General features: G+C 39.6%; 3 protein-coding genes and 1 long non-coding RNA gene across 5 annotated transcripts; 2 read left to right on the top strand and 2 right to left on the bottom strand.

Moving 5' to 3' along the window:
- Positions 1-20,201: 20,201 nt before the first annotated feature.
- On the bottom strand, positions 20,202-26,208 carry LOC130917969 (uncharacterized). The gene is made up of 3 exons (XR_009063543.1): positions 26,120-26,208; positions 20,993-21,382; positions 20,202-20,924 (listed from the first exon to the last, which is right to left on the bottom strand). It is a non-coding gene; the product is annotated as an uncharacterized LOC130917969 (long non-coding RNA).
- A 1,328-nt stretch (positions 26,209-27,536) lies between these two features.
- gemin7 (gem (nuclear organelle) associated protein 7) lies at positions 27,537-32,534 on the bottom strand. Of its 2 annotated transcripts, none has more exons than XM_057839769.1 (2): positions 32,445-32,534; positions 27,537-28,302 (listed from the first exon to the last, which is right to left on the bottom strand). In XM_057839769.1, the coding sequence occupies exon 2, from the start codon at positions 28,286-28,288 to the stop codon at positions 27,893-27,895; it is 396 nt and encodes a 131-aa protein (XP_057695752.1). In that variant the 5' UTR covers positions 28,289-28,302; positions 32,445-32,534; the 3' UTR covers positions 27,537-27,892. The 2 variants fall into 2 exon arrangements, with proteins under 2 accessions (XP_057695752.1, XP_057695751.1); XM_057839768.1 differs by lacking the exon at positions 32,445-32,534 and adding an exon at positions 28,499-28,591.
- Positions 32,535-33,981: 1,447 nt separating this feature from the next.
- si:ch211-261a10.5 (potassium channel subfamily K member 13) lies at positions 33,982-43,889 on the top strand. The gene is made up of 3 exons (XM_057839392.1): positions 33,982-34,312; positions 39,987-40,537; positions 43,833-43,889. The coding sequence occupies exons 1-3, from the start codon at positions 33,982-33,984 to the stop codon at positions 43,887-43,889; spliced, it is 939 nt and encodes a 312-aa protein (XP_057695375.1).
- A 4,209-nt stretch (positions 43,890-48,098) lies between these two features.
- On the top strand, positions 48,099-70,760 carry calm3a (calmodulin 3a (phosphorylase kinase, delta)). Its single transcript, XM_057839117.1, has 6 exons — positions 48,099-48,311; positions 56,399-56,429; positions 56,838-56,981; positions 61,201-61,307; positions 64,495-64,630; positions 69,143-70,760. Exons 1-6 carry the CDS (start codon positions 48,309-48,311, stop codon positions 69,169-69,171), a joined length of 450 nt encoding a protein of 149 aa, XP_057695100.1. The 5' UTR covers positions 48,099-48,308; the 3' UTR covers positions 69,172-70,760.
- The last annotated feature ends 1,329 nt before the right edge of the window (positions 70,761-72,089 follow it).

The raw sequence follows: 72,089 nt of genomic DNA, 5'->3' as shown, positions 1-72,089 counted from the left end.
AAGAATTCTCTAGTAGACGTTCATATTGCCATTATACAGTATTCAGTTACAGACCGAGCTACATTTCAGCTTCCACTTTACCTTGCATGCTATTGGTCTTCTGGAATTTATTTCATGGCTAATACAGTGCCTTGCAAAAGTATTCGGCCCCCTTGAATCTTGCAACCTTTCGCCACATTTCAGGCTTCAAACATAAAGATAGGAAATTTAAATTTTTTGTCAAGAATCAACAACAAGTGGGACACAATCGTGAAGTGGAACAACATTTATTGGATAATTTAAACTTTTTTAACAAATAAAAAACTGAAAAGTGGGGCGTGCAATATTATTTGGCCCCTTTACTTTCAGTGCAGCAAACTCACTCCAGAAGTTCAGTGAGGATCTCTGAATGATCCAGTGTTGTCCTAAATGACCGATGATGATAAATAGAATCCACCTGTGTGTAATCAAGTCTCCGTATAAATGCACCTGCTCTGTGATAGTCTCAGGGTTCTGTTTAAAGTGCAGAGAGCATTATGAAAACCAAGGAACACACCAGGCAGGTCCGAGATACTGTTGTGGAGAAGTTTAAAGCCGGATTTGGATACAAAAAGATTTCCCAAGCTTTAACCATCTCAAGGAGCACTGTGCAAGCCATCATATTGAAATGGAAGGAGCATCAGACCACTGCAAATCTACCAAGACCCGGCCGTCCTTCCAAACTTTCTTCTCAAACAAGGAGAAAACTGATCAGAGATGCAGCCAAGAGGCCCATGATCACTCTGGATGAACTGCAGAGATCTACAGCTGAGGTGGGAGAGTCTGTCCATAGGACAACAATCACTACACTGCATAAATCTGGCCTTTATGGAAGAGTGGCAAGAAGAAAGCCATTTCTCAAAGATATCCATAAAAAGTCTCGTTTAAAGTTTGCCACAAGCCACCTGGGAGACACACCAAACATGTGGAAGAAGGTGCTCTGGTCAGATGAAACCAAAATGTAACTTTTTGGCCACAATGCAAAACGATATGTTTGGCGTAAAAGCAACACAGCTCATCATCCTGAACACACCATCCCCACTGTCAAACATGGTGGTGGCAGCATCATGGTTTGGGCCTGCTTTTCTTCAGCAGGGACAGGGAAGATGGTTAAAATTGACGGGAAGATGGATGCAGCTAAATACAGGAACATTCTGGAAGAAAACCTGTTGGTATCTGCACAAGACCTTAGACTGGGATGGAGATTTATCTTCCAACAGGACAATGATCCAAAACATAAAGCCAAATCTGCAATGGAATGGTTCAAAAATAAACGTATCCAGGTGTTAGAATGGCCAAGTCAAAGTCCAGACCTGAATCCAATCGAGAATCTGTGGAAAGAGCTGAAGACTGCTGTTCACAAACACTCTCCATCCAACCTCACTGAGCACGAGCTGTTTTGCAAGGAAGAATGGGCAAGAATGTCAATCTCTCGATGTGCAAAACTGATAGAAACATACCCCAAGCGACTTGCAGCTGTAATTGGAGCAAAAGGTGGCGCTACAAAGTATTAACGCAAGGGGGCCGAATAATATTGCACGGCCCACTTTTCAGTTTTTTATTTGTTAAAAAAGTTTAAATTATCCAATACATTTTGTTCCACTTCACGATTGTGTCCCACTTGTTGTTGATTCTTGACAAAAAATTAAAATTTTATATCTTAATGTTTGAAGCCTGAAATGTGGCGAAAGGTTGCAAGGTTCAAGGGGGCCGAATACTTTTGCAAGGCACTGTATCTTATGGGGCAAGATCTTTCATCCAGCACCTGAAAGTGTCTAAGTAAAATGATTCAATTATGTAATCAAGGTTCATGATTAGGGACAAACTCAGTCTATCGCTTCAGAGTGAACGAGAATTAGAACTTGGTTGTAATGATATTTTTTACAGGTCCTTGATTTTTCCTTATAGGCAAGGATTGAGAAAATGGCTTCCCAAAAGAACTTGTGTGGATTTTGGTTTGAAGATTTTACTGTTCTCATTCAAACATTGTATTGGTAGTCTATCCCGGCCCCCGCATTCATACCCCCATTGACGTACCACCACTTTGTCCGTCCTCTCTGCGTGATAGAGTGATGTGACAGTAGAGAGCAGACAATGTCGGGTTACCCTGCTAATATGGGAAGGAGGACGGAAGCATCCTGGGCGGGCGAGCAGGTGGGTGGGCGGGATGGTAGCGTCCCTCCTCACTTCACCGTGCGGCTCAAGTCCTGCTGATGATTCACCAGTCTGCACGATAAAAGGTTGGCGACCCCAATTTGAGTAAGGCAAGGAGGAGGAGAAGAGAGAGAAGAAGGCAGATGAGGAAGGGGGATAATAAGAAGGGGAGGATGCGGATGCCTACGTCAGAGGCACTTCCTAATAGGTAGATGTCCTTGTCCCTGACACAAGTAAATCACGTCTCTTAGGGAGAAGAATAAAAGATGGAGAGATTGCTGTCTGCTGAGCGGGCGCGCGGGCTCGGGACGTGAGCGTGCGTCTAAGTGGAATTAGAGGCAATTAATTCAGCCTCGACGCTCAGAGTCAACCAAGCTGTTTTGATGATGCGTAAAATGGGAGCGAGCGAAGTGACGCAGATTAAGTGATTTAAGATGTGTGAGGGTAGCGTGGGTGGACTAGCGGGGAAAACAGGTGAGCTCCCGAGAATGAGATGGGAGGAGGAACTATGGAAAAGTACTCGGGACATCTTGTAGTAGGCAGTTAAATGTTGCCGTTCATAATGGGAATATGATCCCACTATTGCTGGGAAAGCACTTGTTAAACACCACTGGAGTTTTACAATTAAAATAATTATTCATACATTCATACGTTTGTCAGATCGGTAAACGTCTGCTGCTTCAAAAAAGCTAACGCTAGTATGCATTTGATCAGAAATCTGAGCTGATCAAGACAAAGCAAACTCCATATATATAATCATCCAAATGGAGACGTCAGCAGCTGAACTGAATGAAAGACACCTCTTAGTGCCATCTTCCTGTGTTTATCCCGATGGGACAGGGAGTGGACAGTGATGGGGTCTTACAGACAAATTAAGATAACTTTAATTGCTGTCTAATTTGCACTTCCCTTCTCCACCCTCGTTTTATGTGACTTCTAACATGCCCAGACTCCGTGCCTTAAATCCTCTTGCACAAATTTCGACTCACTCTATGTCGCAGCAGACTTTCCACAAAAGTTGCAGTTATACATAAATATAAAGGCAGTGTTCCAGTGCAGCCGTATTGCCTCATTATTGCCCTGAGCTACTGTAGTCAGGAAGTGAGGCTGCCACATAGCTCCTGGTCCTCACAATCACTGGAGCACCTCCAACATTCCCTGCTGATAGCCGCTCAAACAAGTCTGAGGACTAACAGTGACTCAGCCATTCCTATTGTGGCAACCCCTGGCTGACTGCCTCCAAAACACTATTCGATGGACAAGAACGTCAATGTTTTGAAGAGACAGACCTTTATCATAACAATCTTGTTTGGTAATTTGGAAAAAACACATAATTCCATTTTTCTGGCGTGTAATGTTTGAATAAATATTAAAAAAAAGAGGTCAAAGTGTGCACCATTTGCATTCTTAAATACTTTAAACAACAATCTTTTAAAGGGTATGACAACACCTGGGGAAATGCTAATATTCCATCATTTATCCATCAATGCATGCCTTTTGAATTCACATCACGCCACTTCGTGTAATTACACACATCGCAACACCAAGAAAATGATAGAAATTAGGTCGATTGTCAAGCTAAAAGGACCCGCCACTTTCGGGAAACAGCCGGCTCAGTGCTTAGTACTGAATGGCGGCAACGATGGCGGACAATTTTGTTTCTATTTGCAGCGATGAATCCGACGTAACGAACATTCTTCTAATGGTGACGAGGAGAGTTATGAACCTTTCTTTGGTGTTTTGGGTTATCAATTTGAGCCCAAACGAAAGCCAATGCAGCCTAATGAAAGGATCACTGAGGGGAGCAATCACACTGATGAAACACCGGCGGCAACAGAATCACCGAATAGTTTGTTTTGCATTTCTTTTTGTGAAGCTGATACACCGTGGCCGCAAAATAAAGTAATGTATAGAATAATTATCATTTAATATGCTATCATCGGTTTCGCTCTGCCAATCGACACAAATATGAATGGGATTAGAGCAGGGGTCCCCAAACTTTTTTGCACCACGGACCGGTGTGATTTGGGTCTTTTTTTCACGGACCGGTGTCCCTCTTTTATATTCAGTTGGACTCTCAATCTTATCCAATGGTGCTAAAAAACTATTTACATCACAAACATACATGTGCAACACGGAAATGGCGTAAATTAACGCTTAACGACACGGCGAAGTCGTTAAGTGAGAGGGCTACGTGCAGTTGTTGTGTGTGCCAAACATGGCAAACGTAAGTTAATATTCCTTTCTTTAAAGAAAGTTTGTAGTGTGTACTTAGGAATCGCTGCATTCGCGGTCCTTTTTAACACTACGCGCATGCCAACTTTGTCAGAACACCGGCAATGTACGGCAGAAAAATACAGCAAATATAAAATAGCATTTGTTTTTAGCCCCGTCTTGTTAAGTGCAGGGAAAAAATACAACTCACCCTCTGAATCAGTGGGAGGGCTGAGTTTGTTTCGTTGAGACGAGATGGGAGAGTGAGAGAAGCTAGCATCACAAATACACGATGTTGGAAATTGTAGCACAGTTTTCAGCGCGCTCCTAGTGATGTCGGGATATTCCGAAATGACTTTAATGCAGAACTTCGGTAGAGTTGTTGTCTCAAATGTACGTTTAAGTCGCCGTGATTTGCGATCTCTACAAGCTGTAATTCCTGTTCCACAGACATGCTCGAATCACTCGATTTATTCACATACGGGTCACGAATTCACTCCTTCGCAGTTCGTGGGTCTTTAGTGATTGGGAAGTAGCATAAATTTTGTTTTCTTTGAGGTTGTAGGCACATCTTCTGGCTCGTCAGGTTCCCGTTTCCCTGTAAAATTGCAAAATTAGCCCTCTTAGCACTGACGAACTTTACTCATTGTCTGCGTAGTCCAGCTCTTTTTCTCGCGTTCGGGAACTCATGGGTACTACATTGCGACAAATGGCTATTTGTAAACCACATAGCATGACAGGTTTGAACCATTTTAGCAATTTTTTGATAAAACACGAACGCAACTCTCTCGTCGATAAACAACGATGGCACCTGCCTCGACCTTTTGTTTCTATGTTATGACGTCTCCGCCCCATTCGGCTGTTTCTGGAACACTTTCGGAAATGTTCATCATTTTCGATCTATTTTCGATAATTGCTCATTAATGTGATTGATTTTTTTGTTAACTTTATCAATATTTGTTATCTTGGCACATAACGGTTCTATTGATGTCTCACACCCCCTTTGCGTTTTCATACCCTTTAACATGGTCATTTACTTTATGTTGACATGTGGATACATTTCTTAAAGTGATCCTCTACCTTAAATACATGTAGACTCTAATAAACCACAATTGTTCTCTTGTACTAAAATATGTTGTTAGAAACACATAACATGTTAAATCAATGGCAATATTTTATATAATATTCACTACATATTTTGACCGTTAGTTGGCGCCATGGTTTGCGGGCTCGCAGTGATGACGTCATTGGGATCTTAAATGTGTAGCGTGTTCAACAATTGCTTATTGCTGCCTAAACTCGCGAAGTAAAATGTCCCGATGTGCTGCTTTTGGATGAAATTTCCAGTCAAATGGAAACAAGGGGAGTGAAGTGAGTGGTCAAGGTGGAAATATTATTTTTAGTGAATAAATGTGCATAAGTGGAAGCTACTCCCCCTTTTTGGTCCCTGTATGCACGTATCCTACCCACCGCACGTTACAACTGGCGCCCGAACATTTTTCCTGGATCCTCAGTCAAGTAAGGGATCCGTCTGTTTCCTGGATCCGACGGTCCCACCGCATCTGCAATATTAGTTTCGGATCTGTCTATTTTTTTTAATTCGTTGGTCCCACAGCGGCTTTTTGGATCAGTCTATTTTGTGGAATCGACGGCCTGATCGCGCCTGCAACATTGCCATGGGATCGGTCTAATTCCTGGATCTTCGAGTGAGTAAAAAACGCGGATTTGGATTACTATTGCTATCTTTTTTGTTGACTATTCTTTGTGGGAGTTTTCTCCAAATCATACCAAATAATCAAAGCACTATGGCACGCTACAGTGACGACAGTGACTCTGACATGGACCTTACAACAATGATGGAGTTCGTCAGGGAACGCGTGTTTGCGTACTGCTGAGCTCCCGAGTGAAGAGTGGTCAAGGTGGAAATATTATTTTTTTGAATAAAATTTACATAGGTGGAAGCTTCTCCTCTTTTTGGTATTTTTATACACGTATCCTACCTACCACGCATTACAATGTACAAGACATGGATTACACAAGGTGTGCTCTTTGGCTTGTACTGTATGTAAAGCACACGACAGCTCTGGATGCTAACAATCTACATAATTATATTGTGATAAGTTTAAAAACGCAATATGCTTACCTTGAATATCTGCTAATAAAACCGGAGTTCCCAACAGCATACACTCTCGCTCCCAACCGGAGTTCTCAACAGCATACGCTCTCTCGCTCTGTTGTCATTGAGACTTTTGCCCAACATTTGTCTTATCAGGTATTTGCTGCACGCATTTTTCCCTGAAGCTCGTCTTGTGAACGACCGACACTGCTGTCCTGCTCCTCACATTTCAGATGTGGTTCAAATAGGAAGGTTAGAACCGACGACATGTTGGGAAAGCTAACGAGTGACACGCTGGAATTTCAGCAATGGGTCCGGTGACGGTACGCACTGCGACGTAACAAGAATGGCGACCTAACACTTCAAATAATTTTACAAACATTATGAAAACAAAAACATTAAGAGGGGTTTTAATATCAAATTATCATAACTCATACTAACATTTATCTTTTAAGAATTACTTGTCTTAAAAATAGAGGATCCCTTTAACAAATCAATTGAAATGATATTTGGGCATGATGAAGTCATTATTAAACGTGCATCTTGCCACTGTTAGCTTGAGCTTTAACAAATAGCGTACTGCATGATTGCTATTTTTAGACCGCGAAGCTTGTGACGATCATAAACCGGAAGGGGGTCTACATAGAAGTGCGCTCGCATACAACCAATGCTAGTACTGCTTGTTTTCTGCCGGTAATCTTTCAAAAAAGAAAATGCTGATCAAACACTGCTGCTATGGAACTTGTTGAAACGACTCTAGACATTATGACCATTCACATATAAAGGATGTTTTCTTCATACGTTTCCTGAAGCCAAAAATTCAGAAGGAAAAAATGTGAACAATGGATTAACTTGTGCGGACGTTCAAAAGACCAGTTTAACGCCAGCAAAGTGAAGCCATTCACCTTAATATGCAGTTAACATTTTGTTGGGGGCCATGGTCCTACAGATGATAATCCTGATCCATTGCCTGCCCCAAAGAGGTAAGCCCTTATGGTATTTGTACTTTTTTTTTTTAGCATTGGGTTTTGCCGTGCTGCTTCTGGTTGACAATGAATGACCTGAAAAAATATGGCGGAAAACACTTAGGTGACTTGGACGTTCCACTCTGAGACCCCCAATATTTCCACATTTCAAAATTGTCCGATTTGCATCTGTGATACATCATTGGAAAGCTTAAAATGAAAAAAATTAACAGCAAAACCCTAACTGGAGGCGAGAGCACATGAGAGCAGAATTAAAGACACCATGATTTTAACCAGATATTATTGCGCACTTACCTTGTTTTGATCCAAAAACTCCATATAGCATGTATCATTGAGTGTCAAGATAAAGATGTGAATGGCCACAGCTGGATTTTTTCTGGATTTTATGGGTGAAACATGGTCATATAACAAGGGGTTGCGATGCAGAAATAGCAGACGTCAAGGAGTAATCGAGATTTTCATTTTCATATATTTACCGTTTTTAAACGTTATTTTTCAATTTTTCTTTGTTTGGATCAATTATTTATCATCTAAAATATTGGGGAAAATGCGACAGTAATGAAAAAAAAAAATACGTTAAGTGATAGTTAAATCCGTGAGTTTTTTACAGACGCCAATTTTCTCATTGTGACGTAATTTGTTTAAATCTTTAAAATATGCGAGTAAATATTTCTTTGTCTTTTTTTTTCCAAATGAAATATTAGACATCAATTAATGATTATAAGCTAAAAATGACAGACATTTTGAATAATGAATATAATTACTTGCCTTCTTTTTATGGCTGGGTTGAAACAAAAGCGGTTTTGCGCGACGTCTGTAAACGAGGTTTTCAGGGTAAAATGGACAAATTAAAAATAGTTCGGAGACTTAGTGTGCCATGAATCTGCTATGGCAGCATATAGACATATTGTTCTATCAGACACAACAGCTCTTTTGGCTTAAAATACAGCAGTTTCTTTTATAGAGGGGTGCGAGAGCAGAAACTGCTTTTTCAGCCTTGTCTGTGTTTTCCACCATATATACAGTGCCTTGCAAAAGTATTCGGCCCCCTTGAATCTTGCAACCTTTCGCCACATTTCAGGCTTCAAACATAAAGATATGAAATTTAATTTTTTTGTCAAGAATCAACAACAAGTGGGACACAATCGTGAAGTGGAACAACATTTATTGGATAATTTAAACTTTTTTTAACAAATAAAAAACTGAAAAGTGGGGCGTGCAATATTATTCGGCCCCTTTACTTTCAGTGCAGCAAACTCACTCCAGAAGTTCAGTGAGGATCTCTGAATGATCCAATGTTGTCCTAAATGACTGATGATGATAAATAGAATCCACCTGTGTGTAATCAAGTCTCCGTATAAATGCACCTGCTCTGTGATAGTCTCAGGGTTCTGTTTAAAGTGCAGAGAGCATTATGAAAACCAAGGAACACACCAGGCAGGTCCGAGATACTGTTGTGGAGAAGTTTAAAGCCGGATTTGGATACAAAAAGATTTCCCAAGCTTTAACCATCTCAAGGAGCACTGTGCAAGCCATCATATTGAAATGGAAGGAGCATCAGACCACTGCAAATCTACCAAGACCCGGCCGTCCTTCCAAACTTTCTTCTCAAACAAGGAGAAAACTGATCAGAGATGCAGCCAAGAGGCCCATGATCACTCTGGATGAACTGCAGAGATCTACAGCTTTGGTGGGAGAGTCTGTCCATAGGACAACAATCAGTCGTACACTGCACAAATCTGGCCTTTATGGAAGGGTGGCAAGAAGAAAGCCATTTCTCAAAGATATCCATAAAAAGTCTCGTTTAAAGTTTGCCTTATGCCACCTGGGAGACACACCAAACATGTAGAAGAAGGTACTCTGGTCAGATGAAACCAAAATTGAACTTTTTGGCCACAATGCAAAACGATATGTTTGGCGTAAAAGCAACACAGCTCATCACCCTGAACACACCATCCCCACTGTCAAACATGGTGGTGGCAGCATCATGGTTTGGGCCTGCTTTTCTTCAGCAGGGATAGGGAAAATGGTTAAAATTGACGGGAAGATGGATGCAGCCAAATACAGGAACATTCTGGAGAAAACCTGTTGGTATCTGCACAAGACCTGAGACTGGGATGGAGATTTATCTTCCAACAGGACAATGATCCAAAACATAAAGCCAAATCTACAATGGAATGGTTCAAAAATAAACGTATCCAGGTGTTAGAATGGCCAAGTCAAAGTCCAGACCTGAATCCAATCGAGAATCTGTGGAAAGAGCTGAAGACTGCTGTTCACAAACACTCTCCATCCAACCTCACTGAGCTCGAGCTGTTTTGCAAGGAAGAATGGGCAAGAATGTCAGTCTCTCCATGTGCAAAACTGATAGAAACATACCCCAAGCGACTTGCAGCTGTAATTGGAGCAAAAGGTGGCGCTACAAAGTATTAATGCAAGGGGGCCGAATAATATTGCACGCCCCACTTTTCAGTTTTTTATTTGTTAAAAAAGTTTAAATTATCCAATAAATTTTGTTCCACTTCACGATTGTGTCCCACTTGTTGTTGATTCTTGACAAAAAATTAAACTTTTATATCTTTATGTTTGAAGCCTGAAATGTGGCGAAAGGTTGCAAGGTTCAAGGGGGCCAAATACTTTTGCAAGGCACTGTATAAATCACAACAGTTATTTAGGCCTATTTTTCTAAAATACGGATATTTAAAAAAATTAGCCATGTTTGGCCTTGATCTTTTGTTGTAAGCCTGTTCATGCCGACAGGTAGGCTCGAGATTTAACAGTTGTACCTTTTCTGTTGTAAAGAAACAACCTTAATAAGGGGGAAGTGCAAATATATTAATATAATTAAGATTTGTATTAATTAAAAAATTAAAAGTGTTCGTTGGCTGTCACTGAGTAGCATTTGCGATCGCTACACAAAAAAAGCAATGTAAATTACCCCCAAGAACGGTCAGAGATGGAAGACAAACAGAGGATATAATATACTGGTATAAGAAAGACGGGGCATATGGTGGTAAAGGATAAATTGTTGAAGCAGGAGATTGTCAGTGTCAGTGGCGTAAGAAAAAGGTGTCGATAAAAAAGCTAAGGCTAAGCTTAGGTCAGCTCGTTTCTTTTTTCCGTCTTTTTCAGCCCTCGACACTCAAGCCATCTCTCTAACTGAGCATTTGTATGTTCTTCCACATCTTTACCAGTTAATTTGGCACCTGGGACATCATTTTCGGACAGAGTTGGTAGGTTTAGCTCAGCAAACATCTCATTTGTACACTATTTAACATCTAGCATGAGGGACAAACGCAAATTTGACCCCCCTTGCCACAGTTGGCAGCACAGGCGTTTTAGCTCATTTCAATTTATTTTATTTAAATGGGCTATTATTTATTTTATTATGTGTTTATATTTTGCAAATGTGATGTTATATTCATTTATATTGTATATTTTATGTTGCATAACTTTAGTTCCTATGTGAATATTAGTTCCTACTTGTTTTGTTGTGGTAGGCGGGTTTTGTATTGAACACGGGGCCGTGTTGGTTATTATTATAGCAGAGAAGACAGCAGTACATCAACAAAGACAAGTCAGCTGTGGCCCGATCTACCACTCAAGAGATCTGATGGACTCAAAAAGTGGGTTATGATTGCATATTAGTTTGAAAATCGACCGGATCCACCGTATTTTTACACAAGTGACTTCCGGTCTGCCCAATCCTAGCTACCGGTAGTAGTATTGACGCAGGAGGGTCAAATAATAAACTCTGCCGTTCTTTTCGCGTGCGTCGTGTTGAGCCGCTTCTGGGACGCGTCTAACACGCGGCCGCACTGCGACTGGTGTGCATTGGCTGATTGAATTTAACGCCCGTGTTTCACTGCGTTCTCGCGGCGGCCACGTTCTCGCGCCGTTAATGTTTCTGGGTTATACTGTCTTACCGTGTTGGTCCTCATTATAGTAGAGAAGACGGAGTAAATATAATCTACACAAAGAAATTGTAACCCGATCGACTCACAGCCTCGAAAAGTAAGGGTTACATTACGTCAGAAACTTGTTCTGTGCGCCACCGTTCCGAACCGAGCACCACGTACCGAAACGGTTCAATACAAATACATGTACCATTACACCCTTAATATTTGGAATTCATGTTTTTAAATAGATGAATGTTCAAATTCAAATTCACTTTATTTGTCCCCGAGGGGCAATTAATGTCGCTCACTGGGGACGGTAAAAATACAATACATATGCTCTCTGGGTGTTTACTTTTTGCCAAAAACAAAACAAGAAAAATCAACCCTTCGTTTTATTCCTACTAAAATATTAAAATTATAATGATTAATATTTAAATTTGCAAACGATTACCTAATGTTCTAATTTTCTTTGTTGGCCCCATCAGGGCATGGGCCCTTAGAATCAATATCACTTTTCACCCCTATATGGCGCCCCTGTATGTCGTCATCACTTTGATATCGGTATCGGATTTTTGGAGTTGGAGAACATCGGGATATTAGCTATCGGTTAAAAAGTCATTATCAGACAAGTTGTAGGTGTTGTCTGTCCCTTTCAATAAGCTACTTCGGAACTTACCGGATTTAACTTTAAAATAGGATTTGGATCTGGAACAAAACACAACATTTCTGTAGTTCAGATATATATATATATATGCTTGACAGTAAATCAATTTCTTTTCCGTTCTCTGTACAGTATATGCTTCAATCCATTCTAATGGGTTCTAGCAAATAAACAGAGTCTTGCAGTCAGTGAAATGTTAAAAGTGAAACACACTAAAAATAAATTGAGCGTGATGTCACAGCCCAGTTATTTCAGTCCAGGTTGGGGCAAAGGATGATGAAGTGCTTCTAAAAGTTATCAGACACTTGCCAGGAAGCATGAGAGCGAGGGCCGCAAACAGGAAGGAGTTTGGAATGTGTTTCCTGTCGACTGGCTGAACGTACAGGTCAGATTCCTTGTACCGTCACCGCTGACCAACTGTATGCCAACACACACATTCAGAGGCAATGATGTTTTCTTACAGAGAAAGCAGTGACAAGCAGGAAAGTATGAGGAGATAACAGTGAGACAGTGTCTCTCTGCACTGTAACAAATAGGAACTGCCATAATTCAGCTCTTGCAATTGATCGCCACACCACTTAATAAAATGTGCCTCTGAAATCCATTTAAAACCTTCACAATGCAATCTCCACAATCGTTTTTCTTTAAAAATTCATTTTCCTTCATGAATTGTGTTAACATTCTCATGGTGGTATTGAGATCCATTACCTAATTAAGAAAGGTGTCATTTAACTGAAGAGTCCACTCACTTAAGCACATAATCTTTTAATGCCACATAAAACAATAGTGAAGACTCAATTGGAAAATTAAAACTTTACAACTTTACCTCTTTTTGGTATTGGCACATGAAATCTATGCATCTCTAATATATGCATACCGTAATTTCCGGACTAAAAGGCGCACCTACCAAATTTGACACGAAAACGGCATTTGTTCATAGATAAGCAGCACCGGACTATAAGCCACAGCTGTCCTCACTGTGTTATTGGATATTTACACCAAAAGATATTAATCGGTAACACTTTATTTGAAAGCGGCATCATAAGACTATCATAAGACCAACTGAACCACCATTAGTCATTCCCTCATTCACTGCTTCAAGAAACTTCATTTGGCCATCACTGCTCCCTTGGGGGAGACAGTAAACCTCTGCTGCCACCTGCTGTCAACCCAGTTTTCGTCCAACATGTACAGTGGCCGAGAGGTGTCAGACCTAATGCATACCTGTCAAGTTGTACGGTTTCGGCATAATTTGTACAAGTGAGCACTGATTTTTAAATGTGTACGCCGTACGTTCAAAATCTGTACGTTTTTCACGCATTACATTTTTTTTTCTCAGTTTGGATTTTGTAACCGTTTCGGCAATGAGACAATGTGCGTTACTATGCGTTACTATGTTGGTTGAATGACGCGAGAAAAGTCAGAGACACGGCGAGAGAAGCATGTTTGTTGTGAAGCTGTAGCAAACGCGATGCTAGGCTAGGTGGCTCCAATATTTCATGACTGTAGCCGACATCACATGCATAAAGAACTACATGCGAAATGACAAGACTCGACGGCGTTAGTAAACAGCCACCATTTTAAAGCAGTAGACTTATCAGAAAGGCTCTGTTGTAGGGAACCTTCCTAGCTAACCAAAGTAACTTTTTATCATATCAATAAATTAAAATTGACTTTTGCAGTTTGGCCAATGTTATCTAATACAGATACATTTGCAAGCATTTTACAAGGAGTGACATCAATTTCAAGCAGGATACAATGGCGATTATTTAGAAAACTATAAATTACTTGCAGATTTTACAGTCTGTCTGATTTCATTTCAAATGCCTTCGATTGAGTAAATAGGATATTTTGTTCACATTTAGCGAACAGTTCACCTAAAGAATTTTTTAAAAAAATTAAATACAAAGGGATTTCGACATTTTTGACAATTTGTAGCTGGAAAAAAAATTTTGACAGTTGAATGAAAACTATTCCTTTTAACAAAACGACAGAACTAAAAAAACAACAACAACAAAAATCAATGATGTTGTGCATTTTCTTTGATTTGATTGGACCATTGCTTTAAGGGCAGACAAGGTTTTGTTCAAATGAACCTCAGCATAAAGAAACTAGCCTTGCCTAGTAACTAGGAGTGGGAACCTCTTGGTATCTCACAATACGGTACGATTTGCGATACAAAGCTCACGATAACGATGATCTGACGATATGGCGATACAACTATTATCGATACATTGGTCAGGAAATCATTCTAGGATATTCTACAAACAACTAATAAACAGAAAAACAAGCTTCTGCTGTGAATTGGAATGCGTTTATCACTAGTAGACGTCCAATCCGTTTGAAGTGACCCTCCCAATTCAAATGGATTGAACGTCTATGTGTCAGGAAATGCGCGGGCAGGCAGGTTGTATGGACCCAATTGCAGGGAAAACGAAAAAGGCAGCGAGGCAGGTGGCAGTGAACTCAAAAAACGTTTTAATTATAACTAACCAAAGGCACAAAGTACAAACAAAAGGACTGTGGATCAAAAAGGCAAGGTTCAAACAAAACTTACTTTACCGGAGGGACTAATACACGAGGGCTTGGAAAGGACCTCAACTTGGACGCAGACACTGACATTGACATAGACAATGACGCAACAAGGAGTGACAAGAAACTGGGTCATTATATACGCAGACAAGGGGTAACGAGACGAGGAACAGCTGGGTAACACAGGTGGATGCAGATTGCAGGATACACTGGGAAAACACACACAGGTGAGAGCAATGGGTAATCACAGGGACAAGTCACACAAGGAGAAACCAAACACAAAACCTAACACTATGGCCGTCAGTGGCAGCCAATGCCAGGCAATGAGGTAATTTTGGGCTATTTAAGGTCATTTACTTGTTGATTTTTAGTTACTTCCTGTTGATTTTGGGGTATTTTATGGGTCACTTCCTGTTTATTTTGAGCTACAGAACAGGAAGTGACCTGGGAATGACCCAAATGAAGAGGCAGTGACTCAAACTCAACAGGAAATTACATGTAAATGCCCTGAAAATTGGACAGAATGACTGTGAATGCCCTGGTTTCGAAGGAACGAACGTTCCCAGTCTAAATGGATTGGGCGTCGTGCACCGTCAATGCAGCCTTAGAATTAACTGAGACACCGTTATGGTGGAAGATTTTGGTAGCAATTTGTTGGTTCCTTTTTTTTTTTAACATTGACACCTTTTTAAAACAATATCTCGGGCAGGAGCATATCGATAACCTTTTGGGCTACAAAGTATCCCGATATATCACCATTTCGATATTTTGTCACACCCCTACTAGTATCCTTCAATTTTTCTGAATATGACCCAAGAAAAAAATTTTTCCACACCACTGATCAGCTAAATTGGATATCAAGTTACTTGGTATGGAAATTTAATGTACAGCCATCATATGGTGGACATGAGTAGCCGTCACAGAGGTGAGAAGCGACAGAGTCTGAGGTTGATGCCCACACAACAAGCATGTCTGTGTAAATAAAATTAACCTTGCTCGTCCTTGAGGGCTTCCTGATTGAATCACACAGGCGCTGGATGACGTCATTTAAGTCATATTTCGGATTAGGGAGGGTGAAGAGGAGGGATGAGTCACTCCCTCATTGATGACTGTCTCCATTGAGTGGTCGGATAATTCAGGTACAAAAAAAAAAGGAGAAAAAAAAGACGCAGGCGGAACACGGCCGCCTAATGGCACTCAAATAAAATGACTTATTGGGAACTCGCAAAATACACCTTTTAGGGAGATTAAATAGTATTGATGTCCCCTGCTCATCAGACTGGCACAACAATGAGGAATGCTGCAGCTCGGAATGCTTTTTATGATCAAAGATGTGTGCTCCTTAACTTCTTTGCATTAGAGAGAAAAATAATAAGCAACTTGTCATTGTATTTGCGGGTCACCTGAGGTGGATTTTGTTAAATCCTTTTGGCAAGGCCCTAGTGAAATTTCAAGTCAATGGAATTTGTAAAAATATAAAAGGGGTTCTGACATCCAAACTAATCGATGGTCAGATTAATGACCGTTGCAAGCCGTTTTAATTGATTTTTTATAGTAATTAGACCTATAGAAATGTGAATTCTCTGTCATTGAGAACTACACATCTCGTTCAATAGAACAAATGTTCATTTCTATCCTTTTTCCCCAGTCTTTTGTAAACATCATTAGAAAAAGGCTCATTTCAACAACAATTCCATAGACTTCATAATGGTATTGACAGGTCACATCGGGCACATACTGCGCCTCCCCTTCAAGCAGGGGGCCGCCCACATCAAGAGAAGCTATTCACAAACACACGCACGCGGTATATGTAACGCCGGATTTAGTTGAAAAAGTAAGAAAGCTCTCAGGAGTGATTTGTTCGAGGATTCAAGGTAACTATTATATTTTTCGTACCATGTACCTGAACCACTACACATGAAAGTTAGTATAAGTCGATACAGAAAAATTTTGCATTGATTGTTTAACCCAGGGGTCCCCAAACTACCGCCTCCACATTTGGTCCGGCCCCTTGAACAACAACAACAACAAAAAAACATATATATAGATATATTTTTTTTCCTCAATAGTTATTACAATAATATTCATTTCCTGGATTTTTTTTCTGTGAAGAACCCAGAGAGGGTTATTTGGTTATTATCAATTTAATTAATAGTGTTATTATATTATATTATATTATATTATATTATATTATATTATATTATATTATATTATATTATATTATATTATATTATAATTTATTATTAGGGCTGTCAAACGATTAAAAATTGTAATCGAGTTAATCACAGCTTAAAAATGAATTAATCGTAATTAATCGCAATTCAAACCATCTATATAATATGCCATATTTTTCTGTAAATTATTGTTGGAATGGAAAGATAAGACAGAAGACGGATATATACATATTCAACATACAGTACATAAGTACTGTATTTGTTTATAATAACAATAAATCAACAAGATAGCAATCACATTATTAACTGTTACAGCGATCCATGGCTAGAAAGACTTGTAGTTCTTAAAAGATAAATGTTAGTACAAGTTATAGAAATTGTATATTAAAACCCCTCTTAATGTTTTTGTTTTAATAAAATTTGTAAAACTTTCAATCAAAAAATAAACTAGTAGCTAGCCATTGTTGATGTCAATAATTTCACAATGGTGCTGAAACCCATAAAATCAGTCGCACCCAAGCGCCAGCAGAGGGCGACAAAACACCCAAAAACACAAGTCACAAGTGCACACGACACTGTGCTGTCATTTTAATGTTTGAGTGGGGCATGTGCGTTAAATGCGTCAAATATTTTAACGTGATTAATTTTAAAAAATTAATTCCCGCCCATTAACGCGATAATTTTGACAGCCCTATATATTATATTGTTATTATTATTATTTTTTTATTTACTTTTGTTCCGTGAAGAATCCAGAAAGGGTTATTTGATTGTGGCTTTCTGAAAAACAATAATTTTTTACATTTAGGCACTCCTGCAATCGTCACACCTTTTCTGTTGCAAACTGACACCGGCCCCTTATCAGAGAAGGGAAAAGTTATGTGGCCCTCACAGAAAAAGTTTGTGAACCCCTGGTTTGACCTATCAATTAATTAGGTTCATATTCGTGAGAAATGTAGGCCTGAACCCCATTCACCCAATCTGTTTTATTAATGTCCCGTCCCAAGCAAAAAGAGTACATGCAGGTTATGCTGTGATATCATCCATTCCAATGTTGAGACCAAACCTACGCCCTTGATTCATACTCATACTGTTTGAGTATGATGTGCCTAAACTCTCCTTCTGTATTGGCATTCCTAAACTTTTAATTGACACCCAAAAAAACAAACACAAAAAAACATGTTCACCACCTAGTCTTTATCTTCTTTTCAAAAACTGTGCTGATCTTGAATCCAAAGGGATGTGACTGTCTGATAGTCATTTCAGTAGTGTAGAAGCTTGAATCAAAGTTGAAATGCTATGTACTGTACATCTACTGCTGCCTATGGCAGTGAATGTTAAAAAAAAAAAAAAAAAAAAAAAAAAAAACTCTTGAATGCGCACTAGCTCTCTGATAATGCGTGCAAGTAAGAAGCAAATTTTCCTTGTCTAAAACCTCAAGATTAGGATTAAGAATAAAACTTTAATGTATATTTTTATTTCTTTCATGCTACTGGACCGCGCTGAAGTTAACGGACACATTACAGATGAACCTATAAGGAAACACAAAACTATATATAGAAAATATTTTGTTGTATATAATATCTTTTTGTTTTAATCCAAATATTTATGAATTTTTAAGCACTGCAATGTTTGGTCTACTAAAACAGCATTGAACAGTTTCTCATAATAAAGTGCTTAAAAGTACCATATCAAATAAATCATGAATGTGCATTTTAATTCAAGTTATACTGAGAACCAAGTAAAATAAAAGGGTGCCACCAAATGATGATGATACCAACGGACCCAAGAACTTTTCTTAAACTTAGCAGTTCTTTAAAAACAGAGACATTATGGATGCAAAGATAGAAATATCATGTCGACTTTGCATGACAAAGTGTTTTTACTTGGAAAACTGTTTGATCGCCCATTTGAAGAGAAAAACACCTCAACACAATTTACTCAAGTTTTCCAATTTGCTTGAACACAATTTGGCTGCACTCCTACATTCCCAAAACACATAAACGTAAGTGAAGTTCATGACAACTAAATTGGTCAGTGTTATCAATGAGTACGAATATGAGTGCGTAGTTGCTCATCTGTTATGAGCCTTGCAATTGTCTGGCAACCAAATTCATCTTGGATCAGTTCCACCTCACCCGCCAAATTGAAGACAAGCACTTAGAAAATGAATGGATTGAAAACTTGGCTTGTTGCGACAGTAGAAAGCCGATCTTACATTGAAATGAGATGTTATGTTCTGAATATATGTTGAATTGCATCCACACTGAGTATTTATTAAACTCTTTAACACACGACTTATTTTTTTTAAAACTGTTTAAGAGCACTTATTTAACTCATTGGCTGCTATTGAGAGGGCTAGACGTCCAATCCGTTTTGACTGGGAGGGGAGAATTGACTAACGTTTATTCAATGTCAGTTCCATTCAATTCACTCTTCCCGGTTCAATTGAATTGGGCCATAGACTTCATAATACGTGACATGACACGGGAAACAGGGCCGATCCAGAGGGGGCCTACTTTCAAAAACTTCAAATTCAAATATTTTCAAAACCAAAGCTGCTACCGACCTAAAACAAGAACAGGCACCTATCTTAGCCATATATGAGTTTCCATGAGCAGCGGCATCAAAAAATTCAAAGTCGTTCCCTTATAAAATGCGATTATTTTTTATATAAGTATAAAAAAAATTTGGCTAAAAACTTGGCAAAAAATGGCTATAAAATTCTCAGATTTTACACTAGATGCACAAAAATCACCAAATGCAGAGATAATCACCTATATTTTCAGGATCAATAGCAATATTTAACATATATAAATTTTTGACCGAAATAGCAACTTATTTGTCGTTTTCAGCAGCTAATAAATCACTCAATTTAACATCAGAAACTTAATACGTGAGGCAAACATGCAGAATCCATTATAGATAATATATAAATTATGGGTGTCAAACAATTAAAATTTTTAATAGAGTTAATTCCAGCTTGAAAATTAATCGTAATTAATCGCAATTCAATCTATAAAATATGCCATGTCAACATACAGTACATAAGTACTGTATTTCTTTATTATAACAATAAATCAACAAGATGGCATTACCATTATTAACATTCTGTTAAAGCGATCCATGGATAAAAAGACTTGTAGTTCCTAAAAGATAAATGTTAGAACAAGTTATAGAAATTTTATATTAAAACCCCTCTTCATGTTTTCGTTTTAATGAAATTTGTAAAATTTTCAATCAAAAAATAAACTAGTAGCCCGCCATTGTTGATGTCAATAATTACTTACACAATGCTCATGGGTGCTGAAGCCTATAAAATCAGTCGCACCCAAGCGTCAGCAGAGTGCGACAAAACTCTGAAAAACACAACAAGTACACATTTCACTGTGCTGTCATTTTAATCTGTTTGAGCGGGGCATTTGTGCGTTAATTGCGTCAAATATTTTAACATGATTAATTTAAAAAATTAATTAGCGCCCGTTAACGCGATAATTTTGACAGCCCTAATATAAATAGATTCTTTAAAAATTCTATATACAATCACAACTTATTATAGCATAGAATAGCCCTTTATTATCATAATACAGTCATATGATGAAATTGCGGAGCATCCCTTTACAGTGCAGGATAAGTTAAAATCTCAAAAGTGACGTGCAAGTATGAAATCTAAATAAACACAAATATAAAATGCGTATGAGATAGTCCTATAATTCAGGCAGTGCAAATAATCGATGTGGAGTTACCAGGATGTTAGCCTCGTCTTTCAACAATCACATAGCCTCTATCTATGCATTGCGTTTTTCTGGTCAACTTCCTCGACTTGTACAAGTCCCTGTTCCTCGCCGTCTCCTTTCTGCCCTCCTCGACTCTGCTCCTTTTCCTGTCCTACCGGTTGGCCACTCCCCAAGGCCTTGTTCTTCCTCGCTTCTGAAGTCACATCCTTGGAGAAGTTTGCACCAAAAAAGTTGAAGAGGGACCACCAGGAACTCCAGCAGGTGATCTTGTGCTTCCTGCACACCAGGGAGTCCCACAGCGACATTCCGAAGGACGCCATGTGGGCCATGGGGAGAAATGGCCACTTAAGGACTGCCCGGCCCGTCTCCAGGTCTCCCTTGTTCTCTGTAACATCTTCAGAATGTCAGCCTTGTGTTCCTCCTTGCCCGTGCGACTCTGTTGGGGTTGACGACAGCCATGATGAGCCCGACGCTTTGTTTCTCGATCAAAGAGCGCGCCAGCACCTTCTGGATGAACTTGTAGCCGGCCTTGACAGACTTGTAGTTCTCCCACCTGGCCAGCCCCTTCCAGCTCGAGAATCAGGCCGTCCTCATTCTCTCAGGCTCGTAAAAAAAAAAAAAAATGTTTGTTTTAGAAAGATAGGTGTTTTGATTCATCTTTTTTATAAAGTGAATAATGCTGGCCACTTACTTCAGCCCCAGGACACCTGGGCAGCACCATACTGCCGTTGTTGTGAAAGCTGCTGTAGATGTTCTTCCAAAGGTGCACGGGGTCACAGTAGACGAATATCTGCTTGTTGCCGTCGGCGTAGGGGTTGGTGTAGGACCAGGTGCCCTCTGGGAGCTCAAGGCTGGAGTAGTAGCCAGCATTGTTGGCGTGGCTGTCAAAGCTGACTGAGTGGAAACACAGAAAAAGAGCTTTTTCCATTGAAAATTCTTGTGAATGAATGCTTAAATCCCTGAATTCTTTATAGATATGGACGTAAAACTGTCTCGATTTTGGTCAAAAGCAAAAGAAACCGTGCAGGTAGCATTTATTTTACGTAAATATGTCGAATGTGCGGCTCGTCTTTAAGTTTACTGTGGCGCCGCCTTACACACAAGTCCACAACAAAGAGCTTTTTACATTGAAATTCTTATGAATAAATGCTTAAATCCCTGAATTTAGTCTCGATTCTTGGTTAAAAGCAAAAAAACGGGCAGTTTGAATTTACATTACGTAAATATGTCGAAGAATGATGCTAGTCTGGTAGCTCTTTGTTATGATAAGGGGGCTGCCACAATGGCTTTTTCCGTTCAAAATTCTTGTGGATAAATGCTTGATCATTTTCTAATTACCTTTCAGTTTGTGCTTCAAGATAATCCGCCACTAGTGGCTAGAACTCAGATGAAAAGGACATTAGGTGATCACTCTGTTTCAGAGTATAAACAGATAATTCAGCCTATATTTGCCTCCATGTCATCTAATTATGAAGGAATGATGCCCGGCCTTGCTGTTAATGACGAGTTTGTTGATCGTGTTCTGTTTACGTTTCGTACCACCCTCGATGTCGTCGCTCCCTCCAAGTTAAAGTTTGTCAAGCCGAGACGAGCCTCTCCCTGGTATAATGCTGAAACACGCTCTCTTAAACAATCGACACGTAAATTAGAAAGACTTTGGCGCCGTTCCAACACAGAGCACACCCTCTCTGCCTGGAAACACAGCTTAGTGACATATAAGCAGGCCTTGCGTACGGCTAAAACCAGATATTACTCATCCTTAATAGAGGAAAACAAAAATAATCCTAGGTTTCTGTTCAGCACTGTAGCTAGGCTGACAAACAGTCACACCTCAATAGAACCTTATATCCCAACCACCCTTAGCTGTGATGACTTCCTAAAATTTTTTAACAATAAAATCGCAACTATTAGAAATAAAATAAATGAATCACTTCCAGTTATTAGGTCTGATAAAGTGCAGACAAAGAATTCGGAATCTCCTATAAAACCCTCTAAAATATTAAATAACTTTACCGCTGTAGACCAAATTGATGTAATTTCAATTATAATGTCCTCCAAACCATCAACGTGCCTCCTCGACCCAATCCCAACCAAACTTTTTAAAGAGACCCTGCCTCTAACTATTGACACTATCTTAAATATAATAAATACCTCATTAGTTACTGGCTACGTGCCGCAGTCCTTTAAATATGCAGTTATTAAACCGCTCTTGAAAAAACCTACTCTTGATCCTGATATTTTGGCCAATTATAGACCTATTTCTAACTTACCATTTCTCTCCAAAGTCCTTGAAAGAGTGGTAATTAAACAGCTCTGTCAGCACCTTCAGGACAATAGTTTATTTGAACAGTTCCAGTCTGGCTTTCGAGCTCATCATAGCACTGAAACCGCATTAGTTAAAGTAACTAATGACTTGTTACTTGCCGCTGACGTTGGATCAGTCTCAATCCTGGTTCTGCTGGACCTGAGCGCAGCCTTTGACACAATCGACCATAATATCTTATTGCAGAGATTAGAATGTGACATAGGCATTAGAGGAGCAGCCCTATGCTGGTTTAAATCATATTTATCTAATAGGTACCAGTTTGTCAATGTAAACCAGCAATCATCATCGTACTCTAGAGTTAGTTATGGTGTGCCGCAAGGATCTGTCCTCGGGCCCATCTTGTTTACACTGTATATGCTTCCTCTAGGTAATATCATCAGAAAACATAGCATTAACTTTCACTGTTACGCTGACGACACACAACTGTATTTATCAATTAAACCTGAGCAGGTCAGGCAAGTAGAAAAACTAAGCGCCTGCGTCCGAGATATAAATACCTGGATGAGCACTAACTATCTTCTACTTAACCCTGAAAAGACAGAAGTCCTTATAATAGGCCCAAAAAGTGCTAGAGACTCTTTATCTGCCCAGATAGTCACTCTGGACATTGTAAGTGTAGCCTCCAGCGCCACAGTTAAAAACCTAGGAGTTTTATTTGACCCTGACTTATCGTTTAAAGCACACATTAAACAAACCTGTAGAACGGCTTTCTTTCACCTGCGCAACATTGCCAAAATTAGAAATATTTTATCTAAAAGCGATGCAGAAAAATTAATTCACGCGTTCGTTACATCGAGATTGGATTACTGTAACTCCCTACTTGCAGCTTGTCCTAAAAACTCTCTAAAAGGTCTTCAGCTAGTCCAAAACGCAGCAGCAAGACTTTTAACAGGAACCAATAGAAGAGAGCACATCACCCCTGTGCTCCAGGCACTTCACTGGCTTCCAGTCGAGTTTAGAATTAAATTTAAAATACTCCTTCTTACATTTAAGACCATTAATGGGTTGGGGCCATCTTATCTCACCGATGCTCTCGTTCCATACCGCCCCAACAGAACACTCCGATCTCAGAATGCAGGTCTACTGGTAGTTCCCAGGGTTTATAAAAGTACTGTCGGAGCTAGAGCCTTTAGCCACCAAGCCCCTGTTTTATGGAATCAGCTTCCAGCTAGTATTAAAGAAGCCGAGACAGTCTGCACATTTAAGATTAGATTAAAAACGTTCCTATTCGACAAAGCTTATGGTTAGGCTAGTTGAAGTCGGAGTAGACTCATAGTTTAGTTTAAGCTGCACTAGAAGCTATAATGCTGGGGGCAGTACAGCCGCTGAGTTCTATCTCCTTTTCTTACTCTACCTACCACTTGTCTTACTTTATTTCTATTTTCCAATGTTAATATCTAGTTGTCTAGTCTCTTCATCACTAGTCACCCGGTGTCCCCTTTCCCCCCTCCCCTCTGGGGAGGGGCTATTTTTCAGCTGCAGCCTCCTGACTGTCCGGACCCCTGGCTGGATTGACGTCCTCGCTGCTACCCCCGTCTCATCTGACCAGAGGGACCTCTTCTTGCTCCTTTACTCCACTGTATTTTTACGGACTACAATTTCGCTTGCTAATTCCCATTAGCCGTTCTGGGGTTCCTGTCTATCCGTCCTGGGAGTGGATCTCTCCTGACTGTGGTACTCCCCAAGGTTTCTCATTTTTCTCCCAATTGACTCTGGAGTTTTTGGAGTTTTTCCTTGCCGGCATGGAGGGTCTTAAGGATAGGGGATACCCAGGACTTGAACTGTATCTATTCATCTTTGTTGCTTCATTTCTAATTGTGTATCATATTGCCTCTGTAAAGCCCTTTGAGACCTCTGTTGTGATTGAGGGCTATACAAATTGAATTGAATTGAATTGAAATCAATGAATTCTTCATAGATAAAATGTAAAAGTCTCGATTCTTGGTTAAAAGCAAAAACCGGGCAGTTGGCAGTTATTTTACGTAAATATTGCGAGGTATGGAGCGCCTAATTTCTAACCTTGATTTTTTTCACAACTTTTCAAAATGCATGCATGGTACGAAAAATACAATTACCTTGAATCCTTGAACAAATCACTCCTGAGACAATCCTTCTTGTTAGTATGCAGTCCAGCTTTCGTACTATTTTAATGTAAATCCGGCATTGTGCTCAAAAGCATGTGTGAGAGTTTCACTCCCACCGATTTCTAATAAATGAAGCTGAGTCACACAGCCCCCTACAGACCCCACTCACCAACGTCACACAATGACGTGTCGCTGTATCCGGCCACCATATTGTCCGTCATTGTTTATCCGTATTTTCAATGGTTTCAATTTGTCCTGCAATTTATAGTGCAATTCATGGAAGCCCCGGTGCTTTCAGACGCTGTAAACTCATTGGATACGTTGCATAAAAGGCGTTATGTGGAAAAGCCATCCATTCGCCAGATCCATATTTGATGCCTAAATCGATATTTTTCGACCCGCTGTCTTCGCCGTCTCTGCCTGACATCTGCTACCCTGATATCTACAACTATCTTGTCCACAGAAACTCAGCCTATTCTCACGAAACTTTGAAAAACTTTAAGAGCAGCACTCTAAGCAACATTATCCCGTGTAACCCTTTACTTTCAATTTTCTAAAATGGTGACAATCAATAAAACACAAAGTTGACTGCGATGGCCGACGCTTCAAGGATAGGTGGATATTGGACTATTTCTTTAATACAATACGAAACAACTGTGTCTGCCTCATTTGCAGAGAGACAGTCGCTGTTTTTAAAGAGTTCGCTGTGACGCGATATTACCAAACAAGACACGCTGACATGTACGACATTACAAGGAGGATACGCAGCGAGAAATTATAGCAACTTGAAGCTAGTTTAATTTCACAGCAGCAGTATTTCGCAAGAGCCCGAGTGTCAAAACAGAACGCCACAAAGGCGAGATTATTGAAATTATGAATTTAAAAAAATAATAATAAAGCAAATTTGACACACAGAAGGCTTGCTAAAAATTGTTTAAATATATTGTTCTACGTAAATCAGCCAAGGTAGCCCCCCACATTTTTACCACACCAAATCTGGCCCCCTTTGCAAAACGTTTGGACACCCGTGTTTAACTGATGATCCGTTGACGAGGCCAGCTTCTTTCACTTGGTACCAGCTAAATATTATTCAAAAAATAATGATGGCAGAAAAAATAAACATCTTGAATTTGAAACTGTATGTTGTCGGCGATTAGCCTCGCAATGATCTTAATTGTGGTTCGTACAAAACCCTCTAAATATATATTAAATGCATCTTACCAGGTATAAAATGACTACTACATAGTCTGTGGTAATCTTTTGGTGCCCAGTTTTCTCGTCGAATTGCAGCAGTCCATCTCGCTCTCCTCTCCGGGTCTCTCGGAATACGGTAGAACTTCAAGTCTCTCCGTCTATCTTCTCTGTTACTGCAACCAACCGCCACACATGCCTTCACCATTTTGATTATTAATGTTAACGAGCAGAAAAACACGCCATAATAGGAGGAATTTACGTAGCGGTAATGCGTAAACACGACGAGCTGACGGACAATATGGCGCGGAGGCATGGTTGTGACGTCATGTGAGTGGGGTCTACAAGCAGGTGGAGCGCAGTGAATGAAGTAGCTTTCAGGTCAAGTATTTTTTTGTCTATGACTGGACGTCAACTGCCATCAATGGCATGCAGTTAAGAACTGTGAAAAAATAATGTAGTGTTACTTGATGCTACAACCAGTGTGTATTTGTTTTTATTCATTTGAATTTTGTTTACATGAAGGAATATACCTGTACAGTACAGGCCGGAAGTTTGGACACACCACATTCAATACAATACAAATGATGGTCCAAACCCCATTGAAAAGCAAGAAATTCTACTTATTAACCCTGATAAGGCATATCTTTGAAGTGAAAACCTTTTCAGGTGCCTGCATATTGAAGCTCATTGAGAGAATGCCAAAAATGTGCAAAAAAGTAATCAAAGGGTGGATACTTTGAAGAAAGAATATAAAACCTTTTCAGTTAGTTTTTTTTTTAACTGTGATCATGGCACACGTTTTAATAAGGAGGCAGCTTGAAATTTGCGGATGTTAATGCTCCCTGTCAAACGAGATGGCGCGAGTGGCCGCCTCCCTCGGCCGAGGCTCTCGTCTCCGGTTCTCGATTGTGTTGAGATTTCCCCCCCCCTTGGCCCTCTTTGCGTGCCCGCCAAGATAGTGCCATCCTTGGCTTGGGCCCGGGGAGCCCACTGCTCTCGTCTTGAGTTCTGGATTATAGGTATTCTATTCAATTCTAAAGACTTCCACCCCTCTTGGGCCGCACACTTGAACCCGAGTCACTGAAAAACGCTCCCTCCTCCATTGGGCCTAATTCTAAATCCGCTGAAATCATCCAGATGGAGGCTCCAGAGGGGCATAATGACAGGAGGGGCCAAACAGCAGATTAAAAACTGATGCTATTGCTATTTAAGATGTTTTTCTCATGTCACAGCCACTTTAACGGTTTTGAATACCCCTTTATTAATTTAGCTGTATGAATGCTCCAAACAAAGTTTTGTTGTGCTTTTGTAACAATGACAACAATAAATATTTTGAATCTGCTCATTGTAGTAACCACCGGTCCGGAAAGGGTTAATGCAGTGATTCCTATTCACGATGGCATATTAGGAAAAAAAAAAAAAATCCAATTGCAGTTAACTGGTCAGAAATTGTTTTATTTATGTATAAATATACTATTTTTACTTGCTCATCTAAAACACAGCTGTGTGTAGTAACAGGAAGAACAAACGTTTGTGCCTTTTTTGCAAGTCTGTAATGCAAGACAGAGAGGCGTATCCAAAATTCATCTGTTACAAAAGGTAACAATCTATTATTACCTGTGTAGACACCACATTCGATTGTATTAATCTTATGGAGCATCCTTATTCGACAGTCACTAACCAAGATGAGCAACATAAAACCCGAGATTATACTACCATCTTGTGACAGACACCAGGTCGTGCATCTTGTTGGCTCAAACGTCTCACATCTGAATGTAAACGACTCCAATTCAAAAACGTTCATAAATCAAACGAGTATGAAATGATGTCCTGGCATCTGATGAGCGCCTCTTTCTGCACCCCGATGGGAGTGTGCAGATCAGACACCTGCAGGTTGAGCACGTCAATGTCGCAGCCGCCGAACGTGGCGTCCACGGTCACGTCGCCGTGCATGCAGATGCTCACTTTCTTGTCGCGCGTGGCCAGAACACACCTGAGGAAACGTTCTCGCAATTCCGCGCGCACTTGCTGCTCCCGTTTGAGCTCCTCGGGGTTCGCGCATGCGCCCGACGACGCTGAGGAAGAAGTGATGGATGTGCTACACAGATCAATATAACGAGGGGAATTGGGGTCGAAGCCACGGCTATGAGGGTCGGGTCCTCTCGGCAGGCGAAGCACAGGCACCGGTTTGTCCATTCTCTAAATTGGCTCTGTTAATAAACAGAATACAAGAGCGAGTAAAACGACTCGTGTACTACCTCCATAGTTTAGCGAAGTAAAAGAAAAACAAACAAAAAACCGTTTTGGACACTCGTAACAATGCAAGTGAAGAACAGTGGTTGCTCTCAAAACACAGATTGCATTGAGTACAAAACAAAATTTTGAATAGTTGTCGTTTACACTTACCGACTCTGCCTGGTAAGAACCTGCTAACAAGTACAAACCACAACGCTTAGTCTTCTTCTGCTGAGCTATACTTTATTTGCGGCTTGTTTGATGAGAAAGTGCATTACCGCCATCCAGTGGACAGAAGTAAAAGTGCAGCTCCATTGCAGGGCCAGAAGGAAAATGTTAGTAACTCCTGAATTTGCATTATTACAATGTTATGTACATTAGCTTTTTTTGACAGATTGGTGAAATGTTGGCATTTTTTTTTTTTTAAATTACCATTAGTTTTCTTTCGATTATAAGTAAGAAATAACCATCTTAGTGTCTCATTTCCTATGGTTTGTTTGTGTCATTCTAAAATCCCTTAATTTGAATCCGTTTGAAAATTAATGCGTTTTATCCACGCATGTATTTTTTCTTTCAATAAATGTAGAAATCTACTACTACATCTGTGACGTCTACTTTATGTCTGTCCGTCCATCCATCCATCCATCCATCCATCCATCCATCCATCCATCCATCCATCCATCCATCCATCCATCCATCCATCCATCCATCCATCCATCCATCCATCCATCCACCGCTTAATCCGGGGTCGAGTCGCAGGAGCGGCAGCTTTAGCAGGGAAGCCCAAACTTACCTCTCCCCAGCCATTTCAACCATCTCCTCCGGCGGGATCCCAAGGCGTTCCCAGGCCAGCCGAGAGGCAGTCTCACCAGCGTGTCCTAGGTTATCCCCAGAGCCGATCGGGCATGCCTGGAACACCTCTACAGGGAGGAGTCCAGAAGGCATCTAAACCAGATACCCAAGCCACCTCAATTGGCTCCTCTCAATGCTGAGGATTAGCGGCTCGACACCGAGTCCCTCCCGGATGACCAAGCTTCTCATTCTATCTCTTAGGGATAGCCCGGACACCCTGCGGAGGAAACTCATTTCGGCCGCTTGTATCCGGGATCTTGTTCCTTCAGTCCCGACCCACTGCTCGTGACCATATGTGAGGGTAGGAACGTAGATCGACTGGTAAATCGAGAGCTTGGCCTTTTGGCTCAGCTCTTTCACCACTATGAACCGTTGCAGAGTCCGCATCACTGCAGATGCTGCACCGATCCACCTGTTGATCTCCCGCTCCCTCCCACCCTCATCCCTGACCTGGAGAGGGCGCACCACCGTTTTTTGACTGATGATCATGGTCTCGGATTTGGAGGTGCTGATCTTCATCCCAACCGCTTCACACTCGGCAGCGAACCGCTCCAGTGAGAGTTGGGGGGTCACGGCTTGATGAAGCCAACAGCTTCACATCAAAAAAAGCAGTGATGATATGCTGAGGCCACCAAACTGGACCCTTTCGACGTTTCGGCTGCGCCTAGAAATTCTGAACTTATGAACAGAATCAGTAACAAAGGACGGCTTTGGCGTAGTCAAACCCTCACAGGGAACGAATTCGATTTACTGCCGGCAATGCGGACCAAACTCTATAACACCGCTCGTACAGGGACCGAACAGCCCTTACCAAGGGGCTCGGTACCCCGTACTCCTGCAGCACCCCCCATAGGCCTCCCCGAGGCACACGGTCGAACGTCTTCTCCAAATCCACACAACACAAGTAGAATGGTTGGGCGAACTCCCATGCACCCTGGAGGACCCTGCTGAGGGTGTAGAGCTGCTCCATTGTTCCACGGCCCGTACGAAAACCAAATCAACACATTAACCACCTCATCTACTTTATGTTTCTCGCTAAACGGTTTTGTTCATTTCATTTTCTGACCAAAAATTGCAAATCAATTTCACAGACATTATTTTCCACCAAACACATTCTTAACATGAATGAGAAAATATTTTTTCTTGCTTTTATTTTGTGCGAATGCTGGTTAAATTTTTTAAATTAAAGTTTTAATTTAAATGCTATCAATTCCAAAATAAGTATCTGGTATATATATTAGGGCTGTACAACAATTAGAATTTTTAACCGAGTTAATCACAGCTTAAAAATTAATTAATCTTAATTAATCGCAATTCAAACCATCTATAAAATATGCCAAATTTTTCGGTAAATTATTGTTGGAATGGAAAGATAAGACACGAGACGGATATATACATTCAACATACTGTACATAAGTACTGTATTTGTTTACCATAACAATAAATCAACAAGATGGCATTAACATTATTAACATTCTGTTAAAGCGATCCATGGATAGAAAGACTTGTAGTTTTTAAAAGATAAATGTGAGTACATGTTATAGAAATTTTATATTAAAACCCCTCTTAATATTTTCGTTTAAATAAAATTTGTAAAACTTTCAATCAAAATATAAACTAGTAGCTCGCCATTGTTGATGTCAATAATTACACAATGATGCTGAAACCCATAAAATCAGTCGCACCCAAGCGCCAGCAGAGGGCGAAAAAACACCCAAAAAAACACAAGTACCAAGTGCACGTGACACTGTGATGTAGTGGTGTCAACAATAATCGATGCGGCGATGCATCCCGATGCGGGGCATGGACGATTCGATTCGATGCGGGCAACAAGCCGAATCAATTCAGCGCATTTGAAAATATATAAGTACGTTCGAAAATCTTCCCTGTGCAATTCCAGTGATGAAACGGATTTGGTTTCCCCATTTGTATAATTATTCTCATGTTTAATTTTTTACACACCGCATAACTCTGGTCAAGTTTCCCACCAACCTCGTAGAAACCAAAATGTCTCCAGATGTCTGCTTTCAATCTCTTAGGTGCATCAATAATCTTTCTCGCTCCCTCTTTCTCCGCTTCAGCCATTGTTATGTTATGTCCTATCTCTTAGAGATTAGATCTTGTGCCCGAACCCGATTAACATTTTGGGCCCGACCTGAAATTCGTGTCGGGACGGGTCGGGCCCAAAATGTTAAGCATTCACTTTCGGGTCGGGTCGGGTCGGGCCGCTGTGCCGGACTAATAAATTATTAAAAAAAAAAAAAAAAAAAATGGATAAAACCCAGAACAGGCTCTCTGTATTGTGCATTTGCTTGTGCACGCACATGAACGCCGTGCCCCGCATGTTTTTTTTATATTAAACTTTCCCAGCGTTATTTCGTTGCGTAAATGCTTTTATAATGATCATAAAAATATGTAGACTATTTAAACATTAAGAAAACTTTTCTGCCAACTCGAAGAAATGAAAATAAATTGCTGCTGCTGCATTTGTTTCCCCGCGTCACTCCAGAAATAAATAAAAATATAAAAAATTTTGGGTTATACGGGCTTGGCCTGCAAATCTAGTTAATTGATCGGGCTCGGGCCGGGTCGGGCTTCAATACCAGCGTGCTGTGTCGGGTCGGGCTGGATATTTTAGGCCCGATCTAACCTCTATTGCACATATATAGTGGGCTAGGCCTACATTTTACTTTTGTTCTACATTGCAATTTAGTTGATGTTTTGTTTGCAACTGAACTGATCCCTGGATTGATATTGCGATAAAGATGCTGCTGCACTACAATATTTTCTTTGTCGTTTTCTTTAATATTTACTTGAATATTTTTATTGAAGGGTCGTTGTGACTTGTTATTACTGATTTTGCACAGGAGTTCAGATGTTGCACTGTGTGAAAGGCTGCTACTGTGTGTAAAAAAAAGAGAAAGCCCTGGACTCATTCAAAGCACTAATTAAATGCTGTGATCTGTTTTTTTTTTTTTTTAAATATATATAGCTGAAAGTATTTTCATTTGACATCAACCAGGAGTGACACAAGAGCTAATAAAAAGGGGTTTAATGTCTGACCCCTTGGCTTGCTGTCACGAAGCGCGGGCGAGCAAGGTGGACCCAAATGCAGGGAAATGTAGGCGAGGCAGATAACGGTGCAAAAATGATTTAATTGAAGCCAACGAAAAACAAAGTGCAAACAAAGGCTGTGATAATCCAAAGAAGGCACTAAAGCAAACAAAAACTGTCACCAACAAAAGACTGCTTTTCAAAAACTCACTTGAACACAAGGGCTTGGATAGGCGTGAATACTGTTGATGAGAACTTGACATGGACTTTGCCGTTGACATAGACATTTACATTGACAATGACGCAACCAGGGGTGACAAGAAACTGGGTCTTTATATACACACGCAGACAAGGGGTAACGAGACGAGGAACAGCTGGGTCACACAGGTGGATGCAGATTGCAGAATACACTGGGAGAACACACACAGTTGAAATCAATGGGTAATCACAGGGACAAGTCACACTAGGAGAAACCAACACAAAACCTAACACTTGCCTCATGATTCACGAAAAAAATGCTTTGCTTTAGAATTTTAATGCATCCGAGGCTTTAATGCATCGTGATGCATTGCCGAATCGAACCGAATCGAATCGTGACCCTCTGAATCGAATCGTATCGAATCGAATCGTGGCCCTCCAAATTGTAATCAAATCGAATCGTGAGAGCAGTGCCGATGCACACCTCTACTGTGATTTTAATCTGTTTGAGCAGGGCACGTGCGTTGAATGCGTCAAATATTTTAACGTGATTAATTTAAAAAAATAATTACCGCCCGTTAACGCGATAATTTTGACAGCCCTAATATATTATTATACATTTATCTCATTTCAGAGTCATAACAACCATCCTTACGAAGCCATAATTACATTTTGGTCGTTGACTCCCCTGACAAAGCTATTTTTCACTTTACCGCAGTAGATTTTAAATAAAACATCAATATTAAGAACAGCCTACAACATAGACTTTCAGTCTTAATTTACTGTAAGAGTGTCACAAAAATTTGTCCATTCAGAAGGATATATACCTTTTTACTATGGATATATTTTTCTTGAAGTTATTATTATCCCTCAAGGGTAAATTCCATTTATCCTTTTGGCCTTTTTTCAAACCTGTGTCCTTCTGGTTTCCAGGACAAATGCAAATGAGTTCCTAATTTCTAATTTTATTCAGGAACACTCAATTTTAAAGGGCTCAAAGGTATTAAAATAATAACATTTACTAAAGCATAAACAAAAAAAATAACATATTGCGGGCTTTTTTTAATTACTTCCTAATTTAGCCACATAAGTGTGGCAAAAATACCTCACCTCAGTATGATATGCGTTCATTATTGTGTCTAACATTTTTACTGGTATACGGTGTTGTGCAATTAGTCATAACAATTGGTGCCGCATGTCTAGTGCTTTATTTGTGTGTATCCATGGAAGGTAGAGCAGCAATCTGTATGTTTATGACTTAACATGTTTGTAACTCATAAAGAGGACTAAAGGCCGATTATTGAGCTAGTGATAAGCAGTAGCCTACCTACACACATTATTGCAAGTCCCCTTAAAAAGCCATCTACACAATCTGATGTAAGCAGACTACATTTGGATAGTGGGGTTGTTCTTTTGTAAGTAGCTTTAATTATTTGAATTCATAAAATGAAACATTGCTTTGTTTCTTATGCATCTTTATTACTGTATTGTTTTCCAGCTTACAAAGAAAACACGTCTTCAACTTTCAAACCAATTTTCAACTTACCCCAATGTCTCTGAAGAAAGATATCTCTCCATCACCTGCCAAGGTGGATACCGCTTGCTTCGGCCTCCTTGGAGTGCTCATTGCCCTTTACATGCTGGCTGGTGCCGTTATATTTTCTTCATTAGAGAGATCAGCAGAAATTCGGGCCCACCATTATTGGAACACAAGGTTCAGGGAGTTCAGTCATGTGCATAATTTGAGTAACCAAGATCTAAAATCTCTTTTGCGCTACTACGAAGAGGCCAGGATGGCAGGAGTACGTGTAGAACGAAGCAGAGCACTGTGGGACATCCCGGGAGCTTTCTACTTTGTGGGTACTGTGGTGTCCACTATTGGTGAGTATGGAAGTTCACTACAGCAGCACTACCATTAGGTAATATCTGGGCAATGACACAGTTGAATAAAGCGTGATATTTACTTTTTTATACCAACGTTACAGATGTTAAATAGAATAAAGTATTTTTAAGTGCCATAAAAGAAACACAAAAGGACATATCGTAATTGGAAATCCTGTAAAATCAAATGATGGATTATCGAATGACTTCAGCGCAGCCACCACACACTTTTGCTTGTTTGTTTCTACATTCACTTTTGTGTTTGGTATGCGAAAAGCATGTTCGCTTGGGTTGCCATTAGGTGACAGACTTAGTCATTGAAGGATATCCGCTTCAAAAGTTGCTTTGATTGTATTATTAGGGTTATTATCAATCCTGTCAATTACTTAACTAGGTATAATTGAAAACCATCAGCATATAAATTTATTATTGTAATTTGTACTTTACATCTCTCAATAATTAAATTCATAAGATGTCAATGCCATCACACTGCCTGCTTATTTTCCAAGTTATGTGAAATAAACTATTTATTTCCCTTCCCCACTAGAGAAAACCCCATTAATTTTCAATTCCAACCTAATTGTTTTACGTATTTCTAATTCATTGTGCATTATGAAATGGGAAAGAAATATAAACGATTACAGTATAGATATGCCACAATACAACACATTTTCAATTATTTGGTGAAATAAACAATTCTGACAGATTTTCTCCACTCATTTTTATTTTTATCTGTCAGGAAAATGACCTGCAACAAATGTTAAATGTATCAATATCTACAATAATTATCCACCAATACTTGTTGGAATTATCCACAAATACTTGTGACAAGTGGTTTTCACTTTTAAGACTGTTGTTTATTAAATTAGCAAAATATCATTAATAATACATTAATTTTGTGCTGGAACGATTAATCAATTAACTCGCTAAATGTTAAATAAATGGTATGGTCATGACAAATAACAGTCTTGTGCTAAATGGAATTTGACTGATTAAAAATGCATTTATTCAGTAGAACAGGGCAAAATGACTGCATAAAGGTAAAAAATGTCGACTTCTTGCACCTCCTGAACGGTATTTTATGCCACCGAAGTTAGTCCGGCTTTTGTTATTTCCCTGCCCCGGCTTCGGAGACGGAGGAAAGAGCGGAAACAAAACAGGAGGTGTGTGAGCTTGCCGAAATGCTAACCCAAACCGAGCGACGTTTCCAAGTCTTATTCTCGCCTTTCGAAAATGAAAAATCACACAAAACTACCCCGGATCATGTCATACGGCGGCGGGGTTGATTGTTTTTACCGCTCGGCCAACCCCCCGGCCGCGAGCAAGTTACAGCTCCTCGTCCCCCCGCTGCGGGCAGGAATGCTGTTGCCAGGAAAGCAGCTGGAGAATGGACGTCGGAGGAGCGCCTGGCTGCCCAAGCCCAACCCGAGGATAGTAGTCTTTTGCCGGGCATGCGAAGAGGGCATAGGGGGTTGAAGTCTGGACGATATGGAGAACCGCAGACGAGAGCGGGGAGCTGCACGAGCCGCCGGTTGCCGGCTGAGTGGCCTTCTCGGTGGACAAGGAGTATTGTCAGCCACAAAATGCAATCAACCTCCTTATTAAAACATGTGCCATGATCCCAGTTTAGTTTACTCACTTCCTCACAAGTTCAATGGTCCAACAGTTGTTGGACTTGTTTTGGCCAATCTCTGGTGTGAACGGGAACTTTTTAAAACCCAAAAAGGCTCACACGGCTCTCCCTGGCGCAGCGACAAACAACTGCAGCACATTTGGCTGGCGTGATGCGAAAAATAAATGAATCAATCCGTAAAATCAGCTGAATCCAAAGTCTATCTGCATGCTATAAAGCAATGCTGTATTGTGAGATGCTGACCCGGGTGACATCACATTCGCATTCGTCTTCAATCCAGGAAGTCACTCATTTTCATGGCGCGGGATTAAAAAAAATTAATATATAAATCAATCGCTTCCACACACATCCAAATGGTCCATTTCATTCAGGAGCATAAAATACAGCGAAATAAACATGCTTTTTGCTGTCATAGGCACTTTAAATTTTGCTGCTTCGAGTCTTCGAGTTGTAATGGTTTGTTTTGAAAGTGTTTGTATTTAGTTTTATTTATTAGGATGGATACACTGCCCTCTAGTGGCGACAGTGAATGCGATGTAACTCATTTCAGATGGCTGAATCTAGCTGCTCCCTGTTAAGACCAACACAAGCTAAGTTTTTGTTTGAGCTATTTTTAAATGCATTCATAATTTATCTTTTTGGTATATTTAGCAGTTTTTTAGTTGGAATATGTGTTTGAACCATTTGTTAAGAGCATTAAAAAAAAAAAAGTTAGCATTTCATAGCATTTAAGCTAGCAGACCTTTGCTATGTAAAATAGCCAATTGTTCTTTTGTTGTACTTAGATCCTCATTTATTTATTTTTCTATACTGTTTGAGGCTCAGCTCAGGTATTTTAATTTTCTATGTTTCTTATCCGATTACTCGATTATTTGAATTAACTAGTTTATCAATTAATTGACTACTAAAATAATTGGTAGCTGCAGCCCTACATTAATTAATTATTATTGACATTGGAATGAATTGTGTTGTCTGTATTCTGTGTGGATTATGTGTGCTGTTATTTTAAATGCATTACTCACATGTCACAAGAAGGGGGGCCAATAGGCTAACAATTGAGCAGAGATCAGGACACTTTGGTGGGTGGACGGCCCTGCTGTGGCTTATGGAATCCCTTCGATGTAGCAAGTCATCGCAAATTTGGACTCCATCTACTGTCTAAAATGTGCAATGCAGGAATAGGTCTATTTATGGCATTAATGATGACATGTAAAATGTGGATAGAATGTTTTTTAGCGTTTTGGTGATATAAATCATTCTATTGAACAGCACTAATTCATTGTTTTACAAGGTCTAAAATCATTTAACTCTTGTCATCATCACTCTTCCACAGTTTTAAAAATCTAAAGTAATTACACTCAGTTTAACTGATCATTTGAACTTGATTAGCTGGCAATCCCAGGCTACATCGATTTAGTCATGTCCACAGGGTGCAGGCGTTTCAACCTTCGCGACAGTCCGTCAATATTCCTCCTGAATCCACGAGAGACAAACAAATCATTAAGATAAAAATTAGACAAGTCTGATTGCTTAGAGTCCTTTTCTAATCTTACAACTATTCCCACTATCATTGCACTGCCTATGTTACTGGGGAAACGTAGAAGCAGCCAGCATTAATCGAAGATCAATTTCCTTTTATAGCGCAACTTCCGTGTTTACTGACATTTAATGATGTAACACTGTTACATTTGCGACATTTGATGTTTCAAAAGCAGTGATTCATATTTCAAAGATATTGAAAAGAAGTTTTCATCTTCTCAAAACAAATTGTTGCGTTATTTGATGACACAATGATGTTCAATAAAAGTGTGTTTGAAGTATAGATTTAAAAAAAAATGTAATATTAGTCAAGTGATCTAGCAGATGACTAGGTGACTTGCAATTTAGATAAAATTAACGCATACACCTATTCTTAGACCGCCTGGAGCTTGCCTAAAAAATTCAATTTGTTGTTGTTTATGAAGGAAACTAAAATTGCTACTGTTCTGTTATTCTTGGATGGATTGGAAATAAATTTGGTACAATCTCGAGATGTGAGTCATCGATCCTCTGAGCCCGATTCTAGATTGAGGCTGATTATTTTTTTAAATTGAAAATCGTTTAATTGTTGACTTCTTGGACATAACGTTCAGGGGCGCTGCCAGCGATTTTGGGCCCCATGAAAAGATATCACTTTGGGCCCCACCACCAGTGCCAGGACTCACACACAGTATCAACTACGTAATTTCCTGCATTCTGGTGAATCTTTACACACTAATTTGTGCATTTTCTGCATTAATTTAAAATGAAAATAGATTTATGTAAACATACAGCGTATGGAGCAATAATGAATAGACTGATATCATCTATATTAAGAAATGTACTGAAGGCCATCTTTTACTATGTAAATATATTTTTATTAGAAATATTCTCAAAGCAAATACCATAATGAATGACTTACAATAAATATTTTAACGTGACTATACTACAGTATAAATTAACCACAATTAAGATAACATCATCTTTAGAATGATATAACAAACAAAGCGAGCAGCAGACTTTTTGACCTTGTATGTATACTGTAGCAAGTGTATTGAGCTAATGTAGCCATACATTTAACGGCTGTCACTGCATGAGTCATGGTCCCTTGCTCAGCCTTACTCACCAAGAGCCCAACACCGAGCCTTCTTGCTAGCAAAGTCACTGATCAAATCATTAAAGTCTAGCTTCCTAGCCAACTGACTTTCAATGGACAGCATGGCAAGACTAGAAAACCTGTCCTGACACATAGTGGACCTCAAATAGTTCTTTATGAGTTTTAGCTTACTGAAAGCTCTCTCGCCACCTGAAACAGTTACAGGGAGTATGCAAAATATACGTAAAGCGATGCACACTTCTCCAAAAATGCTTTGCAGCTGCATCTTACAAATTGCATTCAGGAGACCAATAGAGGACAACTGTTTTAGTATGAAGAGCTTGTTAAGGGTTTGCCTGCTGTACCATTTAAATGTAAGCTAAAAGTGGAGCAAACACTAGCTAGCAAACAATTTCAGTATTTCATTATGGAGTAGGCTTAGCCCTATCTGGAAACTCGCTATCTCCACTATAGGCTAGAGCTCCAAAGCGAGGTCCCTTGTAAACAAACTAAATTCAATTGATGACAAACTAAATTCAATAAATTCTTGACAAACTGGATTCAAGCCGATTTTAAAAAAGAAAAATTCCTCACCAACTTTCAACATCTGTAGGATACCAAAAAATGCCGTCATTATATGGAATTCATGTTTTTGAATAGGTGAATGACGCTCATTGATGGGGGTGGAGTGGGTTAAGATAACAGGTTAATTTTCAGTACGACACTGACACAAGACACCAACCTTCCTTTGTGAAGTACTTTGTCACATCCTGTTGGCCTTTTCTACACCCTCTCCTGTTTTGCTTTCTTTTCTTTCCTCTTTTGATAACCCTATTTTTGTTTTGAAAACATTTCTGCAGTACCGTGCACTCAGCTATTGACTGGTGTAAATGTGCACCACTGCTCCGGGTCTGACCAAAGTATTTAATGAAAATACGGGGGGTGATTGGCAATACATATACATACTTTTTACCAAAACAAGGAAAAGAAACCCTTCGTTTTATTCCTATTAAAATTATAATGATTAATATTTAAATTTGCAAACGATTACTTAATGTTCTAATTTTCTTTGTGGGCCCCATCAGGGCATGGGCCCTTAGAAATCATATCACTTTTCACCTCTATACGGTGCCCTTGATAACGTTGTAAACACTGAAAACATTTGCTCAACTTTGTTCTGTCAGGTGATTTTAGTTTGTTTAAACTTGTTTTTAAATAGCTCTTTGACACTAGTCCACTGTTTAGTTATTTGTCACTCTATGGTGTTTTTCGATATGTATTTGAGGTTTTTATCCCATATGAAGACCCATCATGTTTGACTGTGACCAGACTTTCTGACACTAGATAGCACATTTCACTCAAGAATCCATTGTGCCTTGAATAGAGAACATAGCGCTTAAGTGAAATGATATTTTGTTTCCTGACAGGGTTCGGCGTGACAGCCCCATCTACAATAGCAGGAAAGGTCTTGCTTGTTTTCTACGGTTTGTTCGGCTGTTCGGCCACGATTCTCTTCTTCAACCTCTTCCTGGAAAGAGTTCTATCTCTGTTGAGCTTCCTTTTATTCTGGCGCCACTCCAAGAGAATCCGACACAGCAGACTGGAGAGCGGAGGCCGAGGAGATGACTGCAAAGTTGATTGGAAACCGCCGACATACCAAATCAGCCTAGTGCTTTTCTTTACTGTCATTGTCGTCGCCTGCGGTGCAGCCCTGCTCTACTCTGCCATGGAGGGCTGGACTTACCTGGAGTCCCTCTACTTCTGCTTTGTGGCCTTCAGCACGGTTGGCTTCGGGGACTTTGTGAGCGTCCAGAGAAAGCAACATGAAGTGATCCGAGCATACCAGGTGGCAAACTGTGTCGTGATCCTCCTTGGAGTGTGCTGCACGTACTCCCTCTTTAACAGTGTCTCTGTGTTGATGAGACAAGGACTCAACTGCATAATGAGGAAACTGGCCAGGGCTTATAGCAGTGTTCTGGTACTCAGATGTCTGTCTGGCAGCATATGTTGTCCACATGCAAGTGATGCATGCTGTTGTGATGTGGCTAAATTGGAAACAGTTTGCAATGGAGAACACACTAACGAAAACAATCAATAAGGAGAAAATTCTGACGATAGTAAGGAACCACTTCTTTGATTATTTGAAATAGAGATTTTTTTTTTTTTTTACATTGTGCTCACCTGGGGAGCTTGGTAAATTTATATTTTCACCCAATTGAAAAAGCCACTTGAAAGATTCTCCAAAAACATGATAATTTTCCTCAGATTCCAATCAGTCTAAAATAGCGTGTATGGCAGAAAACACAAACAAGACTGAAAGAGCAGTTTCTGGTCTTGCACTCCTCTTTAAAAGAAACTGCTGTATTTTAAGCCAGAACAACTGTTGCGTTTGATTAAACAATATGTCTATATGCTGCTATAGCAGATTCATGTCGCAATAAGCCCCCAAACTATTTTTAATTTGTCCATTTTACCCTGAAAACCCCCGTTTACAGACGTCGAGCAACCGCTTTTGTTTCAACCTAGCCATTAAAGAACGTAAGTAATCGTATTTGTTATTCGGAATGTTTGTCATTTTTAGCTTAGCGTCATTAAATGATGTCTAATATTTAGCTGGAAAAAAAAAAAAAAAACGACTTTAAAAAGTTATTCACTTGCATATTTTAAACTTTTAAACAAATTACGTCAGAATGAAAAAATTGGCGCCTGTAAAAAAGTTACGGATATCTACCTCATAACTATCGCTTAATTATATTTTTTTCGTTACTGTCGCATTTTCCCCAATATTTTAGATGATAAATGTTGGCACTCTTTCAGACACAAACAATTAACTGGCACTATGCCATTTTGGATCAGGGAGCCAGTGCATCATTGTAGTCAAAATAAAGTGTTCGTAAACTTCATTTCTTAGGACCATAACTAAGCAGTGTGGTGTTATGTACGTTCTGAACAACAAGCGCTTAACAAAATCAGTGCAGATTAAAAGAAAACGTTCCAATTAGCAAATTGGCCTTTTTTTTGGGGGGGATTAATATACACTATAATACCATGATTTCTACAATAGTGGGAGCACATCATCAACATCTGAAGAAAACGAGCATCAGCATAAATAAACTGATTTTCTACCCCCAAGACATCTGTGTCCCATTCAACTGAATTGATAGGTCATCCATATAGGCTTAAATGAAATAGGATGAAGTATTTGTCCGTCTTACTCCGATAATAATAATATTATCCCCATAAAGACTTGACGTCCACATGTGTGAGTTGTCCACATACGTGAAAGCCAGATCTCAATTCTCCCCATCTCCCGTGGTAGGCTGGGTGGCTGTTCATCTCAAGCTCTGGTCCTCTGCTAGAGGCCTGGGAGCCTCAGGGTCTTGCGCAGTATCTTTGCTGTTCCTAGGACTGTACTCTCAAAAGGTCATTGAGGGGATTTCAAAACCGCTAACATACATCTGTAACTTATCATTTCAAACGGGTACATTTCCAAACAAAATGAAAATAGCAAAAGTAGTGCCATTATACAAGACTGGGAATAGACACCACTTCACAAATTACAGGCCTGTTTCTCTACTTCCACAATTTTCCAAAATTCTGGAAAAATTATTCAGCAAAAGATTAGACAATTTCATCAGTAAATATAACTTACTTTTTGATGGTCAGTATGGATTTAGGGCAAACAGTTCAACATCACTAGCCTTAATAGAATCAGTTGAGGAGATCACTAACGCTCTTGACCACAAATTACATTCAGTTGGAATATTCATAGATCTACAAAAAGCATTTGACATTTTTAAATATGACATTTTAATTAATAAACTTGAAAATTATGGGATCAGGGGGGTGGTACTACACTGGGTGAAGAGTTATTTAAGTAACAGAAAACAATTTGTGAAGTTGGGTGACTATGCATCATCATGCTTGGACATTGCTTGTGGCGTCCCTCAGGGTTCAGTGTTAGGTCCAAAACGGTTTATTCTTTACATAAATGACATATACAAAGTTTCAAGCAAACTAAAATTTGTTTTATTTGCAGATGACACTAGTATCTTTTGCTCTGGGGGGGGGGGGGACTTACATGAACTCCTGGGTAGGGTTTCTGATGAGATTTGTAAACTGAAAGCATGGTTTGATAGAAACAAATTAACATTAAACTTGAGTAAAACTAAATTTATGTTATTTAGCAGCCACAATAAATATAGTCAAGTACAGATACAGATAGACGGGGTGAATATTGAAAGGGTCCATGAAAATAAGTTTCTTGGCGTTGTAATTGATGACAAGGTTAATTGGAAAGCTCATATAAAACATATACAAAGTAAATTAGCAAGAACCATTTCAGTTCTGAATAAAGCAAAACACCTTCTTGATAATAAATCACTCCATATTCTTTACTGCTCTTTGATCCTGCCATATCTACACTACTGTGCAGAGGTCTGGGGTAATACTTATAAATGTACAGTAAATTCACTATCCATTTTGCAAAAAAGAGCCATAAGAATAATACATAATGCTGGTTATAGGGATCATACTAATATATTATTTTTAAAATCCAGAACTTTAAACTCACGGACTTGGTTCATTTTCAAACAGCTCAGCTCATGTATAAGGTTATCCACATGTCAGTTCCTGGCAATATACAGAAGTTGTTTTCTAACAGAGAAGGTCATTACAGTTTGAGAGGGGAGCTTCACTTACAGCATCAGAGAGTACAGACTACATTAAAAAGCTTTTGTGTTTCTGTTCGTGGAGTAAGGCTGTGGAATAAGTTAGATGAGGGGCTCAAGCAATGTCCAAGCATGACCCAGTTTAGGAAGTGGTACAAACACATGGTTCTCACAGGGTATAGGGAAGAGGAAGGGTTTTAATATAGGGGGTTTTCACATATCTGTTATTGGCTGGTACTTTTAATTTCATTTTATTTTTATTTGTCTTGCATCTTATGTATATGGTTGCATTATTTCTTTGTTGATATGAGGCCTAATTAAATAAGGCGGACTGATATTACTGAGTAATAGAAAAGGGGGGTAGGTTTTAATAAGCAAATGCTTCATCCTACTCCTTTTTGGACACAATGAATACATTCTAATATTTATTATTATTATTATTATTGTCTTAAATATTGTTGCTGTTATCTCAAGTATAATAATTGGTTTGTCTATTTTTGTTTTGTTTTGTTTGTTTGTTTATTACTTTTATTTTCTCATGTCCAATATAAAGCATTCTCATTCTCATACTCTTCTGGACGGAGATTTCTGATGTTTTTCCAGCTATCTGCTGGAGCCACTTCTCCAGTGTGGGAGACACGGCCTCTAGTGCTCCTATGACCCCGGGCACCACCAAGGGCGTAGGTTTGCATAGGGACGGTAGGGACATAACACTCCCAACTTTTCAGGATGCTCAAACCAACTTTTAAGCAACCTTATTTGCATTATATAATTACGTCAGTTATAATTAACTTCCAATATGTTGTAAAGACAGAATAGACCCTACCATTATTAAGTGAATTATTTCAATTATGTTCAGACTGACATTTATCCCTTTTCACTTGGTGAATGAGCTGGTCCATTTTCCCCTCTCAAATGCACGTTTGATTGGCTGATGATTTGCCCCCCACCACACACAACACGCACACCCCCACAGCCCCAACAGATTCATGTCGACAACATGCCACCTCCTCCGCCCCCTGCAATTGCAAAGAGGAGGGATACTAGAAGTTCAGCAGGAGTAAGTCGGTAATGTAAAAAGACGTCAATGTTGCGGAGGTGGGGGAAACACCACTAATTTTTCTACTGAAAGTCCAACCTCCATCAAGAGTTAGCATAACATTAAACTGTGTGAACTGGCTAAACTGCAAAACTACTGCAGTCAGGCCAGCCTCCACAAGGACCAATAAAGTCAAGCTAGCTGTCCCTCATTTGGATCACAGATTGAATTATGTGCATTATGGTGATGCAACGCGGTGGCTTCAGAGTGCAAGTCCATTTATTAAAAAAAGAAGAAAAGAAAAAAAGAAAAACACAAACAAAAACGGGGCGCTGTCCAAGAATGGGTCCACTTCAGGGAGATATGAATATGAAGTGACATGAAAAAAAAATTGTGAAATGAAATCACACATCAGAATTTCATAGATGCTGTTATATCTTCCCTACCAATGTTGAGACCAAACCTACGCCCCTGGGCACCACTAGGGTTAAGGGTTACTGCTACTACTCTAGTAACCCTAGTGAGTGGGGGTACATGAAGAGACTTGGCAACAAACACTCTAAGTGGGTCTGACGTGCCACGAAAGATGCGCATGCTGAAAAGCACCTCATACCCACTGTGAAGTATGGGGGTGGGTCAGTGATGCTGTGGGGCTGTTTTGCTTCCAAAGGCCCTGGGAACCTTGTTAGGGTGCATCATGAATGCCTTGAAATACCATGACATTTTAAATCAAAATCTGTTGCCCTCTGCCCGAAAGCTGAAGATGGGTCGTCACTGGATCTTTCAGCAAGACAATGACCCTAAACATATGGCCAAATCTACACAGAAATGGTTCACCAGACACAAAATCAAGCTCCTCCCATGGCCATCTCAGTCCCCAGACCTTGTTTTGTTGGCAAAAGGGGGTTGTACAAAGTATTAACACCAGGGGTGCTAACAATTGAGACACATATTATTTGATGTCAAATATTTTTTTCTATTTGTGGGATTTTTTTCCCCACTGAATGAATGCACTTGTATTGAGGGTTGGATTTTTCTCTTTTTTTCCATTAAGGTCCCATATTATTTGAATTTTAAAAAATTATTAGAAGCTAAAAAAACACATCTTTTTCAGGGGTGCCAATAATTATGGAGGGCACTGTAAGTTAATATTCCTTTCTTTAAAGAAAGTTTGTAGTGTGTCCTTTGGAATCCCTGCATTCGCAGTCTTTTATAACGTTACACGCATGCCAAATTTGTCAGAACACCGGCAAAGTGCGGCAGAAAAATACAGCAAATATGAAATAACATTGGTTTTTAGCCCCGTCGTTTTAAGTACAGGGAAACTACAACTCACCCGCTGAATCAGCGGCTGAATCTCCCGAGATGGGAGAGTGAGAGAAGCCCGCTTCACAAAGATACGATGTTGGAAATTGTAGCACAGTTTTCAGTGTTCTCCTAGCTATGTCAGGATATTCCGAAATGACTTTAACCCAGAACCTCGGTACAGTTGTTGTCTCAAATGTACGTTTAAGGTCGCCGTCATTTGCGATCTCTACAAGCTGATATTCCTTTGGCACAGACATGCTCGAATCACTCAGTTTATTCACATACGGGTTACGAATCTACTCCTTCGCAGTTCGTGGGTCTTTAGTGATTGGGAAGTAGCATACAGTAGATTTTGGTTTCTTTGAGGTTGTGGGCTCATCTTCTGGCTCGTCAGGTTCCCTTTTCCCCGTAAAAAAAATCTGTCCAAAGACGTCCGTTTTTCAATCATTCTAGTGTGGGACTAATTATTTCCGGGAACCAATGTGATGGGCGAGGACCTACGTCATACGCAGTGTTGTCACAGATTACTTGAAAAAGTAATGTAATTACTGATTACGCCTCAAAAAAATAAGCTAGTTACTTTACCGATTACTTCATTATCAAAGTAACTAAGTTACTTTAGAAGTAATCTATCATTTACTTTTTACCCATTTTTCTCCTTTTGCCGCCTCAACATAAGAATGACAACAGAAAAATGTCATCACATGTAAATGACTTTCTGATGATTGAATTTAAAGGGGAATATCTTAGCCACTCCGGAGCCCTGAAACTAACAAATATCTGACAAAGTGCTTGGAATTTGTTGAAATCAACTCCACCGACCAATTAAACCCCGCTAACTCTAAGTTTAAACCTAATGTCAAAACTTCTGAATTTCGGCTTATGGTTAACAGCATATCAGTGCCAATGTAAAACAATGCAAACTGACGGCACAATAATCAACAACACACAAGTGGATTGTACAGTGCAATAAACACAAAGGTGGTGGCGGGCGCGGATGCGCGTGCAGCCGTGCACATTAACAACAAGTACTCCTCTCAACACACACGCGGTCAATTTGGCCACAAAACGTTGCGGTAACTAAGCACTTTACACTCAATCGGACTTACAACATATCCCACAGATGCTAAACGAACACATTATCTCACGGCATAAAAGTGCAACACGCATATGATGTACACAAAGCTTGCCAACTTGAAGCGATGACTGCCCGTCGTTGCTACGGCAAAGCTACGAAACGGCCGTGCATGTAGGGGGTCCAACCTTTTGCTGATACCCTCCAGAATGAAGGAAAAATACTCACCTTCATTCATGGATATCAACAGATCAACATTCCCTCGCAACGTCTCAACACTCGGCGCGAATGTCCACCCGCCTCAGTCCCACAAGACGTAAAGCGAGACCAAAACAGGAAATAGCTAAGAGGTTGTCATGAAAACACATACCGGGAACCTTTTACTTTAGCATTCTCTATTCAAAATGCTCTTCGTACATGACTACAATATTCTTTATTCTACATACGTTATGAGGCAATGAAAAAATAGTAACGCAGAGAAACTAAGGAAACTAACTTTAATCAGATTACTGGTGTAGAAAAATGAATGCGTTAGATTACTCGTTACTGAAAAAAGTAATCAGATTACAGTAACGCGTTACTGACAACACTGGTCACACGTTATTATCGAGGCCAAGCGCACATAGATATACAAAACAAGATGTACTGTCAAGAGTCCAATCAATCCATTTCAATGACGACCTCCTATCCTGTAGTTATATATCTAGAGTAGACAGGGATATTGGTGTGGTAAGCGGCACAGGCCAACGTCAATAGGCCAGAATGCAGTTGTTAATAAATTATATATTATTTCTGCGCGGCCCGGTACCAAATGCGCCACGGACCGGTAGCGGTCCGCGGCCCGGTCGTTGGGGACCCCTGGATTAGACGATCAAATCACTGCCAGCCTCTCCCATTATACAATGGATTAGACGTCTAGCGCAGTCAATGGCAGTCAAATAGTTAAATGAGTGCCCTATAAAGGGTTCATAATTACTGCTTGTTATAACTACTGCTAACTTTGTACAAGTGTTGGGAGGGATTGTTTTGATACTGTTATGTGTTTTTATCTGTCACGATGTTTATCCCAGTTTCAATGTATGTGAATACACTTTCTATTTATTGACTAATATGCGCAAGTAAATATTGAAATGTTGACGGATTGTTATGGCTTGATTTTGTTTACCAGTTAATAGTATTGTCAGTTTTAATCCTCCATACAGCTCCATCCTCTTTATGGCGTGCTACGGTGGTATCCTTGCGCATATGGTGTTATAGTGCAATATAGATCCTTAGTTAGGGATGTAAAACAAACTCAAAATAATATGTACCGAAGATAAAAATAATTATCTATTAAATAAAGGCTCGTCAAATGAATACATGTGACCATATTAGTACGTTATTTGCCACTGCGTGGAGGTCAAGATATGTTTGGGCGGAGGGATACATTCGCCCGAGTGGAGCATGACAGGCCGGCGTCGCTCGCTTGAGGTTTCCGGGCAACTCTACCGCAATCACGCTGTGCAGCTTGATAGATTCCTAGCTATATACACGAATAAAGCTGAATTAGATTTGAGTATTCCTGTCAGAGTGCGCGCCATTGAAGTATTTTAAGCTTCAAAGCTACTACTTGACGGGTTTTCCCTTTCTCCATCGTCGCGGAGCTTGAAAAGTCAAAATGGTGAGTACCAGGCCAACGGTGGTTAGCTAGCTTGGACATGAACGTGGACGCCGCTCGATGCTGCAGTTAACGCTATTAAAACGGCCTCGACGTGACGCTTTCAATATTTAAAAAGTCAGTAATTTATCCTTTCGCTTGGGCATTCTTATTATTTTTAATGAGCGGCTGATAGCTCTAATTGGCTAAAACTATGTGGGCTTTATAACGGTACCGGAATGATTCGGCCGAATCAATATTGGAGGTTATCTTGCAATATGTCCAGTCGTTTTAATTAAAGGATATGTAGTCATGTTTAAAAAAAACAAAAAAAAGTACAGTGCATCCCCGTGTTTAAATGTGTAACTAAAAGCCGCATTCGTGGCTTTGCGGCGTAATAGCACGTTCAATGATTTACAATGGCGTTTAGTTGAATTCTTTCCTGCACTGGTGAGTTTTTTTTCTTGCAGCCTCCTCGTAGCTAAATGTGACCGAAGAAGAGTGGGCGTGGTGGTGCAAAAAGGGGCTGCTAAGAATAGACCACCCGGCCCCGGTGTTATCTTGAAACTCATCTCGTCTCTTCTAACCTTTTGCGAGGAGGCAGATGCATCAAATGTTCGCTAACGCCTTCGTGTATGCCCGCACAATTAGCCGTCCGCAGTTTGCGACTCATGCTGGTTTACGTCAACAGGGGGTTGTGGATTTTCTTTGACATGCGCAACAAGCGTTAAAAAGCGTATTCGCCACCCCAATTTCATTACATAAGAGCACTGCCCACAGGTAGTCTTTAAGGCATGCTTAAACGTCTGCTTGGCATGGACGTAAAGACAGCATGGCTTCTGCGCCATGCCGCTGAACCGCATTCTGCTCCTGCTGAATGAGCCTCCATGCCACCCCCCATCCCCTTTTCTCCTCCTGTGCCACCCACCCATCCCATCCTATCCCATCCCCCCTCCCGCTTCCAACCAAGCCATGCTTGGCGCAGTAGGCTGTCATCATCTGCAGTGCACCCTTCACCATGAGACAAAACTATTTCAAACCCCACCTCAACTATGTTTGAAGCTAACTTCTCGATTCTCTTTCGAGTAATCATTTTCAAAGAGAGTGTTATATTTTGCCTTGTCTTGCAGCATTCTTAGTAACCACCTCCTCCTACAGATGACTCAGTTAAATTGACTTGAAGATCCAGTAGCACTGCACCCACCTTGAGCAACAAAAACACAGTGGGAGACTTTGGGGCTTGTTGAGATGAGGTCTTCGGACATAGCCACTCCCTGTCAAAATCGGTGGGATGTCTATCACCGTCAATGGCGCTAAAATATGGATGCATCTTGATTGCCAGCAGCCTTAGAGGATCTTGACTGATCTTTCAACGCCTAGAAATTATATTATTAAATATACACAGAATGGACCAGTTAAAAGTTATCATTTAATCACTAGTCCGAAAATGTGAAATGTAACTTTTTGGGGGGGGGGGGGGCGGCTTTCAAAACAAATCAGAGTTCTTTGAACATCTTGAAAGTGTTTTCAATATACTGTATCTAATACAGCTGTGAACATTTGGAAAACAATAATAAGGTTAGTGATATTGAGAGTGAAGGCAATTGTGAACCCTCAAATGTCCGAGATCTTAATTAAACTTGTCATATTTGTGTTGCATGTGTACTACTGCTTACTACAACAGTACGTATTCGGGAACATCTTTGCATATTAGGGTTACTACAAATGACTATGGGGTTAATTACTGCTAATTTTTTCTATTAATTTATAATCTGTTCATTTACCTTATACTGGGCTTTGCATTTTTTGCTGGAAACGTGGAGTAGATCCAAAGTCTGTGCTGAGAAAAATTGGGCTATGACTATTGTGACTTAATGCTGGGCTGTAGGGCCTAATGTTTTTTTTCCCTGCCAAAAATTTGATTGTTTTTGTTTGTTTTGTTTTGCTTATTTTTCCTCAGTAAATTTTTAAGAAAACATTCAGAACTCCAGACATAACATTGAACATCTCATAAGTTTTTAAAACCAATTTTAAATGTTGAAGGAAGAGTTAAGTAAATTAAGTGCACCATTTCTGTGTTCATTAATCTTTTTCTCTCCCATATTTGTGCTGTCAGACCCCAAATATGAGTAATTCCTACGTAAGGAAACAGTCTTTCCTATAGAATTCATTGAATTACTGACTCTCGGTTTCCTTTTGGGCAAAAAACAAAATGTGAATAAAAATTCATTCAAAAAGTCGATTAGATCAGAATTGTATCCCATAATATTTGTGCGGCAGCCAAAAAAAAAAAAAAAACGATTCCAATGATGGACGCCGAAATTGCAACATACAGTATATAGTCAGACTAATTGCTGTGGTCTTGGTTCCCACTATACGGTCAAGGACACTCATACAAGCGGTAGATTATGAACTAGAATGCAATATGCAAGCAAAGCGAGCTGAATACAATCAAGCTGCGCTGCAGTCCCATGTTTACGTCATCAGCTTTCGCCCTGTGATCCAGGACTCAACCCGCTGTTTTCACACATTACGCTACCCGGCTAAGGGCTACCCGTTAAAATTCTGGGACTTAACCGGAGTTCAGCGTATGTCTGAAAAGGTCTCATAAAATGCTATTTTTGTTTTCCCACAGAAAGCAGATGATTGCAATTACATTATTTAATATAAATTATAAATTTACTAATAAAAAAAATATATGCACCTATAAAATTTATTTTTGAAATATATTTTTAATCAGTAAAAATAACATTTTTCATGGAAAATGTAAAAAAATAAAAATAAGCATAAAAATATCCCGAAATGAATAAATAAACAAATATTTATTATTAAAGGATAAAGAAAAAGGTTTTGGGCAACTTCTTGGTCAGTCGTGTCAACTATCAAAATAGTTATTGATTAATTTGATAATCAGTTAGTTCCGATTAATCATGGCAGCCCAAATGCATAAACATCATCTATTAGAGTATCAAACACTTCAGCTTCTGTGACTTTCAGCCTGTTGGCCACTTTCTGTCTTCTTAAAATGCTACCCTCACTTTCTACTAGGGCTGCAGCTATCGAATATTTTAGTAGTCGATTAATCGATGGACTAGTTCGAATAATCGAGTAATCGGATAAGGAACATGAAAGATTAAAAGTACCTGAGCTGAGCCTCAAACTGTATTAATTTATTTTAAAACATGAGGATCTATGTAAAGCAAAAGAACAATTGGCTAACATACATAGGAAAAAGTCCACTAGCTTAAATGCTATAAAATGCTAAAGTTTTTTTTACAATGTTTTAAACAAATGGTTCAGACACATATTCCCACAAAAAAACGGCTAAATTTAGATACTAAATTATGAATGCATTAAAAAAACATTAGCTCAAACAAAAACCGAGCTTACGTTGGTCTTAACAGGGAGCAGTTGGATTCAGCCATGTGAAGAGGCAGACCAGAGGGCAGTGTATCCACCCTAATCAATAAAACTAAATGCAAACACTTTCCAAATAAACCATTACAACGCCACTTTAATTAAAAGAATACTCGAGGCAACAAAATTTAATTTGAATATTTTTTTCTAATCGAATACTCGAGTTAATCGATTAATCGTTGCAGTACTAATTTCTGCAGTACAATCTATTGCCTGTGACTTTGAATGAGTGCGGTTTCAACATGAAGATTTCCTTGAAAGACGTCCACAAAAGTAGCAATTTTTTTTCCTGTACTAATTTTCCTGAAAGCGACTAACATGACGAGGAAAATCTTTTTAATAACCACTTCTCTGTCCACACCCATGTTTATGGGGGCTGTACGTTAGCAGGGATGCGCTAAAAACAATTACTCATTAAAAATGAATCCTGAAAAATTATGAAAATAAAGCATTGTTTATCCATTTTAACCGCTTTGCAATTATCAATGCTATTTTCCTATTACAAAGTTTATTATGACATTGAAAGTATAGCTAGAGACATGCAACAGGTTGGCTACACATTGATAACAAACTGAACTTCATGGGATTTCAATTAAAGATTCAGAAATAAAGGTGCTTAATGGCAATGATCTTCTGTGTGCTACATAGGCGACCCTATTCGCGTCTCACTAATTATAGCGGACACGTGTATTTTAGGCCGTGGCGTATTTATACCCAGCACTCATCACACTTTCGCAGCTTTAACTGGACATGCTGTCTGACTTGGACAGGCCTAGTAAAGACCTCACACAGGTGCCAGAGTGACGTGTCAGGTAAAGTTAAAAATGAATTAAGTCATTACACTACTGATTTTCATGTTTTTTAATCGGAGGAAAATAACCAGTGATAAGGCTTGATGGTTAAATCAGTGTGATGAAGAGGTCTTTTATTTAATAACCAAGTATGGTGGTATCACAGTTTAAAAGGGCTTTTAGGTAAGATTGATAGCTTCAGTGAACTTAGAATTGTCAACAAGAAGTTTGGCAGAGTGATTACCCGGTAATTCTTTAAAAGATTAAAGCTGGTAATCGCACAGTAAAGAAAAAAAGTTGAACATGAAATTACTAGTCAACCAGTTTTTAACCACGTTTTGATGCAAAACAGAATCAAGGTAAGATTTTGAACTCAGTATTCCATGTAAACGGTACCTCAGTTGAGTAGTTGAAATGCAACATTTTAAGTAGAGTGGACTTCCGTTGAAGTAAATATTAGGGTTGTCGCCGATCTGAACACATGATCGGAAATCAGGCCCATCAGGCCATTTTTCAAAAGATCAGAATCGGGAGGGACAAAGATCAGGTTTTTACTACTAAAGAAAATACAATGGCATTGCCAAAATAAACAGAAACATACGTTTTATACTCTGCAACACTCTTGGAAAAAGTGGAAGTGGAAGAACTATAAACAGTACAGTAACATGTTTGGAACGTTTGTTAAAAAAAAAATCTATCGGATTGTGACTCTATTGGTAGATTTTCAAAATCGAATAACTCCGTCTCTGGTCAAAAATATGTGATCAGGACATTCCTAGTAAATATAGTCTCTTGCTTCAACAGTTCACCATAGTGGTAGTTCAACTCATTGCCTGACATTGACAATGATAGAGGTCTAATTTATTTAAAGTGGGAGGACTGGCCGTGAATGCGCATGTTTCAGTGCCATTAATGGCGCGAGACGAAGAATCCATTTTGACTAGGAGGGCTGACAGCGATCATTGTATGCCAGCCTCTCCCAATCAAAATGGATTAGATGTCTAGAGGCGTCAGTGGTAGGGAATCAGTTAAGTAAGCGTGGAGCAAATTCAGTCACTACATCAGTGGTCTCAAACCGGTCCTCAAAGGGCCGCAGGGGGTACTGGATTTCATTCCAACCAAACGAGACAAATACCTTTTCACCAATCTGGTTTCTTACAAGTGTAATCAGTTGATTGCAATCAGGTGCTGCTTATGTTAGTAGAAACCTCATTGGTTGAATTGTTTGTGCTGGATCTGTTGGAACAAAAACCAGGACCCACTGCGTCCCTTTGTGGAGTCGGTTTGAGACCGCTGCACTACATTATTTCTTTGTGGGTAAATACTTTGTAAATACAGTGGTACCTCTACGTACAAACAAGGTCCAGGAACGAATTAACTTCTTATGTCGAAATGGTCGTATGTCGAGCAGGATTTTCCCATAAGAATACAATATAATCTTATTAATTGGTTCCACAGCCTAAAAACCTACACAAAATCATTAATAAATGCTGCTGGTACTACTGCAAATAGCAATTACATAGAGCAAAACAAATAAATTATGAGTAAAAATCATAATAATAATACAATAATAGTAATAATAATAACGCCAGTAATAATGTAACGAATGGGGTTCTAATGTGGCTGATGTGTTTTGCGTGGTGTACCTGAACGCACCGTGTGGCTGACTTGACAGAGTGAGGGAGGACTCCACTTTGTTCAGCTGGGGCGGACAATAGGCATTAGAGGCGTGCAAAATTTCCTATTCTTATTTATTATTCACGATTCGGTCGTGGAAGATTCGAGAGCGATTCACAAACATCCAAATTCCGATTTTTGAAATATGCGAAATAAAGCGGAACTAAATCACAGTCAGTGCGGTCTTTGGGACGCAATGAGGAACGGACCGACAACTTATGCCTCTAGATAAAAAAACAATAATACCTGAATGCAGCCGACAGCCGCTTCAAACAACGCCCAAACATCGTTGCCACAAACTATGTTCACATAATGCTACGGTAGACATCACATGTATATGGAACTAGATGCGAAATGACTGACTCGGCAGGCGTTAGCAGTACATGTATAGAGAACCAGATGCAAAATGACAGACTTGCTGGCGTTAGTAAACAGCCACCTTCTTAAAGCAGTAGACTTCTGTGAAAGGCTGTTGTAGCAAACCTTCCGAGTGAACCTAATTAACTTTTTATCTAAAATACTTCTAATTCAGCAAAATCTTGACTTGAATTCATCTTTAAAGATGAAACGATTTTAAACTTTTCACATGTCGAAAGTGGACAGAAGGGAAATTACGGAATAATGGGAGACATTTTAACGGTATATTCACAACATTAAATTTATTGAATGTAGTTTAAAGCTGCTGATACAGAATGGGGACTTGATTACTTTATATACTATTTTCAACTGTTAACTTGATAGTGAAATAGTTGTTTATTTAAGCCTAATAACCCTTTCCCACTGGCCAAAAAACCCATGTCAACCCACTAACAATCGGCTTTTGGTGGCAGTGGGAAAGGTGCAGCGACCCGCCTCGTCCCGTGTCAATCAACCCGCCAAGCGACCCGCGTTAAAATCACCTCGGCTCTGATCGTCATGCAGTGTGAAAGCAAAACCCCGGGTCAACAGTCAACACCCTAATCTACGTGGTGACGTAGGCTCTTACGTGATGCGTCATAACAACGTGCCAGTCGCCTCCCGTTTAACACGCCAAAAGCTCTTCTCCTCCTCCTGTGACTTACACGACTCCTTTCAATTTCAAACCAAAATTCACGTCGCCTACGTTGCCTCAGCACAAGCAGAGTGTTGATCCTTTGCTGCATTTCGACCATTTTGAGGGCAGTAAAAAGCATGCAAACAGAACACAAATGGAAAGGAGGCTTCCATGTTAATCTGCATTGTTTACTTCTTTGAATTCGGTCGCACTTGTAGACGCGCATCTTAGCGTGATGACGTCACGTAACCTTACGCACGGCTGAGGAGGGGTGGGGGGTTAGACGGGTGAAAAAAAAAAAAAAAAAGACACTGCTTTTTTTTGTCAGTAGGAAAGGTGCCAAATGCTATTGCGATTGCTAGTGCCTTGCATCGGCTTGGAAAAAATGCGCGTTGACCCACTAGTTTGAGTAGGAAAGGGGTATAAGATTAATTTTGTACAATTTTTGTAAATAATGTACGAAATATTAAAATCAGCTAATAGCTGGGGGGGGGGGGTCATCAATAATCGATTTATAATTGAATCGTAGCCTCTGAATCGTAATCGAATTGTTAGGTGCCACAAGATTCCCACCTGTAATAGGCATGTTTTGCCTCACAAGTTCTGAAATAGATGATTAAAAACCTGACGAAGCTGGGGACTTTTTGGCAGTGTTACCACAATAATAATGGTCACCTTAACTTAGAAAGACTGGTGAACAGAGGTCAGAGGAGGACCGTTGAGATTCTAGACATTCTACGGCGATATTGTCAGCTCACGGACGCGCCCAACATGCTCTTATTTTTGTATCATTTCCATGGTAAGCCTCACCTTTTTCCTTTTTTTGCCACCTGCACTAACATTCTTGGAATCCATGTTGATTTCTCTCACAAGAAAATCCGGTGTGCGTCACGCTCGCGGGAAAACAAAGTAACTGCGGCGCTGTCACAAATTGTCATATTTTGAGCATGTCGTCAGATGTAGAAACAAATGGCGAGTCAAATTTTACATCGGATGTCGAAAATATCATGTGTCGAAGTGATCGTATGTCGAGGTACCACTGTACTTACAATTTTCAGATGGGCAAATCACATGTTCAACTTTGAGGCTTGTTTTATAGTTGTATAGAGGTGGTATTTGCATCTGTTGTAAAGCAGGTCCTTTGAGTGAAAGTGAGCCACTATTGATTTGTCAATGTCCTCTTCTGTCAACAGGCAGACCAGCTGACCGAGGAACAGATTGCAGGTGAGTACATATTACAGCGATGCTTTTAGCTTTAGCAACTCTGAGGTGACAGAGAGATGATCGACTGCAGAGGATAAACACTTAGCCTGCGGTTGTCACTTGGTATTCTCTGACAAGCCGGTTGACATTCAGCCAAAGCGGAAATCAGGGGGGCTGTGAGTCAGTCTCCTCTGCAAAAACCTTACATATTTATTTTAGAGTCAAAGCTATAAATTCACTAGAGCTTTCACTTAGGCATGCTTCCAGCATTTATTTACTTAGGCATTTTAAAGGGCTGAATGAGTCATAAACACACAGAGGGACACACAAATACACGTTGCTATCGCTTAACTTTGTGTGTCCCCTCTACTGCATGGGAGTCTCTCTGTGTCACGGAGGCCCATGTGAGTTAATTGTGTCAACTTGCAGAGTTCAAGGAAGCGTTCTCGCTGTTCGACAAGGACGGCGACGGAACCATCACCACCAAGGAGCTCGGCACAGTCATGCGTTCCCTGGGCCAAAATCCCACTGAGGCCGAATTGCAGGACATGATCAATGAGGTCGATGCTGACGGTGAGAATGGCAATGTGCTTGGCCTTCATGTCGTGAATGTATAAGCATTTTTAGGTTTATTGTTATACACATGTTACATATTTGGAAGACACTGTTGGAGACATTGTAACAAATTAGCGTTTGTTTAGAGAATTTAATTAGAAATTGCACATGATTATGGGTAGATACTGAGGTTGGTGTGCATAACGTGCAATACAGGTAGAGCGCATGTACGCACGAAGAACAGCACATGTGCACACACGGGGAAGAGCGCATTTACGCCCATGGACAAGTCGCGCAGCTGAGAGAGCGAGAGAGAGAGAGTGGTACCATTACAGCTGCAAGCCTACGCGCACATTTGTTGCTTGGGAAGCGACCACAGAGGCAACGCCTGTATATAACACCATTTGTACTGTTTATTGTGCGTTTTCAAATGTGGTCGAATACTTGGAGCGAGTTTGTGATTGTTTTTGATGAAGTGCGGATGCAGAGACATGCTTATTGTTTGTGTTGTTATTGCTGTATCAGCAGCTAGATACAGTGAATCACAAAAGTGAGGACACCCCACGAATTTCTGCAAACTTAGAAAATGACACTTTGACACAATGAAAAGTAGTCTGTGTACAGCTTATATAACAGAGTTAATTTATTTTCCCCACAAAATAACTCAAAATACAGCCATTAATATCTAAGCCCCTGGCAACAAAAGTGAGTACACCCCATAGAAACTACGTACATCCCTAAATGTCCAATTTGAGTGCTGCTTGTCATTTTCCCTCCAAAATGTCATGTGACAGGAGTGCTGTCAGCATTGCTGCAGAGATGAAAAAGGTAGGCCTGTTAGTGCTCAGACCATACGCCGTACTCTACATCAAATTTGTGTGCATGGCTGTCACCCCAGGAGGAAGCTTCTTCTGACGACTGTACACTAGAAAGCTTCTCTCTGCAGCAATGCTGACAGCACTCCTGTAATGAGTCACATGACATTTTGGAGGGAAAATGACAAGCAATACTCAATTTGGACATTTAGGAATGTATGTAGTTCTCATGCGGTGTACTCACTTTTGTTGCCAGGGGTTTAGATATTAATGGCTACTTTTTTAGATATTTTGAGGGGAATATAAATGAACTCTATCATATACAGGAATGAAAATCTCTCACCTTTCGGCGAAATTCGCCGTTTTGAAGTCAAAAAGGGCGACCTACGTGAATTGCGTAGATCCGAGGAGAAATTCTTTTTGGGAGGAGGGGGGGGTCGGGAGGTTTTATTTAATTATTATTATTATTATCATCATGTGATTAATTTAGTACGTAAACTGAGCACTTAAGAGCACAGTCAGCAAATCCTTCTAGATGCTTCGCTGACGAGAACCAATCATCGGCCCAAGCTGCGTTCCATTATTCCAAACGCGCGCACTCGTTACTGTACATGGAGTGCTCGGAGAGCCTTTCGTTGCATTGCAAAGCTGCGAAAACAAAAAGCAGGCCTTATCCACACCGGGGCAGACCAGAGCGCAGCATACACACTTGCCTGTATTTGCCAGCAGATTGAAGTTGGTGAGTAATGGTTTCAATCGTTTTCACATTTTGCGATATAAAAAAGTTACTGCCATTCGTTGCAGCTTGCGTTGAACACTGCCAGAGCTAGCCAAATCTCCCATGAAAAAAAATAGCTCCCGTTAAATTGGCGTCAAGCTTGTGTATTTAGCGGTAATACAAACAAAGAAACACACTGTTGAGTCAAATTAAGCGGCATGCTCTCGGATGGAAGGGGCGCCTCACATCGCTCCCGTCGTCCGCCGGAGACGCGTTATTTTCGGCTTGGATTTGAGCTGACGGCCGGTGTCGGCACAACACCGGCCCGACGAGTGGTGGGAATGAGTCCTGCTTCTTAAAGCTTTTCAGAAATACAGGGATCCCTCGTTTTTCGTGGTTAATGGGGACCAGAACCCGCCGCAATAAGTGAAAACCGCGAAGTAGCACCCCCCCATTTTTTTTGTGCGTGTTCAATGCATTTATTCAGATTTTACATTGGAAAAAAAGATACATATATATAAGACATGTTTTTTCACTTTTTTCACCCAAGTATCATTTATGAATGGTTTTCAAGCACTTCAAAATGTAAGAATTATGATAAGTTTTAAACATGTTACTGCCCCACCGAATTATTTTTAAACAAGAATAAAGTAGTAAGAAAATGCTTGGCTTTATTAAATGCTTCATAGTGAGTCTACTCAAACCCTCTCAGGCTTTGGTAAACGGTGATTGACACACGTGCAAAGTTTTTCTTTTTATATATATTTTTTTGTTTGAAGCAACTTCTTTGATTGAATAATAAAGACACAAATGTCCTAGCCAAAATGTGGCCCAAATGCAAAACAACATTACTTCAATGGAAAAATTTGTTTCAATCAAGAAAAATAATTTTCATATGCTTTTTTGTCTCAAATTTAATTTTGCAATCAAAAACAATTTTTTTATTGAAGTGACTTTTTGGGGATTAAAAGTATATACTGTATTTTGATTGTAGCAACTTTGTTTTTGATAGAAGTAACTTTGTTTTTTGATTGAATAACAAAAACACAAATCGTTATTGAGAGAGAAAGAAATTACGAAAGCTTTAAAACTAAAAGCCACCGGGGAGTCTGTTTTTTAAAAATATTTATATTTCATTACATAGACATGCGTCGTAGGGAAGGGAGATTGAGGGATAAAAAAAGGAGTTAGATGAGGCTGCTAAAGGCAGTGGATACCTCATCAGCTGGGTGAATAGCAGACCTGGTAAGAACAAGTTTGCAAGGATAGTCGGGTATTAAATACAATTATAAACACAATTACAATGTTATTTTTCTATAAGATTTTTATGTCATTGCTTTATTAATCATTAGGTGCTAGAGTTGTTAAGTATGGATAATAATGAAATAATAGTTTTAAGAAAACTGTGCTGTTGGTGGGTCAGTGACCATCTGATGTGGTTTGTTCTCATATGAACAAGTTGAGGAAGGAAGTTTTGATGCAGAGGTTGAAGGAAGAAAAGAGGCAGACTGACTGAGTCACAGCCAGAAAGTGTTGATGACAGTTTTGATTTCTATTCACTGTTGCCCCCTCCCAATTAAAGTATGTCACAGTCGCAGCCAATTATTATCTAAAGCTGGTTAAAATTGAAGTTATGTTGTTTTAAGGTGTATTAAATACTTGTTCATGTGCTCCTTTTGATCTACGAGCACCGGACCCTGCACCGGTCTCTGCACGGCCCTGCTGAAACACAGTGTGGGTCGACAGAGCTCAATATTTTGTTGGGGTGTACAGTGTACTGGAACATATTTCCTCCACACCCTTCTCACCTTTTTAACCCCTGACCCATTTTCATGCCTGCATATAAGATGCAAAGAGACTACTTTTCATTGTGTCATTTTGTCAGTGTTGTCCCATGAAAAGATATACTTAAATATCTGCAGAAATGTGAGGGGTGTACTCACTTTTGTAATACACAGTATAAATTATATTCAAGATGAAACTGCTATAATTTCATTTTTATTTTAGTATCATTCTGCAAGTGTTGATGCTGCTGAATACGGTCAGCAACCCACTCGGACGTCTGTCATTTTCATTTCGGAGCTTAGCTAGTTGTGACATGTTTGGCTTTCGAGTAGTAGTTAGTACAAGTTGACAGAATGACAAAACGCTGACATGGCAACAAGAGAGTACTCAGCCTAGATGAAATGCTAGCAGACAACAAAAATATGCAGCTCATTTTGGGTGTGACATCATCTTTTGTTTGGAGACTTTTGAGTGGGTGGGGCCAAAGCTACTGAGAAATTAATCAAATTTATTTCTATAGGTCTGCTAGTATTTTAATATCACTTGCTCTAATATTTAAAAGTTCCTTCAACAATGGGAGGTTGGTTCGGTTACTCATGCAATATACAAAAGTACTGCCTGTCAGCGACAATTTTAAATCACCCAATTTTGATTAAATATAAGTGAGAACTAGTTGACAATCGTCATTTTACGTGATAAAGTAAATTGGGGAAAAAATTCATTATTTGAATTCAACAACTAAAAATGAATGCATTTTCTTTACCAGTCTTGAACACTTTTTACGTACTCGGCCAAAAATATTTTATTTGTACTCTGGCAACTCAATCACAAAGAAACCTTAAAATGTAACAACAGAATGTTTACCTTTTAAAATTGTGTATCCAATTTTTCACTGGAATTGCTTTGTGTACCTTCTTAGGTAACGGGACAATTGATTTCCCTGAGTTCCTGACAATGATGGCGAGGAAGATGAAGGACACAGACAGCGAAGAGGAGATCAGAGAAGCATTCAGAGTCTTTGACAAGGTCAGGAATGTTGCAAAACAATAGCCGCGGTCGGCTTTCTGTGGTGCCCGCTTCTCTTTTTTTAATGTTTTATTTATTTATTTTTTAAAATTTGTTTTAATCATACAGTGGCTGTGTGATTAGTTAGCAAGGTGCAAAGAAAGCCCCTCAAGGAATCACTGCGTTTATTATTGTTTGACAAACAACTGCCTTTCGGGGGGCTTCATGCAAGTGCAGCAATATCTTAAATTTATGAGTTTTAATTTGTTCAAATGAAAGTACCCTTAATCCATTCCAGCAGCTGCCACTGCTCCCCCCAAAAATGTATAAAGGTCTAAAACAGTGTTTTTCAAGCACTCCGCACAGCAGACTACCTGGAATTCCTAGCATGCTTTGCGGGGACCTTTTAGAAATTGCTATTGATAATTATTTTATTGCTTGTTAATAGGCATGTGCCGGTATGAGATTTTTACGGTACGATAACCGTGAGCAAAAATACCGCGGTTTCACGGTATTGCAATTATAGCTCCAAAATTTTGAGATGTATGGGTTTTTAAAAAAAAGAAAAAGAAAAAAAAATTTTTTTTAATTAAAAACTTTTTTCGATTGAACAGGTTTTTTTTTCAGAACATATTTGCAAATTGGAACATGAATATAATGTGAAAATAAATTAATGTGAAAATAAATAAATTAACAAAAAAATAACAAATATTTTATATAGAATTAAAATAAATAAAACCTAGACTATACCCACAGCCACAGCTCAAGTTGCTCAATATTAGAGCAAGAACAAAATAATTGCTATAAAAAGTAAAAACACTTCTAAATAAAATTAAAAATATATACTGTATGACTTTTTTTGAGGGGGAGAAGCTGAAGTTTCGTCATTTTCAGCCACTGTGTCAACTTTCTTCTACATGATGTCATGCCTTTGTGTTAAAAAGAACAAAGAATTCATAAGTTAATAAGTTAGTTAAAAATGTATAAGTTAGTTAAAATGTAAATATTGTTGAGGAAATAGAGGTTAGATTTTGTGCCCGAACCCGAACCCGACCCGACCCGACCCGACCCGACCCGACATTCGGGTCGGGTCGGGTCGGGCCCACATTTTAAGCATTCACGTTCAGGTCAGTTCGGGTCGGGCCGCCATGCCGGACTAATAAATTATTTAAAAAAAAAAAAAAAAAAAAAATGGAGAGCAGGCTCTCTGTATTGCGCTTCTGCTTGTGCGTGTGCACGAACGCCGTGGCGCCGGCCGCTTTTTATTCTTGTCCTCCCGCTGTACCGTTTGCGCACGGCCGAGGCGCCGCCCTCTCCTGTTCCCTCTCCTTGACAGAGAGGCGCGTCCATGTGAGAACAATATCCCACACACTCAGAAATATGTTTAACAAACTTTCCCAGCGTTATTTCGTTGTGTGAATGCTTTGATAATTCTCAAAAAAATATGTAGATTATTTAAACATTAAGAAAACTTGCGTTTTTTTCTGCCAACTCAAAGAAATGAAAATAAATTGCTGCTGCTGCGTTTTTTTCCGCGTCACTCAAAAAAAAAAAAAAAAAAATGGAGAGCAGGCTCTCTGTATTGCGCTTCTGCTTGTGCGTGTGCACGAACGCCGTGGCGCCGGCCGCTTTTTATTCTTGTCCTCCCGCTGTACCGTTTGCGCACGGCCGAGGCGCCGCCCTCTCCTGTTCCCTCTCCTTGACAGAGAGGCGCGTCCATGTGAGAACAATATCCCACACACTCAGAAATATGTTTAACAAACTTTCCCAGCGTTATTTCGTTGTGTGAATGCTTTGATAATTCTCAAAAAAATATGTAGATTATTTAAACATTAAGAAAACTTGCGTTTTTTTCTGCCAACTCAAAGAAATGAAAATAAATTGCTGCTGCTGCGTTTTTTTCCGCGTCACTCAAAAAAAAAAAAAAAAAAATGGAGAGCAGGCTCTCTGTATTGCGCTTTTGCTTGTGCGTGTGCACGAACGCCGTGGCGCTGGCCGCTCTTTATTCTTGTCCTCCCGCTGTACCGTTTGCGCACGGCCGAGGCGCCGCCCTCATTTTCATTTCCTTGTCAGAGAGGCGCGTCCATGTGAGAACAATATCCCACACACTCAGAAATATGTTTAACAAACTTTCCCAGCGTTATTTCGTTGTGTGAATGCTTTGATAATTCTCAAAAAAATATGTAGATTATTTAAACATTAAGAAAACTTGCGTATTTTTTCTGCCAACTCGAAGAAATGAAAATAAATTGCTGCTGCTGCGTTTTTTCCGCGTCACTCAAAAAAAAAAAAAAAAAAAAAAAAAAAAAAAAATCAGGTTTTTCGGGCTCGGGCCTGCAAATCTAGTTAAGTGATCGAGCTCGGGCCGGGTCGGGCCTCAATACCAGCGGGCCGTGTCGGGTCGGGCTGGATTTTTTAGGCCCGAACTAGGCTCTCTGAGGAAAGGTTTTATCTAAAACAAAAAGTGAGGAGTGAGACCTCTTTTCGCAATTAGCGATCTTTGACGCGATCCTTTTTTTTTTTTTTTTTTGTTAACTCCCCCTTCATTCAAGCTTGTTTCTCACTCAGCGGCTGTGAGACATAAAACGTCGACGAAGCTGCTCTCCCAGCTTAGCCTTGGCTAACATTCGTCTTTGTAAGTTTTAGTTAGTTTGTATATTGAATTTGAAAGGAAAGTGTATGTTTTGTTTTTGGCGACCTTTTTCATGGTGCTACTGCTATCCTTTTGAACCTGTGGAAAAATACAATTGTATAACGTTTTAAATGTATTCATTTGTATATTTCACCACGATTTGAGAGCTCAATAAATTGAAGAAAAGTACGCCTTGTGTTTGGAGGGTTTGTTTTTGGGTTTGCTGGCTGTTTAGCAGAATAGAGTCACTAACACTCACGTCAACAAACAGGGGAAGGGTGAGCGCTGCCGCACCAAGCCACTTCGGCTGCATTTTGGCACATGAAAAATAGCGAATACCGTACTAAGGTATGACGGAAAATTTTAGTGGTTTTGAAACCGCGACGTTTTCACACCACGGTAAACCGTGAAACCGGTAACCGGCACATGTCTACTTGTTAATGACTACCATTTACCCATTGTAGCAGCAGCTGTCACTCCTCCACCACTTCACAATTGATTCATTTTTATGAACTCGATTGTTTTATTTTTGCAGCATATCTTTATTAAGTGCTCACTTAAGACATCTCTATGCAGGATGGCAACGGCTACATTAGCGCAGCAGAGCTACGGCACGTCATGACCAACTTGGGGGAGAAGCTTACTGACGAGGAGGTGGACGAAATGATACGCGAGGCTGACATTGACGGCGACGGTCAGGTCAACTACGAGGGTGAGATATTTGGGATGACAATGATAGTCTTGTAAATTGGACAGTAAAGGCTGCAACTAACGATTATTTCGCGCGCGATTAATTCAACGATTAATTGATTAATCGGATAAATGTTATTTTTCAATCACTTTCACAATTTAACTTGAATATATTTTCGGCATGTTGAAAGTAACAATGAAGACAAAATGGATTACTATTTCCTTCGAAAATATTTTATTACAGCTTCCTGACTTAACTGTAGTCTACAACTGTACTGTTTTAAGTACATAAATTTAATTTTTAATAAAAGTTCTGATTATAAAACAAGATTTTCTAAGTACACAAATCAGACAAAAGTTGTTGTTCATGCTAATAAAAATAAGTGTTGCTGATTGAACATTTTTTCTTGTGGGCAAAGCGCTGGCATAAATTGTGTCAATGACTTTTATTTGTTTTTAAACCGGGGTAGCCAACTCCGGTCCTCGAGGGGCCATATCCAGCTTGTTTTCTATGTCTCCCTCCTTTAAAATACCCGACTCAGCTCATCAGTAAGCTCTGCAGGAGGTTGATAACGATCCAGATTATTTGAGTCAGGTGTGTTGGAGGAGGGAGATATGGAAAAACAAGCTGGATAGGGGCCCTCGAGGACCGGCGTTGGCTACCCCTGCTTTAAACAAACTAAACAAAATCAAATAAGGAGGAAGCAGACTGTAGTGAATCAGTTTTCGTTATCAAACAGTTGTTCATAAATACAATCCAAATCCAACATGGTACCCGCGGGTTATTAAAAGTATTAAAAAAGCATTGAATTTAGTTTTCCATTATTAAATGTATTAAAAGTATTAAATTAGCTGTCGTAAGTCTGGAATTTTTTCACCGTGGTTTTAATTTTCAAGAACATCTCAGTGCAACCTAAATTATATCCGTGACGAAGTTTTTTTTTTTTTTTTTTAAATCCATAACGAAGATTACGCGTAGAATTCTTACGATGCACTGCACCTCGTGCGTACGCACCGTTAGCATCATTAGCATCAACATCACAACAGCAGGCAATCGCACAGTACTGTGTGCCAACACAAGGAACTGCTCAGATGCCTTAGTTGTTATGTTCGACAAAAGCCTCAACAAGACAACCAAGTCCAAACAGTTGGACCAGCATGTGAGGTATTGGCTCGGCGACCAAGTCTCATCCAGATACTTTGGGTTGCAGTTTATGGGTCATGCAAAGGCAGTGGACCTGCTTAACATTTCAAAATAAGTTGCCAATTTCTCCAATTAAAATGTTTTAGATGCAGTAATTTATTTCTGCACGGTTTGCCTTTCGAATGAATGTGAATTTCGCAGTTTTAACTCAAGAGTTAGCCATGTTCAACGGGGTATTTGCAGGTGCACTAGCCTTAGCATGGATAAACTGGAGTCGTAGATTCACCATCACTTGCCACGTTTACATGGAGCCAAATATTCCAATTACAATCGGAATATTTGTTCAAACCGAATAAATGTGTTCCATATAAACACCTCATTCAGAATGAACAGGCCCAAACCGAATGGAATTTCATTCCGATTTACAGGGGTGGAATATTCCTTTTCCCAAACTGATTAGAAGTAAAATTATATCATGTAAACAGGGAAGCGGAATGGTGTCTGGCTGCGTTTTTTCTGCACATGCGCCGCACTGACGTGGTGACGTCACTTGGTGACGTAAGTAACGTCACTTGCAACATGGCTTCCAAGCACACGCACAGCGCACCCACACAACTTTTTAAATGAACGGCGTATCATTCTGAAGTTTTGTTTCCACTCGAAAAGTTAAAACAGCAGCTGATCTGACGATCGATCTCCATGTTTTGCAACGTGACGCTTTGTTTTGATTAATCTGCGCATGTCAGACGGCAGTTGTCAAACGTCCTTTCGGAATAAAGGCAGACACATGTAAACGTTGGATCGGAATAGATGAAGTGACATGTAAACAGCTGATGTGAAATTTCCATTCGGAATGATTTGAATCGGTATGAATAAAAGTCAGCGTGTAAACGTGGCTACTCTCAGATACACAACACGGTTGACACTGTCTATTATTGGAATGAGTGCGGGGTAACTTTGATCTGAACAACATGGCAGGGTGATAGGCAAATTATAATGTAGGTGATAGTAAAACACCTCCTGGTATATTTAAATGTTTTTCTTGATTAAATAAAAGTATGGATTTTCTCTATCTGATTAAAAGAAATGTCAGTAGCTAACAAAGGATTAACATGTGTTTTTTATACTTCTTGTAATGTGATTAGAAAAAAAAACAATTACCAAGGGAAATGGTCATGTGTAGCTTTTTTATTTTGTGATAATTAATGGTAAACTACTGCCATTTAGTGGCTGTTTTTTAAACTTTCACTGCCAATTGCAAGCACTTTACAGTTAAGGTGGCCAACTTGACAATCACCTATCTACCACCTTGACTAGGTCCTCTTAAAAGGGAAACCTGTTGTATTGCAAATGTAATTTCTGAAGTTGCTTTATAAAAATAGTGTAAAATCCATTTTATCTTGGGAAAATTCTGAAAGACCTTATATTTAAATGTTTTAATTGTCTTCAATAAATGTGCATTCTTTTGTCAAACACACTTAGTAATTGAGGTTAAATTTGATGTTCAGTGCTTTTTTTTTTTTTTAATATGATTCAATATTATCTAAATAACGGGTGCGAGAAAAGTATTAATTTTCAGTTGAAATGGCATTTAAAAAGGTCTTAAAAGTCTTGAATTTAGATTTATCAATCCTGGGGGGACCCTGTCCAATGTCAAAGCACACTCTCTTGTGTGACAATTTAGTTTGAATGAGAGTTCGTGTTGAAATGAGACTTTAAGCTGTTATAGGAATGGGTTTGTGTCTTTTTTTCCCCCCTTTTTTCTTTTTTCTTTTTTTTTTTTTTAATAAAACGGAATGAGACAATTTTACTATCGTAACAGAAACTTAAGTGCTAATATGCTCCTCCAAAACCCAATACAAAAGGACACTTAAAGCGGAAGTGCAGGATATTTGACATTAGGCTTAATCTTCGAGTTAGCAGGGGTTTAGTTAGTTGGTGGAGTTGATTTCAACAAATTCCATTTCGTTTTCAAGTTATTTGTTAGTTTCAGGGCTCCGGAGTGGCTAAGCTAGCGCGAGTGAATGGCACCATTATAACATGCCAATAGAAAATGAAAATTATCGATGACCCACACAATCGATATTGTTGGCTATGTTTTCAGGATAAAGTTATTAAAACTTACCATTGCATGTCAATAATGGCTGTATGAAAAACAACATTTGTAGTCCAGAAGCTCTGCAGAGGAGCAGGGCGGAGTGCTATAACAGGTTGGGTTTTTTTCAACGCTGATTTATGTCGTAGCCTGCAGCAATTGACCAGTTTATATTTTTCCTCCTTCATAGGGAATTTGTGGAAACTTTCATTTTCCCATTTCTTCGATATGTTTCCACAGCCTCTAAATGCACATTTTGCCATGTTGCCGGCCGTCAGTTCACTCAGCAGACTGATGCTGCATTCGAGGAAGGTGGGTAGTCAAGAGTTTCCAACCTCCGATCTGGAAAAATGTGATCGGAACGCCTCCAATATTTGATCGCTTATGAGAAGTCAGGCTTGCTGGAGGTCAAAATGTCTTTTGAAGGCCAAAATAAAAAAGAACTTGTGGCGATCAGCCAGCTTTGCTGTTTACATTCGTTTGGAATGCTTTAAGCTCGCAACTGGTACCCTCCGAGCGGGATAAGTCTGATTTCCCACCTTCCTCGAATGCAGCGTGAAAACAAATGACCGAAGCTCTTTATTGCGGTCATATTACGCATCTAAAAAATACATAGTCCTGCAGAATGAAATGAATTAAGGCAGTTTGGTGTGGCATTGTTTTGGCTGCATGGGGGTTTTGAAACGGTGAGATGTGTTTTGAATTTGACTATGTTGGATCTGTTCGGAGATCTGTATAGTTTTTTTATTGGCATGCCATAATGGTGTCATTGACTCGTGCTACCTCAGCCACTCCGGAGCCCTTAAACTAACAAATAACTTGCAAACGAAATGGAATTTGTTGAAATCAACTCTACCAACTAACTAAACCCCTGATAACTCAAAGATTAAGCCTAATGTCAAAAAACCTGAACTTCCACTTTAAGACAATGATTAGCATAATCACTAACTAGCTTAGCGCTTTGTGCAAAGTAGTAACATCTCATCAACAAAGTATACAAAAAATACAACTGGTTTCATTTACTCACACCTCTGATGGAGGATCTAATAACACACAAGACAATCTAACACTCTACACTTGGTTATATTATTGTTACAGTAACCCAACCTGAGTGTACCAGTGAACGCTCTCTCTTGCCCTTTGTTGGCAAAAAGGATTAATTTTTATCAATTTAATCAATTAATTGTTGCAGCCTTATGGACAGTCCACAGAGAAGATAACTCACTGGCAAAAGGAGAATAGGCAGGTGTAAAACAAGAGTATTCATAATGCTTTTGTGTGTTTGTGTCTTCCAGAATTTGTCCAGATGATGACTGCCAAGTGAAGAGAAGGCAGAATTTTCTCTTAAACGTTGCTTGTCCTCTTGAGATCACTGTCTTTAGGAACAAAAAGGAACAATTATCAGCTGATGCCCCCACTCCTTTTACTCCCCCTAAACAAAACCAAACATTTCATGTAGAATTTGGCCACTTGTGCTTAATACATCCAAGTACTTCTGAGGTATCTGTTAAGCAATCATCTACAGACGAATCCCCGAAGAAGTTAATGGACCAAGCTTTAAGAGGGCCAACGGCCTTTTACTTCTGACCAAGATTCTGCCGAGTCACCCAGCTCATGAATAATTTAGAGGAAAGAGCAGCGCTGCCACTGCAAGAGCGGTGGGTGGGTTAGGAACTGATGCCACCGATCACTTTAGAGAAGTCGGTTATTCTAATCGCTCCGCTTCCACAAAGAACCTCACCTCTTTACTAGCACCAGTGGTGATTCTCTCAATACCAATTTGACTACTCTTGCATGCAGCCGTTCTGTGGTGGTCTCCTGTCTCGACAAGGTGGTTCTGATCCCATCAGAGGTAGTGGTCAGATATTGTATACAGTGGAGGTATATACTTTCATATATAGCTATATATCTGTACAAAAAATATGTGTCACTATTGATTATTTCAAGAGCAACTAGTTGCAGTTTGTGGTGTTCATTGGTGCTTGGTTGGAAAAGAGCATTTTAAAAGTTTGGCTAAGAAGACTGATTGATCCCCAGAGGGGTGTCCTCTAGTTTTGAGCTGGTGGCTTTATACATTGCCACGGCAACTGATCGGAAGCGCTCTTGTGATGTGTTGCTTGATGCTGATTATTGTGAAGACACTCTGGAGGACTGCTGTTAATACATTTGTTCTGCAAACTGATATCCTGACGATACAATATCGATGTAATGCTTTCTCAATGTGTTCTCAAATATTATGTGTTGACGAAAACTTTGTCACAAAATATCTCTCGTTATATAATACAATATATTGGTGTGTCGTAAAGTTTGCATTGCCTGTTGTTGTTGTAGTAGTAAATAGCCGTGCTGTTTTCTCTTTGGTTTTGAAATGTGCCATAACGTTCCCTAAATGCCTCAACCTTCTCGCAAGTTACAGTACGTCTACGATACTCTTAAACTAGATTACATAATGGCACTTGTGTATACTACTTGTGTACGTATATCATGATGTGGATATTGCAAAAAGGTAACAAAATTTGACTGCTGCGATAACTCGCGTCTTTCCCTAATTTCTCATCCTTGTTGGCTGTTGCTTCTTCAGTTTGTAGTCCAGTGATTTCACCTCCAACCTGCTTGCTTGTTTTACTCAACAGAATACATGTACTGTATATTTACAAATACCTAACATAGTCAGCCTGTTCTAATAAAACATGAGAATGGTTGTAGCAATTAATTGGGCTGGTTTAAGAATTTTAACGATTAAAGTGAATCACTGTTGGAGCGATTGAAACTTAAAACAACTTTGAGGCATTTCAATCAGTGATGTGTGATTCTGAAATGAGGAAGTAAACGTTAATGGACTGTTAGATTTTGGTGTCTCAAAAGATGTGATATATTTTCCATAAATCAATAAACTGAATGAGCTTTACTTCACCCAAATTTACCATGTCATGACTGTGCTCATCTTTCAATGCCAGACAATGAGTAAAATGAGGGATAAACACAAAAAATTGGAACCGCTTACGAATGCAGCCATTTTTTGATGTCAGTAATACTTACCCACAGGTGCATTTAAAATGGGTATTAATGAAGTCGCAAGGAATGGCAGGCAATCGATGATACTCTCATTTGATTGGCTAAAATGTTGGGCAGCCAATACCTGGGAATGTTGGATTTATTTTTTCTCCACTATTACACATCAGAAAAACTCAATTCCGTTTTTGATTTATCAAACCAGATTCTTTCCACTGGGTCACATTTGATAATGTTGTCTGTCTTTTTAAGTGCAGTATTTGTGTAAGAAAACAGGGATCCCCTTGTTTTCTAAAAATTGATACAATAGAGGAAAAATTGAGAAATTTTGTAATCCACATAAAAAAAAATGTTCAAAAATGTTTTTCAGGTTTCCATGTTTTTCAATTCACGTAACAACAAAAAATTGTGTTCCCCAGTCATTAGTATGTTTGTATGTTCGTTAACCTGATTGTTTGTCCAGACTGTTTTTCAAGCAAATTCTAGAGGGGCAAAAAATCTTTGTTCTCCTTTGAAGATTTTTTTTTTTAACTATGTTCAAACTGTCATGTTAGTCAAGGTAAGTGACCTCTGAATTACTATTCATGTTCTTTCCATCCAGTTAACTGAATATACCGTTTGAGCTCTGAATTACTGTATTAAGTCTTTCTTCCCTGCTAGTTGAATACGTATCACGCCTAGGATCGGTCCGCTTCAAACCGGGTCAGATTGAGTCACCCAATCCCTTGACTGGAGAAAGCACCTAGGCAGCCTTGCGTTATATTTGGTAGCTCATTGGCTTGCTGCTGGAGCTGTGTGTGTAAATCCTCGTCTGCCGGGGTTCCTGACACCTTGCCTCAATGCAACCGGAAGAGCGTAAACCTTCCGGGGTCACCTGTGGGAGGCGGAATCCAGAGCCAGAGTGCCTCATAGGTGAGTAAATATGATTGAAAGCTCTTAGGTGAGTAGATGCGATTGGATGCCTGTCTAAGCACTATTTGCGTTCATTGCAGTTAGGCAGATAGATGAGGCGAATTAAGGAAGAGATGCACGTTCAGCAGGAAACCAAGTACAGAGTCATAGGAGGAATGATTATTCTCTGGTTGGGCATTAGATGACCATGATGAATACATGCAATTAAGTCAGAGGGGAGTTACTGAGGTGCTTCTTAAACGAGGGCAATCAAGCGAAATTACATGCGCCTTGAATGAGCCTTACCTTCAACACTAGAGGGCGTCATTACATCAAACG

The sequence above is a fragment of the Corythoichthys intestinalis genome, chromosome 6 (assembly GCF_030265065.1).
Source record: "Corythoichthys intestinalis isolate RoL2023-P3 chromosome 6, ASM3026506v1, whole genome shotgun sequence".
NCBI classification, from domain to species: domain Eukaryota; kingdom Metazoa; phylum Chordata; class Actinopteri; order Syngnathiformes; family Syngnathidae; genus Corythoichthys; species Corythoichthys intestinalis.
Note: the sequence above shows the minus strand (reverse complement) of the source record. Positions and strands in the feature narration are given on the sequence as shown.

Excerpts from the sequence above, each read along its gene's own strand:
- calm3a (XM_057839117.1), top strand. Across the intron at positions 56,430-56,837 it reads GACCGAGGAACAGATTGCAG|AGTTCAAGGAAGCGTTCTCG; the intron begins GTGAGTACATAT and ends GTCAACTTGCAG. Across the intron at positions 64,631-69,142 it reads CGGTCAGGTCAACTACGAGG|AATTTGTCCAGATGATGACT; the intron begins GTGAGATATTTG and ends TGTGTCTTCCAG.
- gemin7 (XM_057839769.1), bottom strand. The coding sequence starts at position 28,288 with ATGGACAAACCGGTGCCTGTGCTTCGCCTGCCGAGAGGACCCGACCCT.
- si:ch211-261a10.5 (XM_057839392.1), top strand. The coding sequence starts at position 33,982 with ATGTCTCTGAAGAAAGATATCTCTCCATCACCTGCCAAGGTGGATACC. Across the intron at positions 34,313-39,986 it reads TACTGTGGTGTCCACTATTG|GGTTCGGCGTGACAGCCCCA; the intron begins GTGAGTATGGAA and ends GTTTCCTGACAG. Across the intron at positions 40,538-43,832 it reads GGGCTTATAGCAGTGTTCTG|CTATCTGCTGGAGCCACTTC; the intron begins GTACTCAGATGT and ends ATGTTTTTCCAG.